The following is a 65,914-nucleotide window of genomic DNA, read 5'->3' on the forward strand; positions in this document are numbered from 1 at the left end:
CTTAACATTGTGAAAATGTTAGTGTTACCCAAAGTGATATATAGTTATAATGCAATCCCGATTCAAATCCCGACAGCACTCTTTACCGAGATGGAAAAACTGATCACTGACTTTATATGGAAGGGAAAGAGGCCCCAAATAAGTAAAACCTTATTAAAAAGGAAGAACAAAGCAGGAGGCCTCACACTGCCTGATCTCAGAACCTCCTATACAGCCACAGTAATCAAAACAGCCTGGTACTGGTACAACAACAGACACATAGACCAATGGAACAGAACTGAGAACCCAGACATAAATCCATCCACCTACGGACAGCTGATGTTTGACAAAGGGTTAGAGGTTATTGAATGGGGAAGAGACAGTCTCTTCAAAAAATGACCTGACAAAATTGGATATCTGTAGAAAAATGAAGCAGGATCCATACCTCATACCATACACAAAAACTAACTCAAAATGGATCAAATACCTAAATATAAAATAAAAACTGTAAAGATCATGGAGGAAAAATTAGGGACAAGGTTAACCCGTTGTCATCAAGTTGATTCCAACTCATAGCAACCCTATAGGACAGAGTAGAACTGCCCCATAGCATTTCCAAGGATTGGCTGGTAAATTTGAACTGCTGACAAAAGGTTAGCAGCCCAATGCTTAACCACTGTGCCACCAGGGACAATGCTAGGGGCTCTAGTATGCAGCATAAATAGATTACCAAGCATAACTAAAAACACACACATAGAAGAAAATGAACCAGATAAATGGGACCTCCTAACAGTTAAGCTCAACAAAAGACTTCTCCGGAAGAGTAAAAAGAGAACCTACAGATTGGGGGGAAAAAAAAAATTTGGCTATGACATATTCGACAAGGGTCTAATCTCTAAAATTTATAGAAAATTTCAACATCTCAACCAAAAAAAAAACAATCCAGTTAAAAAATGGGCAAAGAAAATGAACAAATACTTCACGGAAGAAGACATTCAGACTGCTGGGAAACATATGAAGAAATGCTCACCATCATTAGCAATTAGAGCTATTCAAATCAAAACTACAATGAGATATCATCTCACTTTGACATTACTGGAAATAATCAGAAAATAACAAATGTTGGCAAGTATGTGGAGAGATTGGGATTCTTATTCATTGCTGGTGGGAATGTAAAATGGTATAACCACTATGGAAAATGGCTGCAAATAGAAATACCATATCCAGCAATCCCACTGTGGTACGTACACACAACGGAATACTATGCAACGATAAAGAATAGTGATGAATCCTCGAAACAGCTCACAACACGGATGAATCTGGAGGGCATTATGCTGAGTCAAATAAGTCAATCAGAAAAAGACAAATATTGTGTGAGACTGCTTTTACAACGTAATAACAAAATGTTTACACATAGGAAAAGAAAAAAAAAGGCTCTTTGATGATTACCAGGAGTGGGAGGGGGAGGGAGGGAAAATGATCAAAGAGATAGTAGACATGAGTTAATATTGGCGAAGAGAAAGGCAATGCACAATATGGGAGAAGTCAGCACAACATGACCAAGGCAAGGAGGACACTAGGAGGAATGCAGGAATACAGGACAACTAAGGTAACTCCAGAGCTCTGGTGGCACAGTGGTTAAGAGCTCGGCTGCTAGCCAAAAGGTCCGCAATTCGAATCCACCAGCCTCCTTGGAAACCCTCTGGGGCAGTTCTACTCTGTCCTATAGGGTCACTATGACTCGGAATCGACTTGATGGCAGTGGGTTATGGTAACTACTATAGACCACACAAGTGACACAACCAGGGAAACCTCTTAAATATAACTAAACACCTCACAGGATTAAGTTCCCAGGCTTGAAGGCAAAGGACCATAGACTTGGGGGACATCTACGTTAACTGGCACAACATAGTTCTTGAAGACAATGTTCTACATCCTACTTTGGTGAATAGCGTCTAGGATCTTAAAAGCTTTTGAGAAGCCATCTAAGATACAACTATTGGTCTCTTCTAGCCTGAAGCAAAGGAAAGGGAACAATACTAAAGACCCAAGGGAGCAATTAGTCCAAAGGACTAATGGACTTCATGAACCACAGCTTACACTATCCCAAGACCGGAAGAACTAGATGGTGCCCTGCTACCACTACTGACTGCTCTGACTGGGATTACAAAAGAGGGTCCTGGACACACACACACACACACACACACAAAAAAAAAAAAAAAAACCGGAATTACTGGTCTGACAGATATTAGAAGAACCCCTGAGACTACGGCCCCCAGACACCCTTCTAACTCAGACTTGAAGCCACTCTTGAAGTTGAACTTTCAGCAAGATAATTCTTTTCAGAAGTAGACTGCCAGGTCCTTCTTCCCAGTCTGGCTTAGTCTAGAAGCTCAGCTGAAACCTGTTCACCATGGGTGACCCTGCTAGTATTTGAATACCGGTGGCATAGCTTCTCGCATCACAGCAACACACAAGCCCCCACAGCACGACAAACTGACAGAAGCATGAGGCAAATAATGCTAAGCAAATAATCCGAGACGCTGGACTATATGAAGAACAGGGCATCAGGATTGGAGGAAGACTCATTGACAACCTATGTTGTGCAGATGACAAAACCTTTCTTGCTGAAAGTGAAGAGGACTTGAAGCACTTACTAATGAAGATCAAAGACCACAGCCTTCAGTATGGATTACACCTCAACATAAAGAAAACAAAAACCCTCACAGCTGGACCAATAAGCAACATCATGATAAATGGAGAAAAGATTGAAGTTGTCAAGGATTTTATTTTACTTGGATCCACAATCAACACTCATGGAAGCAGCAGTCAGGAAATCAAAAGATGCATTGCGTTGGGCAAATCTGCTGCAAAAGACTTCTTTAAAGTGTTCAAAAGCAAAGATGTCACCTTGAGGACTAGGGTGCACCTGATCCAAGCCATGGTGTTTTCAGTTGCCTCATTTGCATGTGACAGCTGGATGATGAAGAAGGAGGACTGAAGAAGAATTGATACCTTTGAATTGTGGTGCCAGAGAAGAATATGGAATATACCTTGGACTGCCAAAAGAACAAACAACTCTGTCTTGGCAGAAGTGCGACCAGAATGCTCCTTGGAAGTAAGGATGGTGAGACTATGTCTCACATATTTTGGACATGTTGTCAGGAGGGATCAATCGCTGGAGAAGGACATCATGCTTGGTAAAGTAGACAGCAGGAAAAAAAAGGAAGACCCTAACAAGATGGATTGATACAGCGGCTGTAACAATGGGTTTAAGCATAACGATTGTGAGGATGGCATAGGACCTGGCAGTGTTTTGTTCTGTTGTAGGCAGGGTCGCTATGAGTCGCAATCAACTGGAGGGCACTTAGCAACAACAACAACCCCACGCAGTTCCAGAAATGCCGTACATGTGACTGTCCTGAAGAGTGAATGGCTTGGCAATGCCTTCTGTAAAAGAACGACTGCCATTTTTGTTTAGCCGGTGGGGATGTCTTCTGTTTTTTTCGTTTTGTTTTACTTTTGGAGGAGGCAGGGTGGGGTGGGGGATGGGAAGCTCGTCTTGATTTTCTTTTTCATATTTACTTCTTCATGTCATTTCATAAAAATGAGAGCATTTTTTGTGTGTGTGTGATTGGCTTATTTCGCTCAGCGTAAGGTCCTCCAGGTTCATCCATTTTCCAAGGTGTTTCGGGAACTCCTTTCTCTTTATCGCTGAGTAGTCTTCCATTGTATGTATGCACAGCATTTTTCTTATCTGTTCATCCACTGATGGGCGCTTAGGTTGTTTCCACCTTTTTACTATTGTGGATAGTGCTGCGAAGAACAGGGGTGTGCGCATGTTTGCTCGTGTCACTTCTATTAGCTCACCAGGGTATATACCTAGGAGTGAACACGCTGGGTCGTATAGCAGCTCTACCTCTAGGTGTTCGAGGCTCTGCCAGACTGTTTTCCAAAACAGCTATGCCATTTCGCGTTCCCAGCAGCAACGGAAAAGGGTTAGGAATTGCTTTTTAAAATTTAATTTAGTTTTATAATTATGGAAAATATGTAGATAATCCAAATCAAATCTACGAAATAAGATATATTTAATGAGGCCTAGTTTCTGTTCTTCCCCCCACCACCCTATTCCTTCTTTTTGTTTAAACCACCAATATTTATTTTTTTACATACAAGAAAATAGATATTTATATGCAGATTTGTATCTTTCCCTCTTACCTAAATAGTACGTTATACACACTTTTCTCCATTTTGTTTTTTTCTTTTAACGATGCATTCTGGAGATCACATTGCATTAGTATACAGAGATGTTCCGTATTCTTTTGGTGGCTGCAGAGTCCTCTACTGTGTGGTTGTTTATTCAGCCAGGCCCCTATTGATGGAATCTGGCTTCTTTCCAGCCTTTTGCAGTTACAAACAGAGTGGCAATAAACAGCCTGTGCTTGTGTCTTTTTGCACCGTTTCCAGTGTATCTTTGAGATAGAGATTCCTAGAAGTGGGATTGCAAGATCAAAGGGCAAACTTACTGGATATTGCCAAATTCCCTTTCTTAGGGATGGGTACCCTTTTGCATTCCCACCAACAAAGTGAGCAAATGCCTGTTTTCTCACAGCCTGGTTAAAAAAGGCATTTTGTTAAACTCTTGGATTTTGGCCAACCTGGTCAGGAAACCCTGGGGGCGTAGTGGTTAAGTGCTACGGCTGCTAACCAAAGGGTCCACAGTTTGAATCTGCCAGGCGCTCCTTGGAAACTCTATGGGGCAGTTCTACTCTGTCCTACAGGGTCACCATAAGTCGGGTTTGGTTTTTGGTTTTGGTTTAATCAGGGTGAGATGGCTCCCCGCGGCATGTTGCATTTCTTTTTCTATAAGCGAAGTTGAGCAGCTTTTAATGTAGCTGAGACGTTTCCCTTTCTTTCTCTGTAAGCAGTTCAGATTTTTAGAGCATTTTTCTCTCAGGTTGTTGTCCTTTTTAATATTTATTTTTAGAAGCTCTTTATATACTAGGAATATTAACTCTTTTGTGAGGTAGGTTGCAATTTTTCCCCATTGTCATCTGTCTTAAAATTTTGCTTTTTAAATTTTTGTAATACAAAATTTGTTTCCTCTAAATTTATTACTCTTTTCCTTCATTGCTTCTGGATGTTGAGTCAGAGTTAGGAAAGTTCTCCATTCTCAAATTACAGAAAGATTTCTTTTGGTACTTGTACAGTTCCATTTTTACATTAAAATCTCGCACTCCTTTGGAACGCATTCTGGTACACAGCGCGCGTTATCTTCACACCACCTGTTAAAACATCCATTCTTTCCCCACAATTTGTGATACTGCCTTGTCCTACAACACTACTAGTTGCTGTTGAGTCGATTCCTACTCATGGCAACAACCCCAGGTGTTGCAGAGTAGAACTGTGCTCCAGAGGGTTTTCATGACTGTGACCTTTCAGAAGCAAATCCCCAGGCCTTTCTTCCAAGGTGCCTCTGGATAGGTTCAAATCCCCAGCCTTCCAGTTAGTGGTTGAGTGCTTAGCAGGGACCTTTTGGTCATATGACAGATTTCCGTATGCAGCTGGGGCTATTTCTGGATTTTCTACTCTGTTCCCTAGAGGATTCACTTCAAGTGAAAAGCCTTGTTTGAGGTTTAGGGTCCTACCTACCAAAACAATCCCAGCCTCTCTGAGATAATATGGCCTCAGGCAGAACATTTTGTAGCGGGAGGTACAGGGCTGGTAATTGTAGAGGCTGGAGAAGGCCCCCACTTGATAACAAAGCCCTTTGTTCCAGGCTCGGAGAGAAAGCTCTAGAGGCAAATGCTCTTGAGAAGGAGCTGTGTGGGCTCCAAGTTATACTAATCACACTGCAGATGAAAGGCATTTCTGGAGAATTCCCTTCAGAGACAAAGAGAGTGGGTAAGAGGGCTCTCTGGCACGAGGAGGTCCCTATTCTGTCCCTGGGGAAAGGATGGGTGAACCAAACATTCAAGCTTACAACCGTAGATGGGGGAATCACATGCCTGGTGAGTGGTGGCCCTTGAAAGGTCCTAACAGTCATCTGTTTGCCCACATACCCATCCACCCACCCATTTGTCCTGTAGATAGTTACTTAACTTCTCCTTAGCAGACACCCTGCTCTGAGCTGTGGGTGGAGAGTCAAGACTTTGTACCTGCTTTGCTCAGGGCAATTTAAGAACAGAAGGTCCTAAGCTAAAAGCATCATAAAAGGGGCCATAAGCCTTGTTTTATGAGCGGTGGTCAACAAATCTACTTACATAAACAAAGTCTCAAAGTCTAAACTCTACCGGCTGGAAATACAAGTTCTAGGAGAAAGAGAGGGTCAGGAATTGAGATGACTGGGGCCAACCTTTAACGGCATGCGGAGCTTTATTATTTTTTTTTTATAATAAACAGAGAAACAAAAAATACTTTCTGAGGTTGGATAGAAGCTTAGGGGGCAGTGAGCATGGCAGAGGAATAATTTGGAAAAGGAGGGTGAGAATGATTATACGACTGGAAAAATATAATCAATGGCACTGAATGGTGCATGCTGAAATTGTCGAACTCGTGTATGTTTTGCTGTGTATATTCTCCACGGCAACAACAAAAATAAATTATTACCCAAAAAAAAAAAAAACTTTCTGGAAGAAGACAGGCTCAAAGTTTAGAGTGGGAGAAATTGCTTCCAGCTTGGGGCTCTAGGGTGAACAGGCAAACTGATTTTTGCCGGGTTGTTTTTCTGCAGGTTGTTTTTTGGTAAATTGGTCTGCCTTCAGCCCGAGCTCCAGGTATGGAGGGATTCCTCTGGCAGGATCACCGCTCTCACTTCCCTCCAGACCCTTAAAGGCAGGCGTGAAAGATCTAGAGCAGGGTAGGGCCTCAGGAAGCAAGGCCCATCTTCCTCCCCTTTTTGGAGGATGACTGATACAATACCTGCTCTACCCACCTCACAGGGTCATTGTGAGGCTGGGCATATGTGAAGACACCTTATAACCAGTCAGGTGCCCCACATTATTAAGATGGTTCATGTGGCCTAGATTTTGCAATGGCCACCCGCTCTGCCAAACAGCTCTGACCCCATACCTCCCTTAGCACTTAAAAAAAAATTTTTTTTCTTTTGGCGATGAAGATCCACTGATTACATTCTTCAAGTTGTGCAATCATTCTTGATAACCTTTTCCAGATTATCCCAACACCATTAATGTAAACTCGCTGCCCCTAAACAAAAAACCCCCCTTCCTCCCGCCCTCCCACCCCTGTTAATTCTGTATTGCATTGCATTGGGCAACTCTGCTGCAGAAGACCTCATTAAAGTGTTCAAAAGCAAAGATGTCACTTTGAAGATTAAGGTGCACCTGACCCAAGCCATGGTATTTCCAATCATCTCATACGCTTTTGAAAGCTGGACAGTGAGTAAGGAAGACCGAAGAAGAATTGACACCTTTTAATTATGTTGTTGACGAAGAATATTGAATATATGGTGGACGAAAGAATGAAAAAATCTGTCTTGGAAGAAGCACAGCCAGAATGCTCCTTGGAAGTGAGGATGGCAAGACTTTGTCTCAAGTACTCGGATATGTTATCAGGAGAGACCAGTTACTGGAGAAGGACAACATGCTTGATAATGCAGAGGGTCTGCAAAAAAGAGGAAGAACCTCAACGAGATGGACTGACACAGTGGCAGCAACAATGGGTTCAAGCATAACAACAATTGTGAGGATGGCGCAGGACCGGGCAGTGTTTCGTTCTTTTGTATATAGAGTCACCATGAATTGGAACTGAGTTGACAGTACGTAACAGCAACAACATATTTGCTTACGGAACCCTGGTCATGCAGTGGTTAACCGAAAGGTTGCTTGGTTGCTAATTGAAAGGTCAATGTTCTCCAGTGGTTCCATGGTAGGAAAGATTTAGTGATCTGCTCCCGTAAGGATTACAGCCTAGGAATCCTTATGGGCAGTTCTATTCTGTCCTATAGGGTCACTATGAGATAGAATTGGCTTGACAGCACACAACAAGAACAACATATATTTGCTTATTTCATATAAGGAGATTATACGGTATTTATTCCTTTTTGACTGACCTATTTCACTCAGCATAATGTCCTCAAGGTTCGTCCATGTTGAGGCTTGCATCAGGACTTCCTTTCTCTTTACGGTTGAGTAACGCTCCATTGTATGTATGTACTACATCTCCCTTGGCCCTTTAAAGCCCTGTTTCATTGACTCCGAGATTGCTTAAGAAGTTAATGTGACCATAGAAATCATCCAGCAAATTTCAGGGCTTGGTGCTGCCCCACCCCACCCCTGTAGAGCATTTCCTGGGGTACTAAGGCTGCGTGTCCTGTCTTTAAGGAGTGTGTGGAGGGCTGAGTGCTGTGGTCATCTAGTCTAGTCTAGCTAGATGCTGAGTGCAGGTCTCACCTAGCTCTAGTCTCAGACTGCTATGTTCACTGACAGGCGTCTCCTGGGCAGCCTCTTGGACCAGGAGAACCAGAGGCACAGGGCGGGGTGGTGTGACGTGAGGGGCTCTGCCACCTGAAGCAGCTTCTTCCTCTGCTGGACTAGGAACTAGGCTGTTCCTTCTTAGAATGAAGTGATCCCTGCCTGTTCCTTCGACCCTCTGCTCCTAGTTCTGTCATCAAGGGTCACACCTACATCACCCAAGTGACCCCTTCTATGATGCCCACCCAACTCCCACTCTCTTTCCCTCATCTCCAGACTGAGCACTCCCACTTCCCTTGCTTTTATCCCATGTGGTGTGCCTTCCAGCCTCCTTTCTGTCCTGGTCACCCTCACCAGCCTCCTTCTTTGCTTGCCAGAGTGGCACCCTATATGGAGAAGAGGGGGATATATGTCTCCCCAAATGGGGTTCGTGCCTCTCTTTGTGTCTCCCACATTAGTTAGTGGAGAAGTACTGCCCCCAGGGACTTTTCAAGGACCCTGAAGAGAGCCAACCGAGAAACTCCAAGATGAAACCAAGTAGACTTGGTCACCCAGGGCAGAGACGCTCGCCCTCGGACTTGGGAGGGGTTGAGGTTGAGGATACTTTTGGATGATTCTCTCTCCCTCTCCACGCAATGACCATTCTTATTTTCATAGAGAAGACCAAGCCTATGGGATTGAATCTGAGGGTTCTGGAGTCTACAGTTAATTCAGCAGGGTCTCAGCTGAAGGAATGAGAGGGGTGACATGGAGGCTCAAAGTTCCTAAACTCATTCTGATGTACCCCTAAGCATCTTTCTGGTTGGTTCAGTGCAATAAACTGTGCTTCTCCAAGCCAGTGGCTAGATGGCATGGGAAGCAGGCTCTTATTATGAGGGTCAGGGATCAGAGATTGGAGGGAGCTCAGCTTTGAGGCCATGCTGAGCAGCTGAGCCGTTATGTAACGAAGCCTTCTTGGGCTGACCTTGGCTCAGGAGCCTGCTAGGATGTTAATCTATACCTTGTCTGATTCCGTGTCTCCTGGGGGAAGAGATCAAGGCTTCTGTTTCCTTTGTTCTAAGAGGCATTTTGGGCTTACAGAAAAGGACTGTTTTGGTTTTTAAGTTCACAACATACCGTGTGTTCAAAGAGAACTCAATTGGAACAATTTTGCTGGGGGAGGAAGTTACATCATCTCAGTCTTTGCACTAGAAGTCAGGCAGTCTGTGTAGGTGACTAGGATGTTTGGCTCCATGAGACATTTTCTTGGTCATCTGGTGCTGCTCTAACAGAAATACCACAAGTGGATGGCTTTAACAAAGAGAAATTTATTTTCTCAAAGTCCAAATTCGGGCGTCAGCTCCAGGGGAGGCTTTCTTCTCTCTGTCTGCTCTGGAGGAAGGTCCTTGTCCTCAATCTTCCCCTGGTAGAGGAGTTTCTCAGGTGCAGGGATCGCAGGTCCAGAGGACATGCTCTGCTCCTGGTGCTCCTTTCTTGGTGGTATGAGGTCCCCAACTCTCTGCTTGCTTCCCTTTCCTCTTATCTCTTGAGAGATAAAAGGTGGTGCAGGCCACACCCCAGGAAAATTCCCTTTACCTTGGATCAGGGAGGTGACCTGAGTAATGGTGGCATGTTACAATCCCACACTAATCCTCTCAACATAAAATTACAATCACAAAATGGAGGACAACCACACATGGCCTAACCAAGTTGATACATGCATTTTGGGGGGGACATAATTCTATCCATGACAGGCATTAAAAAAGAAAATAGAAGGCCGGCCTCTGTCCTCATGAAAGTTTTGGGTTTCTGTTGAAAACCTAGTTAACTGTCTAGAAAAAGAGGCAATACGCCCAGGAAATAGCTCTGCTTTGTCTAGATGACACCCAATGTAAATGTGTATAAGCTTCCTGCAGATATATAGAATTTCGTGCTTCCATGATCATCCCCGCAAAGAACCAGATGAAAGAGAAATTGATCCCAAGATTCCTCGGAGATCTCCCTCGATCCCTGGGTTCGGGCAGGAGAACGGTTGTTGTAGAGTCGATTTTGACTCATGGCAGCCCCATGTGTTAAAGAGTAGAACTGCACCATAGGGTTCTCCCGGCTGTAATCTTCCTTTGGGGTGCCACTGGATGGGCTCAGACAGACAACCTTTGAGTTAGTAGTCCAGCACAGTTTGCCCCACCCCGGGACCAAACACACCTCAGGGTTTCCTTATTTGCTCTTCTCTCTGTCTGGATGCTCTTCCCCCAAGTATCTGCTGGGCTGTGGCTCCTTCCCATCACTGAGGGTTCAGTTCAAGTGTCAGCTCCTTAGAGGCCTCCCCTGACCCCTACCCAAAGTGGCCCCTCCCCCCAAGACTCAGTTTCCCTCAAAATATTACTGTTTTTTCGTTACAGTTGTTGTTGTTGTTGAGTTGGCCCCCAACTCATGGTGACCCCCTGCACAACGGAATGAAACGCCATCCTATGCCATCCCCTTGGTTGGTTGCAGGTTGAACCGTTGTGTTCCATAGGGTTTTCATTGGCCGATTTCTGGGAGCAGACAGCCAGGCCTTTCATCCCAATCCATCTTGGACTGGAATCTCCACTGAAACCTGTTTAGCATCATAGCAACACACAAGCCCCCACTGACAGATGGGTGGTAGCTGTGCGTGAGGTGCGTTGGCCAAGAATTGAAACAGGTCTCCTGCATGGAAGGTGACAGTTCTACCACTGAACCAACATTGCCTCGCTTCTTTAGAGCAGTTAATCCTATTTCTTGTTTTCTTCTTCTGTTTTTTTTTTTTTACTGTTGTAAAAATACACATAACATAAAATTTGCTATTTCAACGTTTTTCAGGTGTACAACTTTTTCCAGCTCCCACTGACTAGGATGTGAGCTTTCTGAGTGCTGGGCCTTACTGCCATGGTCATTGATGTAGCCCCAGTGCCTAGAACTGTCCCCAGCACTTGGCAGGTGCTCAGTCAGTATCTGTCGAATTGGTGGATGGCACTTGGATTGGTGGTCCCTGGCTGGCACAATTGGTTTGCCCTCAGCTACTTACCTACAACTATTCACATAAAGGTTGGCAGTTTGAACTCACCCAGGAGTGCTGCAGAAGACGAGTCCTGGCGATCTGCTTCTGTAAAGATTACAGCCAGGAAAACCCTATGGAACAGTTCTACTCTGTAGCACATGGGGTTGCCATGAGTTGGAATCGACTCAGTGGCAGAAGATTTGGTTTGCTTTTGCTGACTTGGATTAGGAGGGAGAAAGGAAGACTATAACTTGGAGAGAGAAGTGGAGCTGTGGGGAGGACATGGCCTTTTCTTTCTATCCGCTTTCCTCTTCATATAGGCCTCCTATTTTTTCAGTCAATCACACCTGCCTCTGTACCTTTAAGTACATTCACTGACAAGGAGTTGGCATTGTGAGGATTGTAATCTTTGCCCTCTTGGGTCAGAAAGCTTAAACTTTGTGTATAATCTTCCTGAAGATGGATCGATTTTATACGGCCTTTCTCACCAAGGTCTTGTAACTCCCATCGAAGGATTGAGTGGGGCTATGCACATAAGGTGCTTGTGGATCTCCAAGGGAATTAGACAGCTTGCTAATAATGCAAATAAGGTGCATGGCATCCTTATGGGGGTGGAACCATGCAAATAAGGTGTATGGAACCCTAATGAGGGGATTGGTCAGTTTTGCCACCCTGCTAGGATTAAAATGAGCCATCCCAGAGGCAGAAAGAGGAGGATCTCACTACCACTAATAAAAAAGAGATGAAAATGAAGCACGTCATTTTGACCTGGGGTCCCTGTGCTGATAACCTCCTATATTCAGGAGACAGAGAGCTGTAACACCAGTGACGGCCACAGATGGCAAGAAGCAGTGGCAGAGAAATGGCCACAGCAGAGGCAGTAGAAACAGGAGAACTGCAGAAGATGGCACGGTGAGCTTCCTGGCCTATGGAGTAAGAAAGCTGAGAGCCTTTGGCAGGAGGCTGGATGGTGGAGTGGGGTGCCTCTGAGTACTTATTGGTAGAGCTAAAGAGCTTTGTAACACTTGCCTGAGCAGGGCAGAGGCAGGCTAGCCCAAGAGGCCCAAGACCCCTGAGGGATTGAAGGCCTGAGGGGCCAAGGGCTAGGGAGAGGCCTGTCTGTGGGCACGGCTGAGAAGCTGTACTGATGGAAGAACTGTATCCTGAGTCATTTCTGATCCTGACTTGTATGTAACCTATTACTTCCCTAATAAACCCCGTAATTATGAGTATTGTCTGTGAGTTCTGTGTGGCCATTGTAATGAATTATTGAACCCAGCAGAGAAGCAGAGTGCTGTGGAAAGGACAGCTGGTGTCAGAATTGGTGAAAAAGGTTGGAGAGAGGAGGCTTGTTTGACCTCCACTTCATAGGAGTCAGCCTTGGGCTGATGCTGATGGCGACTCTCTCTCCCCCTCATGAAGTTGGAGGAAGTCAGACACCTCTGCCTCGCCATTTTTACTTGCCCCACTGCTCAGAAACGCATGAGCCTAAACCCCAGGGGATTTAGGATATACATATTGCAGAAGCAGGGATTAAGTGCAGGGGATTTCCAGAGGAAGTGAAAGTTTGACTTCAGCACCAGCTGGAAACCCAGACCAGCTGGCCATAGCTACCCCACAGCTAGCTTTGCCTTTGAAGCCCAGAACAAGCCTATTTTTTCAGAGTCAATGCTCACAAGCCCCTCAGTGGGCCACAGAACTGGGCCACCTGCCACAGCTGCTGTCAGGGATGCCCTAGGAGAGGGCTAAGGCCTTGCAACTGACTCGGCACCTAGAAACCAGAGAAGACCAGATTCTGTGTGGTCTCCCTGTGTCTCTGTCTCTCACTATCTCGCTCTCTTATTCAAATGAGCAGTTGCTAAATTGGGGACAAGAATCCAGCCTAAATGACATCCAGTAATGAACAGAAGGTCAAAAGTCAGAAAAAACATACCTGTGACAATGCAGAAGCAAGTGTCCTATCTCTGTTTTCTACGAGTTCAATGAAAGGAGGGGTCTACAGGTAGGATTTTGAACAAAAGCTAAGGCAGCAGCTGGACTGGGCAGCCTCCCTCTCATGCTCAATCTCCCTCTCTCAGAAATTCTCCCTGCCCACGGGCACCAGCTTTTTCTGTCCCAAGTGTGGGGGGAAGAGGGGAACTGGCTGCCTGACCCAGCTTGGCCAGCTGGCTGCAAACTGCAGGCCATGGAGCACAAGGGGATCCAGGCTCCCAGTGATGTTCCCTAGACACAAGCTATCAGCTTTTGGGTATCTTCCCATTGCTGTCACCCAGAGGACTAAGGACTTTGCTGTTACCCAAACCGCACAACTGGACTCAGAGCCTTTTCTTGCAGGAAGGCTTATGGGCTTCATAGGAAGGGTACCTGACCAGATATGGGGGCTACTAGTTTTCTCATGGAAAGTGACTCCTAGGTCAAGATTTTATAAAATTTATGTGAAAGCTATTCAGAAGATTTTCATGGCTAATTTTTTCAGAAGTAGACCACCAGATCCTTTTTCCTAGTTTGCCTTAGTCTGGAAACTCAGCTGAAACCCATCTGACATGGGTGACCCTGCTGGTATTTGAAATACTGGTGGCATAGCATCCAGCATCACAGCAACACAGAAGCCACCATAGAACCACAAACTGATGGACACTTGGGGTCGCTTTAAGGACTAAGGTATGCGTGACTCATGGTGTTTTCAATTTCCTCATATGCATGAGAAAGCTGGACAATGATTAAGGAAGACCAAAGAAGAATTGATGCCTTTGAATTATGGTATTGGCAAAGAATATTGACTATACCATGGACTGCCAGAAGAATGAACAAATCTGTCTTGGAAGAAGTACAGCCAGAGTGCTCCTTGGAAGAAAGGATGGCGAGACTTTGTCTCACATAGTTTGGACATGTTATCAGGGAGAGATCAGTTCCTGGAGAAGGACATCATGTCTGGTAAATTAGAGGGTCAGGGAAAAAGAGGAAGACCCTCAACGAGATGGATTGACACAGTGGCTGTAACAAAGGGCTCAAGCATAACAGCAATTGTGAGGATGGCACAGGAGCAGGCACTGTTTTGTTCTGTTATACACAGGGTCACTATGAGTCAGAACTGACTTGAGGGCACCTAACAACATGTGAAAGCTAGACGATTAAAAAAAGACTGAAAAAGAATTGATGCATTCCAATTGTGGTGTTGGTGAAGAATGTTGACTACACCGTGGACCTCCAAAAGAAAGAACAAATCCATCTTAGAAGAAACACAGCCAGAATTTTCCTTAGAAGTAAGGGTGACTTTGGCTTGCTTACTTTGGGCACGTCATCAATAAAGACCATTCAGTATAGAAGAATGTCAGTTTAGTAAAGCGGAGGGTCAATGAAAACTGGGGAAACCCTCAGTGAGACGGATTGACACAATAGCCACACAACAACGGACTCAAACATACCAACAGTCATGAAGCTGGCACAGATCTGGGCAATGTTTCCTTCTTCTATATATACAAGCTTGCCATGTATAACGGAATGAAGCCAACTCAATGGCAACTAACAACAACAATTTGTGTTTATCTAACTTGAACAGATGTTTGGGATGAAAAAGGAGAAGCAATTTTCAGTATGTGTATGGCAACCTCCCCTGAAAGTTTTTCCTCTGGGAATAAAATAGAAACATAGGTCATACCAATGCTCCAGGTTCAGATAGGATGTTTGGCTCAAAATCTACCACAAATCCAAAAAATTCCACCCAGGTCAGTCCAGTGAGAAGAGTATTGTGCTTTATTAAATCTGCCTTTTAAAAATATATCTTTATTAAATCTGTCTTTTCAAGAAGTTGGGTCTGTGTTCATTTGGCTCTTTCTCCTGTTAATGATATAGATCAATGGAATAAAATTGAGAGTCCAGAAATAAACCATCACATCTATGGTTAATTGATTTTCTTCAAGAGTGCTAAGACCATTCAGTGAAGAAAGAATAGTCTTTTCAACAAATGGTGCTAGGATAACTGGATAGCCACAAGCAAAAGAGTGAAGTTGGACCCTGTCTTAGTTATTTAGTGCTGCTATAAAAGAAATACCACAAATTGATGGTTTTAACAAAGAGAAATTTATTTATTTGCAGTAAAGTAGGCCAAAAGTCCAAATTCAGGGTGTCAGCCCCAGGGGAAGACTTTCTCTGTATGTTGGCCATCTCATCAATCTTCTCCCAGACTCAGAGCTTCTCTGTGCAGGGACCCCAGGTCCAAAGAATGCGCTCTGCTCCCAGCACTGCTCTCTTGGTGGTATGAGGTCCCCCATCTCTCTACTCTCTTCTCTCTTTTATATCTTGAGAGGTTGCGTCAAGACACAATCAAATCTTGTAGATTGAGTCATGCCTCACAAACACCGCGCTCCTCTTTGCCCTTGGAGCCCCTCGTAGCCCCCCGCTCCCTGCCTTTTTGCTGCTTCCCCTTCCTACAGTGATGGGGCGGGGGGGAGGGGCATCTGTTGCCAATGGCGGGGGAAGAGCCATGGATCACGGTGTTCCCCAATCCTCGGTGCGCACCATATCGGTGATTAGCATCATAGTTATAGTTTTGTAGAGACAGGAAAATCACAATACCAGAAATCATGGTCCAGCCAAATTGATACACACATTTTTTGGGAGACATAATTCAATCCATGACAGACCCCTACCTCACACCATATACGAAATTAACTTAAAATGGATCAAAGATCTAAACGTAAGAGCTAAAACAATAAAACTCTTAGAAGAAAACATAAGAGTAAATCTTCATGGTCTTGGATTTGATGATTGATTCTTAGACATAACACCAAAAAGCACAAGCAACAAAAGAAAAAATAGATAAACTGGACTTCATCAAAATTAAAATCTTTCATGCATCAGAGGGTACTATCAAGAACGGGGAAAGACAACCCATAGAATGGAGAAAGTATTCGGGAAAGATATATCTGATAAGGATCTAGTATCTAGAATACATAAAGAATACTTACAATTTTTACAACTCAACCAGAAATAGACAAACAAGCTAATTTAGAAATGGAAAAAAGACTTGAATAGACATTTCTCTAAAGAAGATATACAAACAGCCAATAAAAATCCCTTGCCATCAAGTTGATTCCAACTCATAGTGACCTTATAGGACAGGGTAGAACTGTCCCATAAAGTTTCCAAGGAATGCCTGGTGGATTTGAACTGCTGATCCTTTGGTTAGCAGCCATAGCAACTAACCACTACGCCACCAGGGTTTCCAAACAGCCAACAAGCACATAAAAAAGATGCTCAACTTCATTCATCATTAAAACCAAAAAAAACAAACCTGTTGCTGTTGAGTCGATTCTGATTCTTATCAACCCTATAGGACAGAGTAGAATTGCCCCATAGGGTTTTCAAGGAGCAGCTGGTGGATTTGAACTGCCAACCTTTTGGTTAGTAGCCAATCTCTTAACCACTGTGCCACCAGGGCTACTCATACCCACGAGGATTGTTATAAATTAAAAATACAGACTATAACAAGTGTTGACAAGGATGTGGACAAGTTGGAACCCTTATATATTACTGGTAGGAATGTAAAATGGTGCAACCACTGTGGAAAACAGTCTGGCAGTTCCTCAGAAAGTTAACCATAAGATTACCTTATGACTCAGCAGTTCTACTCCTAGGTATATACCCAAGAGAATTGAAAACTGGTGTTAAAACAGAAACTTCTACGGCAATGTAGCGAAAATGTGGAAACAACCCAAACGCCCATCAACTGATGAATGGATAAACAAAATGTGGCATATCCATTTAACAACAACAACAACAAAAAAAAAAAAAACCCAAGCCAAACATTTCGACTCATAGTGACTCTGTAGGACAGAGTAGAACTGCCCCATAGGTTTTCCTGGGCTGTAAATCTTTACTGAAGCAGACTGTCCCACATCTTTCTCCCAGGGAGCAGCTGGTGGGCTTGAACTGCTGACCTTTCAGTTAGCAGTCCAGAGCTTAACCACTGTGCCACCAGGGCTCATATCCGTATGATGGAATACTATTCAGTCATAAAAAGGAATGAAGTACTGACACATGCTACAACATGGGTGGACCTTGGCTTCATTGTGCTAAGTGAAATAAGCCAGATGCGAAAGGTTACAGGTTGTATGATCCCATTTACATGGAATGCCCAGAATAGGCGATTCCGTAGAGATAGCAGATTCGTGTTTACCACGGTTTGGGGAGAGTGGACACAGGGGAGTGACTGCTTAATTGGTACAGATTTCCTTTTGAAGTGATAAAAATGTTCTGGAACTAAATTTTAGTGATAGCTATTGTACAAAATTGTAGATGTACTAAAAGTCACTGGATTATATACTTTTAAATGGTTAAAATGGTGAATTTCATGGTATGTGAATTTTTCTTATATTTAAAAAGTGAATGGTGATAGTATATCCATACAATGGGATACTACCAATAAAAAGGAAGGAACTATTGACATTGAAACACCTTGGATGAATTACAAAGGCATGATGCTGAGCAAAAGAGCCTCAAGAGGTTACATACTGCAAGATTCCATTTATATAACATTCTTAAGAACAAAACTATATATACCAAACCAATCTGTTGCCGTCGAGTCAAATCCGACTCGTAGCGATCCTATAAGACAGAGTAGAACTGCCCCGTAGGGTTTCCAAGGAGCGCCTGGTGGATTCAAACTGTCGACCTTTTGGTTAGCAGCCATAGCTCTTAACCACTGTGCCACCAGGGTTTCCAAAAACTATATATGGAAAGAACAGATCAGTGGTTGTCAGGTGTTGTGATTGAGGAGAGGGACGTTCTCTCAAGGAATCCATCCCATGAGGGAGTTTTGGGAGAATGATGAAACTGTTCTGTATCTTGGTTATGATAGTTACATGGATCTAGACATGGGTTAAAAGTCATAGAACTGTACACCAAAAGAACAATAACAACAACAAAAAAGTCAGCTTTACTGGATAATAATTTTTTAAAAATTTAAAAAATAATGGTGATAATAATGACTGACTACCAGCCCCATACTGTGCTAATTGGGGGTATCCATTATCTCCTTTCTTTCAATGAGCCCATTTGACACTCAGGTTATGTAACTTGCTCAAGGCCACATAGTAAGTGGCAGAGCTGAAACACCACCTGAAGGTGATGTCCCATCAGGACGTTTTCTGCCACACACGTATAGGGTTCAGCTCTTCTTCAGCCAAAACCAGAAGATTTTTCTCAGCCTTATAGGCCTATCTTTGGCCCCCTCTCTAGAAAGTGGTATGAATTTTGTACCCATGTCTAGTTCAAAACCAGCAGTTCCTGAGGTGGTCGATTGTGGCAGGTGCTTTGGCGTCTTATTGAGCGCTGCTATAACACAAATGCGAGTGGGCGGTGTTAACAAACAGACATTTAGCTTCTCACAGTTTAGCAGGCTAGAAATCCAAAATGAAGGTGCAGGCTCTAGGGGAAGGCTTTCTGTCTCTGTTGGCTCTGAAGGAAGGTTCTTGTCTCTTTGAGCTTCTGCTCCTGGGCAATCTTCACGTGGTATGGGATCTCTCTTCCCCCATCTCTGCTTGCTCACTTGCTTGTTTAATCTCTTTTCTGTTTCAAAAGAGATTGACTTAAGACACACTCTACATTAATGCGCTCTCATTAACATAACAAAGAAAAACTATTTCCAAATATGGCTATAACCACAGGTATAGGGGTTAAATTTAAACGGACGTTTTTGGGGGACACGATTCAATCTATAACAGTTGGCTAACCCAAAGTCCTTCTTGAAACTTTTATCTCTGTCCTCCTCTCACTGGAAAGCCTGGGATGGTCAGATATACGCTTTCTGACTTCAGTGGGGAAGACTGTGCAGCCCCTTTCTGGCCAGTGATATGATGAGAGGCCAGCTGTTGTATTCTTGGAAACAGTATTTTCTTCTTGATAAGGAGAACCTGGGGGAAGAAACTCTTTGCCCTACTTCCTGCTTCTGACCATGGTATAAGGATGTGTTATATGGGGCTGCTGCAGCCTTCTTGAGATCATAAGGGGGCAGCTAAGTGAACCAGAGAAACCACATCCCAGAGTCCTGTCATGTTCTTATGTGAGGAAAATAAACTCCTATTTGCTTAAGTGCATAAGACGCTTCTTAGATACTTTGGACATGTTGTCAGGAGAGATCCGTCCCTGGAGAAGGACATAATGTTTGGGAAAGTACAGGGTCAGCGGAAAAGAGGAAGACCCTCAACAAGATAGATTGACACAGTGGCTGCAATAATGGGTTCAAGCATAACAACCATTGTAAGGATAGGGCAGGACTGGGCAGTGTTTCGGTTTGTGGTACATAGGGTTGCTATAAGTCGGAACTGACTCGACGGCACCTAACAACAACATTTGTTTAAGACACTGTTGGTCAGGTTTTCTATTACTTGCAGCTGAACGCATTCCTAACTTGACACCAATCTTTTTTTAGAGACAAAAAAGTCCTTATTTTTTCCTAAAAAGGGGGTCTGCCTTTGGAGCCCTTGGTGCAGATCCAGGTTCTTATCTCCTGGAGCTAGAGATACAGGGGGAAGACGAAGGAAGATCTGTCTGCCTGGGGCTTGAACTTGGGGAGGGGGGGAGCTAGTGGAGTTTTCGGCAGTTGAATCTCTGGGTAAGGCTGATGCTTACTCTCTCCGTTACAGCCTGAGGGTCTTTCCCAGCCCCAGACCTAGGCCTTGGCTACATGAGGATCCAGAAGATGGCTTCTCCAAACCAAGTGCCGGGGAGCTCCCTCTGACAGTGACAGCAGTGGTTGTGGGGTGTTGGTGGCAACAGCCATCCGCAGTGACTCAGGAGACTGGGCTCCTGTCCCGGCTCTGCCACTAACTGCCTGTGTGTACCTGGGCCTCCATGTGACCACAGAGGGCCAGTGCTCTGAATCCTCATTCATGAATAAGACACTCTATTCACAGGGAACCTGCTGTCCCCAGTCCCCTGGTCTCAGAGCCTCTTCCTGGAAACATGAGTCATCCTGGTAGGTGAGGAGTCTTGGGAAGCGAGCAGCAAAAGCCTTTGACTCGTATTCAGCAATCAGCTAGTACCCATCCTGTAAGCCTCCAACTTAACAGGAGGGAATCCTTCCCACCACTCCCTGGAAATGTAAACCCCAAACCCTGGAGCGCTGAAAGCAGCCCAAAGCCACGTTGATTCCCAAGAGCCAGGTCTGGTGGGGGGCGGGGGTGGGGTGGGCGACAAGAATGAATCGGAGGAAGCTACTGCTGCAGCCCTGCAGAGGAAAGAAAGGAGCCAAGCTCTAGGCTCTGCCATCAGCCCCTCCTGCTGGCTTCCTGCTGCTGGGGTAGTAAGGGGGCTCGTCCAGGTGCCAACCACTGTGCCTTGATGCTGTGGGAGTGATCAGCCTGGTGGGAGCACCTGGCTTCTGAGAAGGCTTTTTATGGGTTTCCCTCTGGCTCCCAGGGAGGCCGAGCTACTGGGAAATCCTCACCACCCGCGGAGCCTCCTGGCTTTCCCGGAACCTTCTGTTGGATCAGCCAAGAAAGGATTTGCCTAAGGGGCCCCGGGGCTACAAATCCTTCCTCTTTCTGCACCCAGGGATGAACTGGAAAGAAGTCTGTTGCTCCCCTGGGTGAATGCCTTCAACACTAACAACAACAGAAAGGATTGTGGTTGTCATTTATGGAAGTTTGTAGTGTACTAGGCAATTTTTTTTTTTTAATTTTATTGTGGTGGAAATATACACAACAAAATATTTGGCCAGGAGATTTTTACATGCTTGATCTCATTTAGCTCTCTGTACAAGTCTAGGAAGTGTTCTGTTGGTTTTACAGATGATAAAACAGGATCAAAGAGGCTGAACAATTTGCAAGGAGTCACACTGTTACCGGAGAATAGCCTCGGTTCTTGTCGGTGTAGGAAAGAATTCAAACACTGAGACAAATAGTGCCAAGCGAGCAGAGGTTTATTAGCTAGCAGAGTTAATTAGGTAGCAAAAGTACACTTGACTAGGGAGCGTCAAGCGGGCTACTCAGAGAGAGAGCCTGAGTGCCCGATAGTCGTTTTCTTAGGGTTTTATACCCTTTTTGTTTTATCTCTCCCTGTTAATGTTTAACAGCCAAGTCAGGGACTCCTGTAGAGACTATTTCCTTGGCCTATTGTTTAATTACCAAGTTAGAGATCCTATCAAGTTAGGGACTTTTATAGGGACCACTTCCTTGGCTTAAGGTTTAACTACGTAGGGACCATCTTATTGAGGAATATCACCACCACCTCTCTCTTCTTCCTCCCAAGTGCAAGCTCTCCCCCTCCCCCTTACAACACTAGCCAAGAAGTGGCCTGGCCAAGATTCCCACTCAGGGTCACTGAATTCATTCCCTACCCCAGACTGACTGTCCATAGCACCTTCAGACCCCCCAGCATGGCACACAGGCCCTACAGGGTCTGCCCACTGGTTCTCAACTCCTTCCAGTGCTTCAGCCAAGCTGCATTCGCCAGACCACCCTTCATGGGCTGTTCTTTCTGCCTGGGGAGTCCTCCTCACCTCGCTCCTGTCTCGCCAACCTTCTTGGCTAATTCCTATTTGTCCCTCAAAACTCAGTTCCCAGGGGTTTGCACCTTAATGAGGGTTAAGTTCCAAAGTCAGGTATAAGGTGAATGTCTCAGCTTGGAGGTCATCATACCGGTCTTGGATGGAGCTGACTTATCCGATGTTCCCTCTGGCATCACAACCCATCGCTTGTCCTGCTGAGCACCAGGTGAGGTGGATACAGTGCATTTAGGGGTCATGTTGTATGTTAGGCTTACACACGGCGTAGCAACAGCTCTCTACAAGGAAATGGCACACCCGTATCACCCATTGCACACTTGCTCTGAGACCATGAGTGCGATGGTGGTCTGAGTTGGAGGATGATTTAGAAAATAAAATTGGAATCATTATTACCAGTCCCTAAGCAGAGAGGATGTGACCCTGCTGGAGCTGGGCTCACAAGGACTCACAAGGACACATCAACTGGGCCCTGAGGTATAAAGACAATAGCAAGGATAATCTTAGAAAGCATCTTTCAGGGAACCTTTCACATAAGCCAATCTAACAGAACACAAAAGACCTCCATTCTTACCTTTTTCTGTTAGCATTTAGTGAATGGAAAATTTGTTGGACCGGTGAAGACCCTCCTGACTGTCCTGACTGAAACTGGTGCCAGTGATTGTCAAGAAAGATGTAGGATCACAGTTTCTAGCCAGTCGGTGAAAAGGCAAAGCTTTCAATGGTCTTGCCCGTTTGTAATGTTAATCTATACCGATGACTCTATAAGGTTCCTTGGACTTGGGCAGACGTGGCTGCGGCAGCAGGCATCTCCGTTTTCCCACTTCTATCTATTCTGCGATTTCCTTAGACTCGGGCAAACACGGCTCTAGCAACATGCTTGTCTGCATCCCACTTTTGCCTTTTTGAATATATGCTGAATAAAACTCTTTTTGCTTTTCTAAACTTTGTGATGTTTTTACCCTACAACAAAGGGTGGAGGCCCAGGAAGCTTCCTGGAGGTGACAATGGTGGACACATCATATAGGCATGTAACTTTCAGACTTCAATGAAAGATTTGTGCTTAGAAAAGAGAGTCTGGTATATTGAATTTAATTTAATGCTGTTTAATAAATCTAGGCTGTGCCTAGTCCTCAGCACACTGTTCACATCCCAGCACTGACTCCACAGTTATAATTGTGTGATGGTTGTGGTTCTAACTGTGTAATAATGGTAATTGAACATCTCACACACCAGGCTGGGGGCTGCTGGCTGGCATCATACGAGTCTTCAACGGAGCCTGGCATCTGAAAAGTGAGTGATCAACACAGCAAATGAGTGAGACTGGGGAAAGGGAGGAGTCCCTGGTTTGTGCAAACAGTTAATGAGTTCAGCAGCTAACCAAATGTTTTGAGATTCGAGTCCACCCAGAGGTGACTCGGAAGAAAGGCCTCATGATTTACATGGTGAAAAATCAGTCATTGGAAACCCTGTGGAGCAACAGTTCTACTCTGACACACACGGGGTTGCCATGAGTTGGGATCCATTTGATGGCAACTAGTTCAGGAAGAGGGGAAGGAGGAGGATCATAGTGAGAGGGGAATGGAGAGGCAATGGATATTGGAGCTTTTTTGGCATCATTTCGTTGGTCTGCTTATCTCTGTCTTCTCCCCTCTCACCATCAAAGAGAAGAGTGCCACAAAGGCGGGTGCTAATAACCCAACAATCAAAATTCTGAAAGCATTGGTACAGATGTCATTTGAGTGAATCCTAGCAACGCTATGACGTAAGACCTCATAAATCATAGAAAGTGACTGAGTCCAGACAGGAGGCCTGCTGTTTTGAGTCCAGATCATTACTTTCTCACTACATACCAATGGCTGCTGATTTCAAATGAGATGTGAGGGTAGACACCAACACTGTGCACATAAGGACTTTCACCCCAAGTGGGATGAGAGGGTTGTAATCAAGGGAGCGATGTGGTCAGCTTTATAACTGGCTGCTGGCGGAGAACAGCTCATAGAGGAACAGGAGTGGGAGCTGGGAGTCTGGGTAGGAGGCTGGTGGTGTTGGAGCTGGTGAGAAATTGTTACATTCACAATGTGTTTTGAAGGTAGAAACAAATGGATTTGATGGATTGTGCATGGACTGTGAGGAACAGTGGAATCAAAGATGATGCCTAGGCTTTGGCATGAGCAACTGGGTAAAAGGCAATGTCATATATTGGTTTGGAAAAGAATGGGAAAAGAGCAGACTTTGGAGAGTAAGACCCAGAGTTTGAGATCCTCATCCAGTAGCGTTGTTGGGTAGGCAGGTGTCGTACCAGTCAGGCTCAGGAGAGAGGCTAGGGTTAGAAATGTATGTGTGGGGCCATCAACTCACGGATGATAGTTAAAGCCATGGAATGGGATGATGGGACCCAGAATAGGAGGGCAATGGCTTGCCCAAGATCACAAAGCTGGGCAATGCCAGTCCAGGGGCCTTAAACTAGGGGCCAGGTCCATCCATTAAGTCAAACTCACTGCCATCGAGGCCATTCCAACTTATAGCTACCCTGTAGGATTTCCAAGGCGGTAAATCTCTATGGAAGTAGACTGCCATATCTTTCTCCTGCAGAGCTGCTAGTGGTTTCAAACCACTGACTTTTTGGTTAACAATTGATGGCTTTAACTACTTCACCACCAGGGCTCCTTAGCCAGTATCTCTTGAAGTTTACCCTGTGAGATTTCAAAGTGAGGGAGAACTAGTTTTTGCCCTAAAGGAGCTTATTCCACAAGACACTATATTTTCAGCTACAGTAAGAGCTTCTCTTTGGTTCAAAAGGTGAAGTGTCCCAGGGCACAGTCCATGGCTGTCTTCTGAGAAGGACACACCTCTTCTAGGTATATTGCCTGGAGAAACTCTACCTAGTGTATGCAAAGATATAAGTGTGAGTACATCAAGTAAATAGTGGTATATTAATACAATGGGATATCATATAGCTAGGTAGATAGGTAGGTAGATAGACAGATAGATACATAGACAGATAGATAACTGCCATCGAGTTGACTCTGACTCGTGGAGACATTATGTACCTCAGAACAAAATGTTGCCTGGTCCTGTGTCATCCTCATGATTGCCGGCATGTTCAAGTCCATCACTGTGGCTATCATGCCAATCCATCTCACTGGAAAGATATTTCTCAGCCATGGTTTCACCTGAGTCTATTTGAGAAGCAAGGGGTCCTACCACACGGATATCCGACGGAAGATGATTTAACATCTGGACCTCCAAATGTGGACATGGGAGGGCTAAGGGTAGAAAGTTCTGGGTACCAAACCCAACCCCCTGATGCCATTGGAAATAAAAAGCTCCCCAACCCCCTCAAATAGGGAGCGCATGGTCTTATGGTCGCTAGACCCTCAGTTGCTTCTTGTCTGTTCAGACAATAAACTTGCCACCTTCTGTTTCCCTTGTAATTAGTGTCCATCTTATTTCCATCAGCTAATAGGACAGGACAAGAACCTGAGCGGCGTTTGGTTACAAAATGGCAAAGAGAGGTCTGGAACGGGACCTCTCCAGCCCCAGGATGGCATAGCTGGCACTCCCGAGTCCTGAATCCCTATTCTTGTGCTTCAACTAGAGTATAATTCAGCAGGAAAGCAAGGGTGAGAAAGGTTTGTGGGACCATGAGCCACAACCTGTGCAGTCAACATCAACACCCTCTGATCTTGTCAAAAAAGTAATTCCTCCAGGGTTCCCAGGGCCCAGATACAGATCATCCTGGTCTGTGGTTTACCAGCCTAGGCCTCCTCTCTGGGTATTGCAAAGGAAAAGACTTCCAGCAGAGGGACGCCCAAGTGCGTCCAATCCCTCACCATCCTGTCAAGTTCTCTGTTTTCCTGCTGCCTAGAGGCCCTTGTTTGCACTGGCCAATTTTTTTCAGAAGTAGACCGCCAGGTCCTTCTTGCCAGTCTGTCTTAGTCTGGGAGCTCTGCTGAAATCTGTCTACCATGGGTGACCCTGCTGGTATTTGAAATACCAGTGGCATAGCTTCTAGCATCAGAGCAAAACGAAAGCCACCACGGTGCAACAAACCGGCAAATGTGTGGGGAATTCCAGAACACTGAATTATGCTCATGAGGAACCTGTACGTAGACTAAGAGGCAGTCGTTCGAACAAAAACAAGGGGAATACTGTGTGCTTTAAAGTCAGGAAAGGTGTGTCAGAGTGTATCCTTTCACCGTATTTATTCAATCTGTATGCTCAGCAAATAATCTGAGAAGATGGACTATATGAAGAATGTGGCACGAGAACTGGAAAAAGATTCATTAACATCTTGCAATATACAGATGACACAACCTTGCTTGTTGAAAGTGAAGAGGAAGCACTCTCTAGCGAAGATCACAGACTGCAGCTTTCAGTATGGATTGTACCTCAATGTAAAGAAAACAAAAATTCTCACAACTGGACCAGCAAGCAACATCATGATAAACAGGAAAAAGAGTAAAGTTGTCAAAGATTTCATCTTACTTGGACCCACAATCAACACCCATGGAAGCAGCAGTCAAGAAGTCAAAAGATGCATTGCATTGGGCAAATCTGCTGCAAAAGACCTCTTTAAAGTATTAAAAAGCAAAGATGTCACTTTGAGGACTAAGGTATCCCTGACCCAAGCCATGGTATTTTCAATCGCCTTATATACATGCGAAAGCTGAACGATGAATAAGGAAGACTGAAGAGAATTGATGCCTTTGAATTATGGTGTTGGTGAAGAATATTGAATATACCATGGACTGCCAGAAGAACAAACAAATCTGTCTTGGAAGAGGTACAGCCAGGATGCTCCTTATAAGCAAGTATGGCAAGACTTTGTCTCACATACTTTGAACATGTTATCAGGAGGCACCAGGCCCTGGAGAAGGACAAAATGCTTGGTAAAGCAGAGGGTCACTGAAAAAGAGGAAGACCTTCAGCGAGATGGATTGACACAGTGGCTGCAACAATGGGCTCAAACACAGCAAAGATTGTGAGGGTGGCGCAGGACTGCGCAGTGTTTCGTTCTGTTGTACGTAGGATTGCTATGAGTTGGAACCAACTTGATGATGCCTAACAACAACAAAGGCATGACGGAGACAGGGAGGAAAGACTAATTAGAAGTCAAACAGCACCAAATGAAGCAATAAGAGTTAAGAGGAAGAGCTGAATAAAATGATTCCCAGGAAATGAAAGAGGTGCCAGCAAAGGCTTGTACATAGTCACCTTCCCTGGAGAAATCAATGAGAACTTCAGCAAGCAGCAGTCAGAACTATTTTATTGCTTACATTCAAATCTGATCAAATTACATCAAAGGGCAATTTAGAGCCACTGTCACACAACCTAAAGGTTGGCAGTTCAAATCTGCCAGGTGCTCCTTGGAAACTCTATGGGGCAGTTCTACTCTGTCCTATAGGGTCGCTATGAGTCGAAATCGACTTGATGGCAACGGGTTTTTTTTTTTTAACGGGTCACACAACCAAGGAGTGCTGGTGATACAGTGATTAAGCACTCGGCTGCTAACTGAAAGGTCTGCAGTTCAAACCCATCAGCTGCTCCAAGGGACAAAGATGTGACAGTCTGCTTTGTATATATTACAGTTTTGGAAACCCTATGGGGCAGTTTTACTCTGTCCTATAGGGTCGCTATGAGTCGGAATGGACTCCACGGCAATGGGTTATCTGTCACACAACCTAGGAGTCCCCAAGTGGAGCAAATGGTTAAGTCCTTGGCTACTAAATGAAAGGCTGGCCCTTTGGATCCACCCAGAGGCACCTCAGAAGAAAGCCTTGTCGATTTAATTCCAAAAGATCACAGCCATTGAAAACCCTATGAAGCACAGTTCTACTCTGAGATGCTCGGGTCACCATGAGTTGGAATCATCTCCATGGCAACTGTTTTTTTTTTTTTTTTGGTCACAAACCAGAACTGGCTGTCCTCCTCCCTCGGCTCTCCAAACAGTCGACAGGAAGCAGGTAAAGCAGGGGAAGGCTACTGTCAGGGGCGCTGAGCTGCCTGAAGACCCAGGGAGGCCCAGGTGCCACAGACGGAGAGCTTCTTAAAGGGGGAGGGTGATTAGGACGGGGGAGGAAGGAGAAGAAGCGACATTGCACAGAACCAGCTCTAATACGGGTTTAGGATTAACTGTTAGAAAAAAAAGAAGGGCAAAGAAAGAACAAGGGGATAAGATGTCATTCCAACATGAGAATGGAAGAGGTAGTGAGGATAAGAAGTAAAAGCTGGAGACAAGAGAGAAGGATGGGGAAAAACATGAAGATAATGAACAGTAACAAAGATGGGGTAAGAACACGAAGAGGAAGTAGAAAGAAGGGAATCTGAGAACAGTGGGTCCTGGGAAAAAAGAACAAAGGCCCCAGAGCAGCCAGGCTCCAGGGAGGCAGTCATCCTGCAGTGGCCCTGGGCTCCGCTACACAATAGGGACTAAGAGAAGCTGCCAAACAGTGCCGAGCGTCCTGCTGTCTGGCTGGACCAGGGGATGCGGTGCTACAGTAAACTGAGTATCCACTTAATAAAGAATTTTGGCACACACCAAGCCTTGATGAATTAGGTGCACTTTCTTTGCAGAGTAAGATGTTCAGGTCCTTTGGCTCCAGCAGTGCTGTAAGGTATCTGAACCACAGACACGATTCCGAGTCCCCCTGGAAGCCATGGAGGGGTTCAGTGGTAGGGGTTGTTACATTGAGGCCATGCTGGATGTCCAATGGCAACGGCTGGTACGTAGAGGCCAGGCTGGATTCAACGGCAGGGGTCGTTACACTGAGGCCATACTGGATATCCAATGGTAGGGGTCGTTACACTGAGGCCATGCTGGACGTCCAATGGCAGGGGTTGTTACACTGAGGCCATGCTGGATGTTCAATGGTAGGGGCTGGTACATCGAGGCCATGCTGGATTCAATGGCAGGGGCTGTTACACTGAGGCTTGATGGATGTCCAATGGCAGGGGTCGTTACACTGAGGCCATGCTGGATGTCCAATGGCAGAGGTTGTTACAAGGACTCTCAAAATTGACCTAGTTCAGTTTCCTGGGGGAGTCCTTGAGTGGTGAAAGATGTTGATGGGCTTGGTGGTTAACCAAAAGGTTGTTTTGAGTCCACCTAGAGGTGCCTTGGAAGAAAGGTGGTCTGGTGATCTACTTAAAAAAGTCAGCCCCTGAAATCCCTATGGAGCACAGGTCTTGTCTGACACATACTGGGTCCCTATGAATTAGAATCGACTTGACTGCAACTTTTTTATTTTTCTCTTTCCAGTTACCTGTATTTCATAGTTTCCTATAGTTGTACCTGATTTGGGCCAAGGTGTAACATACTTTAGGAGAGACAGTGTGACACAGTGGTTAGAGTGCAGGCTCTGTGCTCAGGCCTGGGTTCGTATCTCTGCTCAGCTACTTACTAGCATGAGAGCCTCAGACAGGCTGAACCTCTCTAAAACCAAAGCAAAACCAAACGTGTTGCTGTGGAGTCAATTCCGAATCGTAGTGACCCTGTAGGACAGAGTAGAACTGCCCCATAGAGTTTCCAAGGAGCGGCTGGTGGATTCGAACTGCCGACATTTTGGTTAGCAGCCAAACCTCTTAACCACTGCACCATCAGGGTTCTGTTAGTGCAGTGGTTAAGAGCTATAGGGAGCTATGGGTGCTAACCAAAAGTTGGCAGTTGGAATCCACCAGCCGCTCCTTGGAAACCCTATGGAGCAGTTCTACTCTGTCCTGTAGGGTCGCTATGAGTCGGAATTGACTTGAGAGCAACGGGGAACATCTCAGGCCTTGATTTCATGATCTGTAAAATGGGCACCAAAACAAGGATGGCAAGATTCAGGCTCACTTTGGAGGCATCATCAGGAAAGGCCAATGGCTAGAAAAGGACATCCTGTTTGGTTACTTAGAGGGTCAGCAAAAATGAAGGAAACCCTCAGTGAGATGAATTGACACCATAGACACATCAGTGGGTTCAAACATATCAAATATCATGAAAATGGTACAGGACCTGGCACTGTCTCATTCTGTCATACCTAAGGTCGCCATGACTTGACGCCAACTAATAACATGCCTGGTGTCTGTCAATCAGTGTCTCAAATGACTGAAAAAAAGGTAGTTAGTGACAGTCACCCACAGCCAAATATTCAACCGTGCTGTACAATTGGGAGAAGTGGCCTATTTTCTGATTGCTTTCTTTCTTTTGAATGAATAGATCTGGCCTTCTCCACAGACGTCTGAATTGGGGTTAATCTCATTTTGTATTTACATCGGTTCTTTCCTACCAAGATCTCAAAGCTGCCTACATAAGCTCCCCCCTTGCCCACCCAACAGTGGGAGAGTCAATTAAAATTCAAGTCTCTTCCTACGATGAATGACAGTTTCTACCTTGTTCACTGAACCCTGGAGTGAGAGGAACCGCTGGGGCTGTTGATGCAGGAAGCAGTCGGGGAAGTGAGTCAGAGCCTTGCCACACGTGGATTTTCAAAACAGAAGGGCCTGGAGATTTCACCTCCTGAAGAGACGCATCTGACTGTGTTATGACACCAGAAACGCTGAAGTCAGCAGGAGCTTTCTGCAGTCAGCAGACACCCACAGGATATGACAGGGTTTGTTTTGGTCACACCCCTTCTAACAGTTACGGAGCAACCTGAGGGAAAAGCCCACACATCCTGACTGGCAAAACGCAACCATTTGGGGAACTATCTTGTATATTACAAAACCATGTTTCTGACACATAAGGCAGGGCCTTCGTGTCACTGTGCACACACATACCAGACTAGCTCCTGGCTAATAGCTCTAGACCACAAGAAACACCGAGAATATGTCTTCTCCATGATCTTCCCCAGTGAAATCATGGCTTTTATGGAGTCTTGGGTTCCTCGTTGTTGTTGTTAGTTGCTGTTGAATCCATTGCAACTCATGACGACCCCATGTGGGCAGAGTAGAACTACTCCATAGGGTTTTCAAGGCTGTCACCTTTCAGAAGCAGATCGCCAGGCCTGTCTTCCGAGGCATTTCTGGGTGAATTCAAACCACCAATCTTTTGGCTAAGAGTCGAGCGCTTAACTGTTTGTGCCACCCAGGAACTCTTTGGGCTTCCTTAAAGCCAAAGAAACCAAACTCATTGTTGTCAAGTCTATTTTAACTCATAGCAACCCTATAGGACAGAGTAGAACTGCCCCATAGAGTTTCCAAGGAATGGCTGGTGGATTCAAACTGCCTATCTTTTGGTCAGCAGCCAAGTTCTTAACCACTGCACCACCAGGGCTCCTGGGCTTCCTTAGCTGTTTTTAATCTGCCTCTGTTACAGCTTCCGCTTTGCTTGTGGGGGACGTGGTCTTTGTACTTGGGCCTTTAGAGCATTGGTGCTCAACCTTGGTTGCACATTAGAATCACGTGGTGAGCTTTTAAAACTCCTAGTGCCCACCCACGTCACACCTAGAATAATTCAACCAGCATCACTGGGAGTTGGGCTCAGACATCAGTCTGTTGTTAAGCTCCCCAAGGTGATTCCAACGTGCAACCAAGGCTGAGAAGTACTGCTTTCTGAAGATTTATTAAATAAAATGTGGTCCTCACCTCACACGGTTCCCAGCGCAAAACAGCTTTGCCAGGGACACGAGTTGGACCCATGGGCCTTAAAGTCAACAATACCAGAGCCTTAGCATTGCCCCTCTGGAGCTGCCATTTGCCTGGTGCTAACCTGAGAAGACTCCACGATCACCCACATCTAGAGCTCCTCACTGGGTCTCCAGCTTTCGGGGAAGCTCTGCCTTCCAGTGCAGTAGCAGACAGGGTTAGGAGGTCCAGTGTTCCAGTAGGACCTAGGAGGGCACCTCTGCATAAATCTCTCACTCTTCTTTCCTCCAGCTTCCCTTGACACCCAAGCACCGCCAAGGCTGTTTACTTCATGGTTCTCCTGGGGTACCGCACAAATAGGATTGGACTCAAAGGGGAAAGAGCTAACTTACCATAACTGAGAGGGGGGAAGGCGGAGTGTCTTTGTTTCCTGTTGTTGTTGTTAGGTGCCATCAAGTCAGTTCTGACTCATAGCCACCCTGTGTACCACAGAACAAAACAAACAGTGCCTGGTCCTGCGTCATGCTCACAGTCGTTGTTATGCTTGAGCTCACCGTTGCAGCCACTGTGTCAATCCATCTCGTTGAGGACCTTCCTCTTTTCCACTGACCCTGTACTTTATGAAGCATGATGTTCTTCTCCTGACAACATGTCCAAACTATGGAAGATGCAGTCTCGCCATCCTTGCTTCCAAGGAGCTTTCTGGTTGTACTTCTTCCAAGACAGATTTGTTTGTTCTTTTGGCAGTCCATGGTATAGTCGATATTCTTCACCAACACCACAATTCAAAGGTGTCACTTCTTCTTTGGTCTTCTTTATTTGTTGTCCAGCTTTCCCATGCATACGATGTGATAGAAAATACCATGGCTTGGGTCAGGCACATCTTAGTCTTCAGTGTGACATCTTTGCTTTTCAACACTTTAAAGAGGCCCTTTGCAGCAGATTTGCCCAATGCAATGCATCTTTTGATTTCTTGACTGCTGCTTCCATGGGTGTTGATTGTGGATCCAAGTAAAACGAAATGCTTAACAACTTCAATCTTTTCTCCGTTTATCATTGATGTTGTTTTATTGGTCCAGTTGTGAGGATTTTTGTTTTCTTTATGTTGAGGTGTAATCCATACTGGAGGCTGTGATCTTTGATCTTCATCATCAGCAAGTGGTTCGAGTCCTGTTGACTTTCAGCAAGCAAGGTTGTGTCATCTGCATAACGCAGGCTATTAATGAGTTAGTAAGTCTTCATCTCCTAGTGCTGCTGTAACAGGAGTACCACGAGGGAGTGCCTTTAAAGAATAGACATTTATTCCCTCACAGTTTAGAAGGCTAGAAGTCTGGATTCAGGGCACGGGCTATATAGGAAGGCTTTCTGTCTGTTCTGGGAGGAAAATCCTCACCTTCTATAGCCCCAGTGTTCCTTGGTTCCTTGGCCACCTTCCAGTGGCATCTCTCCCGGCCCCCCGCCAACCAGTTTGTGCTTGTTTCTGCATCTAGGCTGCTCCTCATGACTCAGAAGCGATTAGGTTTATTCTTCACATTGCTGGGTGGCGCAAGCCAAGTTGTTAACCTAAAGGTTGATAGTTGGAACTCTCCCAGTGGTGCTTCGGAAGGAAAGCCTGGTAATCTGCTTCCAGAAAGATTAATACCCGTTGTCGTTGAGTTGATTCTGACTCATAGCGATCCTATAAAACAGACTAGAACTGTCCCATAGGGTTTCCAAGGAGCACCTGTTGGATTTGACCTGCCGACCTTTTTGGTTAGTAGCCGAGCTCTTAACCACTGTGCCACCGGGGCCCCTCCATAAAGACTACATTCAAGAAAGCGGTAGGGAGCGGGTCAACTCACCTGTATTTTTTTCCAGTGGACACTGATATGGCCTCATTAACATAACAAAGATAACCGTATTCCCAAACGGGATTACATCTGCAGGTGTACGGGTTAGGATTACAATACGTACTTTTTTTTTTGGTTGGAGGGACACAATTCAACCCACAACAGGAGCAAAATTTGAACTCTATCTGTCAGAGCTATGGGGCGAATAGTAGCTGTCGCATCCGTTTGAGCTCTCCGCTCTAGGAAAACCAACCTTATAGCTGAGACTGAAAATTGTTGTTAGTTGCCGTTAAGTCAATTAGGGCTCATGGAGACCCCGTGTGTGTCACAGTAGAACTGTGCTCCATAGGGTTTTCAATGGCTGATTTTTCAGAAGTAGTAGATCACTAGGCCTTCCTTCCAATGGACCTGTGAGTGAACTTGAACCTCCAACCTTTCAGTTAGCAGCTGATCGTGTTAACTATTTGCACTACCCAGGGGCCATTGCAAGGGCCCCCTACTAATCCTGCCTTCAGTTTCTGATATCCAATCCATTTTTCACATTGCTCCCAGATGTCTTCTAAAATGTGATGTCTCCTCAAAAACCCACAGTGGTTCCCCACTGCCTACGGAGTGCCTGTAAGCACAAATCCACCTGGCATTGGATGTCCTCCATTACGGAGCTCTGAATTTCCATCCAGCCTCCTCTGCTACTTTCTCCCTCCACACCCTTCAGTTCCAGACACCCATCTGCTGCTGCAACTCTACGCCTTTCCTCATTTCTTCTCTAGCCCAACCCACTCCCTAATCATTTCCTCCTTTGTAACTCACCTCCTGCCTGATGCTTCTAGTCAGAATCAGTGGCTCCTTTGTCCAAGCCATCACAGCAAATAGCAGGGGAGTCTCCTCAGCCTTTCTGTTGCCCTGCCTCTGATTATTGTGAGGTGTTTACAAGTCATTTTCCCCATAGGCAATAAGTTCCTTAAGGGCACTGATCATGAACTAGCCTTTGTGTGAGCAGACTATTCTATTTACAGGCAATACGATATCCTTTCTGGGTACAGCACCCTTTTATAATAACCGTCTCTCTATCTCCCTCATGGGAGGCAAGAATTCTACCACTGTATCACCACTGTCCTCTAACTGGTGCTCAGCTAGCTTCACCTGCCTCAGCCTTCAGACTGGGCCAGCCTAGCAGGGGGCTAGAACCGTCCTTGGTGGGTCCCACTACCCACGTCCTTTGCTTACTCAGTAGATATCTGTGTAAGGAATTGGGAGGTGGGTGTGCAGAGAGCACAACTCCCTACTCTGGACAGGCTCTGCTCACTCAGCTCATTGTCTTCCTCCAGACTGGCTCGGCTTCCTACATTCTCTACCTGACCCAGGCTAGACACCCCCGTCATCCTGAGTTCTTCCTTCTCTTTTGGCTCTCTTTCCTCATCACCACTTCCCCTCACATCTAATCAATCAGTAAGGCCTATCGATTTTCTCTCTATTCCCTCATCACCACTTCCCCTCACCATCTAATCAATCACTACCAAAAAACAAAACAAACCCATTGTCATCCAGTCGATTCCGACTCACAGCAACCCTATAGGATGGGATAGAACTGCCCCATGGGGTTTCCAAGGAGCAGCTGGTGGATTCGAACTGCTGACCTTTTGGTTAGCAGCCGAGCTCTTAACCACTATACCACCAGGGCTCCAACCAATCACTAAGGCCTATCAATCTCCCCTTCTACAAATTCTCAAGAGGGAAATGTTGATAACTGGTGCATATGGGTACTAGGCCCATGGAGGCTCATCATACCATTCTCTCTACGTTTGTGTAAGTCTGAATGTTTCCAAAACACAAAGTTAAATCTAACAAAAGATGAATAACATTTCTCAGATTGGTCCCCTCCACTCTGTTACTTCTAGAATCTAGACCCTCGCCCTCTGTTGCCTGGATGGATTGGCTCTTCCCAATCTCTTTGCTTCCCGCCCTTGCCCACCCTATCACCCCTATGAGCCACGCTTAGATTGACAGACGTTCTTCCCTCATCGCTGAATATAGGCAATGGCAGAGTCTTTTTCCAGGCAATAGCTTAAACTCCTTTTAATTGAAGATGTGCAACATAGTTAAGCACTCTGCCAGGTAACTAGGAGAATTGCTTTGCCCTAGGCTGGGGGTCAGGACCTGGGTTCTAGTCCCACTGCAGCTGCCGACCAGGTGTTCTCTAAGAATGAAAGAAATAGATACCCCTAGCCCTTGGAGTCCCTGGGTGGTGTAAACATTTAATGTGTTTGCTCCTGACTGAAAGGTTGGTGGTTCAAGTCTGCTCAGAGGTGCCTTGGAAGAAAGACCTGGTGATCAGTCATTGAAAACCTTATGGACAGACCAAAGACTCAAGGAAGCAATTAGTCCAAAGGACTAATGGACCACATAAACCACAGCCTACACGACCCAGAGACCAGAAGAACTAGGTAGTGCCCAACTACCACCACCAACTGCTCTGATTGGGATCACAACAGAGGGTCCTAGACAGAGCAGGAGAAAATTGTAGAACAAAAAAACAAATTTACAAAAAAGACCAGGCTTGCTGGTCTGACAGAAACTAGAGGAACCTCTAAGACTATGGCCCTAAGGCACACTTTTGACTTGGAAAGGAAGCCATTCTCGGATCCTAGCCAAACAATAGACAGCCACATAAGATAAACAGTAACACCTGAGAGGAACATACTCCTTACAGCAATCAATTATACAAGATCAAAAGGACATTATCTGTCCAAAAGCAAAGATGAGAAGGCAGGATGGGGTAGAAAATCAGGATGAAAAAAATGGAGAAGTGCTGACACATTGTGGGGAATGAAACCAAGGTCATGAAACACTTTATGGGAAACCAATTTGCTTTGTAAACTGTCACCGGAAGCAGAATTTAAAAAACAAACAAACAAACGAAAAAGTCTACGGAGCACAGTTCTACTCTGACATACATGATGTGGCCATGAGTTGGGGTCAACTCATTGGCAACTGGAAAAAAAAGCTCTTGACTAGTACTTTCAATTTCAAAGGCATTGAAGAACGTTATCATCTCATTTGAACTTCAAAACAGCCCCAGGAGGAGGCAGGGCCTGCACTAGGATCACTTTGAGGGTATTCTTGGTGAGGTCTGAAATGAGCACCTTGCTCTCCCTCAGAGAAGGGCTGACACACGTCTGTCTGGCTCAAGAAAATTAATGACTTCATGCTAACTGACTCATTTGTCTGAAACAAGTTCAGATGCCAAAGCAAATGGAGAAGAGAAGACTTTTAGGTAGGAAGAAGGACAGCAGAAGCATATTTCAACTTATTGGGACATATTTCTAAAGGCATATACGTATACATATTTTTAAAGTTATTGTGCTTTAGGTGAAAGTGTACATTGCAAATTAGTTTCTCATTCAAAAACTTATACACAAATTGTTTTGTGACATTGGTTGCAATCCCTGCTTTGTGTCAGCACTCTGCCTCTTTCCCTTTCCACCTCGATTCTCCGTGTCCATTTTTCCAGTTTTCCTGTCCCTTCCTGTAAAGGCATATATTTTTAACGACACACAAAAAAGACTGATTCTTTGGATGACAATAGTGAAGTTCACAGAGGTGAACTGGTCTGCCCAAAATAATTCTTAGTAATAATCGTAACAGTACATAATAATAATAGCACGCACTGCGCCACCAGGGCTCCATATTACATATTAAACCAAACCAAAAAACCAAGCCCGTTGCTGTCGAGTCGATTCCGACTCACAGTGAACCCATAGGACAGAGTAGAACTGCCCCATAGGGTTTCCAAGAAGCGCCTGGTGGATTTGAACTGGTTGGCAGCACTGGCTCTTAACCAGTATGCCACCAGGGTTTCCATATTACATATCAGGAGCAGCATAAAGAGCTTTTCTCATTGAATCCTTACAACAACTCTATGAGATGAATAGTATCCTTTACATGGATGAGGAAACAGACCCAGAGAGCTGCAGTAGGTCCCGGAACCAGAACGCGATCCATGCTTGCTGGACTCCATGATCCATGTCTTCCCATGTGCCAGACGGTCTCCCAGTTAGTGTCAGAGCTGAGATATCGTCCAGCTCCCTGCCCAGTGGTTTTTCCATTATACCTGTTGTCGTTGAGTCGACTCCAACTTGTGGTGACGCCATGTACAACAGAACAAAATTATGCCTGGTCCAGTGCCATCTTCGCATCATTGGTATGCTCGAGTGTGTTGTTGAAGCCACTGTATATTTTGAGTGTTTTGCAACCTAGGGGACTCATCTTCCAGCACTATATTGGGCAATGTTCTGTTGTGATTCATAGGGTTTTCACTGGCTGATTTTTGGAAGCAGACCACCAGGCCTTTCTTCCTAGTCTGTCTGAGTCTGGAAGCTCTGCTGAAACCTGTTCACCATGGGTGACCCTGCTGGTATTGGAAATATTGGTGGCATAGCTTCCAGCATCACAGCAATATGCAAGCCACCGCAGTAAGACAAGCTGACAGATGGGTGGTGGTTTCAAATGTTAGCCAAGGACTTTCTGAGCTCTTAAGAAAGAAAGGAAGAAAGAAAGGAAGGAGGAAAGAAATAAATGACAGAAGGAAGGAAGATAGAAAGAAAGGAAGGAAGAAACAAGTTCAGAGAAGCAGAAGATTCTCAGACTTGAAGCCAATAATTCCAGGAGCTCCCAGTTCTTTGACCCTCCACCCCTACCCCCAGGTCTGACATCTTCCTCCCCTCCCACACCCTGCTCACAGCCTCATAGATCAGGATGGCTGCTGTGGTCCTGCAATCATCTCCCATCCTTGCTAATCCACTTATAATACGCTGTTGCTTCTAGTGAAGGCCAAACAAATTGATGATATTTGAATATAAAGGCAAGGGAAGGTCATGGTGAAATGACCTTCTCAAGGATTCTCCCTAAGAGAAACTATGGACCCATCTACATTGGTTGTTGCAGGTTGCCGTGCTTAGTGCTTTATAGGCATTATCTTCTTATTTAATCCTCACAGTAGCCCTAGGAGTAGGGCCTATCATTCTAAATTTAATGATGAGGAAACTAAGGCACAGAGAGATTGACAAAGGTGCCGAAGGCTACACAACCAGTAAACAATGGAGGGAGAGTCTGAACCTAGGTAACTGATTGTTTAACTAAGCTGCCTCCCTCTTTAATAAGAAAACAAGCCCAGGTATATCCGGTGAAGGGGAAAAGAAATTTGGTGGTAGAGAGAGATCGTTGAATTGGGGCCCAAGAGACATGGACGCGAGATGCCCCAGGGGGCTCCTCTGGTTATAAATTTCATGCAGGCCGGGATTGTATCATCTCAGATGCTCCATGTCTGGCACCTAGAAGGAACTCAAAGATTTGCTGAAGCTGGAATAAATGAAGTGACTTGGTTTTTGTGACCATCATTGTTTTTGAGGAGTGTTTGAAGGGATCCTTAAACTTATACAATAAAACCTACGAAAGGTGGAAACTGTGTAAGGCAGAAATATGTCAGAGAAGGAAAACTCAAATATTTTCCATTAAAATGAGTGATAGAAAAGTGGTAAGACTGTACCCTTTCAAAGGCGGACAACTTTCAAGACCTGGAAAAACAAGGCAGTCCCTTTGAGTTCCAGTTCTCACAGGTTTCACTGCGTGTATGGCCGTTTACTTACCATTCTCAATAATATAGTTATTAGATGTTAGCCCTTGGGCACAGGGAGATCACACCTGACACAAAAGCCTTGGAGGACTAGCTCTCCATCTATTCTCTTTGGCACCAGCCATTTGTCTGTGCCACCTCAATATGGAGTTAACAGCTACTGCCTGTTTACCCCCTAACAGAGCGACGCCTGCCAGTATTCTGCTGGGACTTTCTCTTTCATTTGAGGTTGAAGTTCTCTTCCTCATTTCATAGTTTGTTGCTTGAGGTTGAGAGACCTGGCCTCTGTTCACTGTTCCTAGAAAGGAGAAGGGAGCTTCTCGGCACATAGTCCTGCTCATTGCATCTACAAGGGTGAGGTAGCCCAGAGGGCATCTTGACACCCACTGGAAGTCTGACTTGCCTAAATTGGTCCTTCCTGACTGGCCACAGAAAAGGCGCATGGGCTGCCACCCGCCGCTGGTTCCCAGTCCTGGCCACCTGTCTCTGCAGTGCTGCCTTGGGGTTAAGAATGCAGTATTTGGAGTCAGATGTATGGGTTTGAATTGGGTTCCATTCCTTGCCTGCAGTGAGAACTTGAGCAAGTTGCTTGAGCTCCACATACCTCAGTTCCCTCATCCATGAACTGGGAATAACAATAAAGTCGTTGTAAGGGTCAAATGAGAGAATGCATGCGAAGTGCTTGTTTTAGTACGGTGTCAGCACTAACACCAAAAACCAAACCGGTTGCAGTCAAGTTGACTCTGACTCATGGCGATCCCACATGTGTCAGAGTAGAGGGGTTTCAAGGGTGCAACCTTTTGGAAGCAGATTGCCAAGGCTTTCTTCCGTGGTGCCTCTGGGTGGGTTTGAACTACCAACCTTTTGGTTGGTTTGCACTATGCAGGGACTCCATATCAACACTGTTGTTGTTGCGTGCTGCCGGGTATATTGTGACTCATACTGGCCCTATAGGGCAGAGTAGCAGTGCTCCACAGGGTTTCCTAGGCTGATGTCTTTAAGGAGCAGATCACCAGCAGGAGGTGGTAAATGCTCAGTAGCCTTACCCCCATTATACATCTGCACTGGTTCTGCTTCAGTTCCTAAGCCTGAGCAAGACGACGTAGTGACGGTCACTTTGATATCCTACCTCTTCGTTTTAGCTGCTGCTATGCCTGAACCAAGGAGCTCCGGTGGTGCAGTGGTTAAGTGCTCAGCTGCTAACCACAAATTGGCAGTTCAAACCCACCAGCGGCTCTGCAGGAGAAAGATGAGGCAGTCTGCTTTGGCAAAGATTACAGCCTTAGAAGCCCCTTGGGGCAGTTCTGCTCTGTCCTGTAGGGTTGCTATGAGTCGGGATGGACTTGACTTTTGACAGGTGCCTGAACCAGGCTCGATGCCTCTGCTGTCTGACCACTGTCTTTCTCTCATCTAACCTCCTGCTGAGCTTGGTCCCAGAGCCTATTCAATGTAGCTGCATCGTTATAAACTATTTATCTCCACTTGAACCTGGGTCTCTAATCCAGGCTCTGGACCCAGCTGCCAATCTGCAGGAAATGCAAAAGACTGAGGGGACACATTGAACGGCACCATGAAGGTTGTTGTTAGTTGCCCTTCAGTTGATTCAGACTCATGGCGACCCCATGTGTGCAGATTAGAACTGCTCTACAGGATTTTCTTGGCTGTAATCTTAATGGAAGCAGATCGGCAGGGCTTTTCTTCCATGTTACTGCTGGGTGGGCTCAAACTGCCAACCTTTTGGGTAGAAGTCAGGTACAAACTGTTTGCACCATCTAGAGACCTTACCGTAAGGGTTGTTGTTGTTTGGTGCCGTCAAGTGAATTTTGACTCATAGCAACCCTATGTGACAGAGCAGAACTATCCCGTAAGAGTTCCTAGGCTGTAATCTTTGGGGCAGCAGATCTTTTTTCCCAAAGAGCTGGTGGGTGGGTTTGAACTGCCAACCTTTAGGTTAGCAGTCCAGAACTCTGCCATTGTACCACTACGGCTCCTTACTCTGAGGGTACATCTGGCAAAACCCAGACTGTGAGAAACTCTTCAGGGCAAAGGGCTTGGGCTCAGCAACAGATAAATTATAAGAAAAAGGGAAACATCAAGGGGAAATTCACAAACCAGAAGAGGCTGAAAAGGCATATTCAATTAAGAAGTAGACAGGAATAAACTATAGTGTATATAGCAATGCACACTTAGGTGATAAAACTATAGAGAACTCAAATACGTGATTACCGTGAAAGTCAGCCGCCATTAGTCTGTCAGTTTGTCGTACTATGGTGGCTTGCATGTCATGAGTGCCAACGTATGAGCTTGAGTATATCCCACCTGAATTTAGAGACTATCTCAAGAGTAGATTTGATGCATTGAACACTGACGACTGAAGACTAGACAAGTTGTGGGATGACATCAAGGACATGTACACGAAGAAAGCAAAAAGTCATTAAAAAGACCAGAAAGATAGAAAAAACCAAAATGGATGTCAGAAGAGACCCTGAAACTTGCTCTTGAACATATAGAAGCTAAAGCGAATGGAAGAAATATGAAACAAAAGAGCTGAATGGAAGATTTCAAAGGGCAGCTCAAGAAGACAAAGTATTCTAACAAAATGTGCAAAGATCTGGGGTTAGAAAACCAAAAGAGAAGAACATGTTTGCCATTTCTCAAGCTGAAAGAACTGAAGAAAAAATTCAAGCCTTGAGTTGCCATATTGAAGGATTCTAGTATGTATGGTTTTTTGTTGTACTTTAGATGAAGTTTTTTTACCGAGCAAACTAGTTTCTTTTTTTTTTTTTTTAATAATAACTTTTATTAAGCTTCAAGTGAACATTTACAAATCCAATCAGTCTGTCACATATAAGTTTACATACATCTCACTCCCTACTCCCACTTACTCTCCCCGTCTTGACTCAGCCCTTTCAGTCTCTCCTTTCTTGACAATTTTGCCGGCTTCCCTCTCTCTCTATCCTCCCATCCCCCCTCCAGACAAGAGTTGCCAACACAATCTCAAGTGTACACCTGATATAATTAGCTCACTCTTCATCAGCGTCTCTCTCCCACCCGTTGACCAGTCCCTTTCATGTCTGATGAGTTGTCTTCAGGGATGGTTCCTGTCCTGTGTCAACAGAAGGTCTGGAGAGCATGACCGCCGGGATTCCTCCAGTCTCAGTCAGACCATTAAGTTTGGTCTTCTTATGAGAATTTGGGGTCTGCATCCCACTGCTCTCCTGCTCCCTCAGGGGTCCTCTGCTGAGCTCCCTGTCAGGGCAGTCATCGATTGTGGCCGGGCACCAACTAGTTCTTCTGGTCTCAGGATGATGTAGGTCTCTGGTTCATGTGGCCCTTTCTGTCTCTTGGGCTCTTAGTTGTCATGTGGGCTTGGTGTTCTTCATTTTCCTTTGCTCCAGGTGGGTTGAGACCAATTGCTGCATCTTAGATGGCTGCTTGTTAGCATTTAAGACCCAGACGCCACATTTCAAAGTGGGATGCAGAATGATTTCATAATAGAATTATTTTGCCAATTGACTTAGAAGTCCCCGCAAACCATGTTCCCCAGACCCCCGCGCTTGCTCCGCTGAGCTTTGAAGCATTCATTTTATCCCGGAAACTTCTTTGCTTTTGGTCCAGTCCAATTGAGCTGACCTTCCATGTATTGAGTGTTGTCTTTCCCTTCACCTAAAGCAGTTCTTATCTACTGATTAATCAATAAAAAAACCCTCTCCCACCCTCCCTCCCTCCCCCCCTCGTAACCACAAAAGTATGTGTTCTTCTCAGGTTTACTATTTCTCAAGATCTTATAATAGTGGTCTTATACAGTATTTGTCCTTTTGCCTCTGACTCATTTCGCTCAGCATAATGCCTTCCAGGTTCCTCCATGTTATGAAATGTTTCAGAGATTCGTCACTGTTCTTTATCGATGCGTAGTATTCCATTGTGTGAATATACCACAATTTATTTACCCATTCATCCGTTGATGGACACCTTGGTTGCTTCCAACTTTTTGCTATTGTAAACAGAGCTGCAATAAACATGGGTGTGCATATATCTGTTTGTGTGAAGGCTCTTGTTTCTCTAGGGTGTATTCCGAGGAGTGGGATTTCTGGGTTGTATGGTAGTTCTATTTCTAACTGTTTAAGATAACGCCAGATAGATTTCCAAAGTGGTTGTACCATTTTACATTCCCACCAGCAGTGTATGAGAGTTCCAATCTCTCCGCAGCCTCTCCAACATTTATTATTTTGTGTTTTTTGGATTAATGCCAGCCTTGCTGGTGTGAGATGGAATCTCATCGTAGTTTTAATTTGCATTTCTCTAATGGCTAATGATCGAGAGCATTTTCTCATGTATCTGTTGGCTGCCTGAATATCTTCTTTAGAGAAATGTGTGTTCATATCCTTTGCCCACTTCTTGATTGGGTTGTTTGTCTTTTTGTGGTTGAGTTTTGACAGAATCATGTAGATTTTAGAGATCAGGCGCTGGTCGGAGATGTCATAGCTGAAAATTCTTTCCCAATCTGTAGGTGGTCTTTTTACTCTTTTGGTGAAGTCTTTAGATGAGCATAGGTGTTTGATTTTTAGGAGCTCCCAGTTATCGGGTTTCTCTTCATCATTTTTGGTAATGTTTTGTATTCTGTTTATACCTTGTATTAGGGCTCCTAGGGTTCTCCCAATTTTTTCTTCCATGATCTTTATCGTTTTAGTCTTTATGTTTAGGTCTTTGATCCACTTGGAGTTAGTTTTTGTGCATGGTGTGAGGTATGGGTCCTGTTTCATTTTTTTGCAAATGGATATCCAGTTATGCCAGCACCATTTGTTAAAAAGGCTGTCTTTTCCCCAGTTAATTGACACTGGTCCTTTGTCAAATATCAGCTGCTCATACGTGGATGGATCTATGTCTGGGTTCTCAATTCTGTTCCATTGGTCTATGTGTCTGTTGTTGTACCAATACCAGGCTGTTTTGACTACTGTGGCTGTATAATAGGTTCTGAAGTCAGGTAAGGTGAGGCCTCCCACTTTCTTCTTCTTTTTCAGTAGTGCTTTGCTTATCCGGGGCTTCTTTCCCTTCCATATGAAATTGGTGATTTGTTTCTCTATCCCCTTAAAATATGACATTGGAATTTGGATCGGAAGTGCGTTAAATGTATAGATGGCTTTTGGTAGAATAGACATTTTTACTATGTTAAGTCTTCCTATCCATGAGCAAGGTATGTTTTTCCACTTAAGTATGTCCTTTTGAATTTCTTGTAGTAGAGCTTTGTAGTTTTCTTTGTATAGGTCTTTTACATCCTTGGTAAGATTTATTCCTAAGTATCTTATCTTCTTGGGGGCTACCGTGAATGGTATTGATTTGGTTATTTCCTCTTCGGTGTTCTTTTTGTTGATGTAGAGGAATCCAAGTGATTTTTGTATGTTTATTTTATAACCTGAGACTCTGCCAAACTCTTCTATTAGTTTCAGTAGTTTTCTGGAGGATTCCTTAGGGTTTTCTGTGTATATAATCATGTCATCTGCAAATAGTGATAACTTTACTTCTTCCTTGCCAATCCGGATACCTTTTATTTCTTTGTCTAGCCTGATTGCCCTGGCTAAGACTTCCAACACGATGTTGAATAAGAGCGGTGATAAAGGGCATCCTTGTCTGGTTCCCGTTCTCAAGGGAAATGCTTTCAGGTTCTCTCCATTTAGAGTGATATTGGCTGTTGGCTTTGCATAGATGCCCTTTATTATGTTGAGGAATTTTCCTTCAATTCCTATTTTGGTAAGAGTTTTTATCATAAATGGGTGTTGGACTTTGTCAAATGCCTTTTCTGCATCAATTGATAAGATCATGTGGTTTTTGTCTTTTGTTTTATTTATGTGATGGATTACATTAATGGTTTTTCTGATATTAAACCAGCCTTGCATACCTGGTATAAATCCCACTTGATCAGGGTGAATTATTTTTTTGATGTGTTGTTGGATTCTATTGGCTAGAATTTTGTTGAGGATTTTTGCATCAATGTTCATGAGGGATATAGGTCTATAATTTTCTTTTTTTGTAATGTCTTTACCTGGTTTTGGTATCAGGGAGATGGTGGCTTCATAGAATGAGTTGGGTAGTATTCCGTCATTTTCTATGCTTTGGAATACCTTTAGTAGTAGTGGTGTTAACTCTTCTCTGAAAATTTGGTAGAACTCTGCAGTGAAGCCGTCCGGGCCAGGACTTTTTTTTGTTGGGAGTTTTTTGATTACCGTTTCAATCTCTTTTTTTGTTATGGGTCTATTTAGTTGTTCTGCTTCTGAATGTGTTAGTTTAGGTAGGTAGTGTTTTTCAAGGAATTCATCCATTTCTTCTAGGTTTTCAAATTTGTTAGAGTACAATTTTTCATAATAATCTGAAATGATTCTTTTAATTTCATTTGGTTCTGTTGTGATGTGGTCCTTCTCATTTCTTATTCGGGTTATTTGTTTCCTTTCCTGTATTTCTTTAGTCAGTCTAGCTAATGGTTTATCAATTTTGTTAATTTTTTCAAAGAACCAGCTTTTGGCTTTGTTAATTCTTTCAATTGTTTTTCTGTTCTCTAATTCATTTAGTTCAGCTCTAATTTTTATTATTTGTTTTCTTCTGGTGCCTGATGGATTCTTTTGTTGCTCACTTTCTATTTGTTCAAGTTGTAGGGACAGTTCTCTGATTTTGGCTCTTTCTTCTTTTTGTATGTGTGCATTTATTGATATAAATTGACCTCTGAGCACTGCTTTTGCTGTGTCCCAGAGGTTTTGATAGGAAGTATTTTCATTCTCGTTGCTTTCTATGAATTTCCTTATTCCCTCCTTGATGTCTTCTATAACCCAGTCTTTTTTCAGGAGGGTATTGTTCATTTTCCAAGTATTTGATTTCTTTTCCCTCGTTCTTCTGTTATTGATCTCTAGTTTTATTGCCTTGTGGTCTGAGAAGATGCTTTGTAATATTTCGATGTTTTGGACTCTGCAAAGGTTTGTTTTATGACCTAATATGTGGTCTATTCTAGAGAATGTTCCATGTGCACTAGAAAAAAAAGTATATTTTGCAGCAGTTGGGTGGAGAGTTCTGTATAAGTCAATGAGGTCAAGTTGGTTGATTGTTGTAATTAGATCTTCCGTGTCTCTGTTGAGCTTCTTACTGGATGTCCTGTCCTTCTCCGAAAGGGGTGTGTTGAAGTCTCCTACTATAATTGTGGAGGTATCTATCTCGCTTTTCAGTTCTGTTAAAATTTGATTTATATATCTTGCAGCCCTGTCATTGGGTGCGTAAATATTTAATATGGTTATGTCTTCCTGATCAATTGTCCCTTTTATCATTATATAGTGTCCTTCTTTATCCTTTGTGGTGGATTTAAGTCTAAAGTCTATTTTGTCAGAAATTAATATTGCTACTCCTCTTCTTTTTTACTTATTGTTTGCTTGATATACTTTTTTCCATCCTTTGAGTTTTAGTTTGTTTGTGTCTCTAAGTCTAAGGTGTGTCTCTTGTAGGCAGCATATAGATGGATCGTGTTTCTTTATCCAGTCTGTGACTCTCTGTCTCTTTATTGGTGCATTTAGTCCATTTACATTCAGGGTAATTATAGATAAATAAGTTTTTAGTGCTGTCATTTTGATGCCTTTTTATGTGTGTTGTTGACAATTTCATTTTTCCACATACTTTTTTGTGCTGAGGCGTTTTTCTTAGTAAATTGTGAGATCCTCACTTTCATAGTGTTTGACTTTATGTTAGTTGAGTCGTTACGTTTTTCTTGGTTTTTGTCTTGAGTTATAGAGTTGTTATACCTTTTTGTGGTTACCTCATTATATACCCCTATTTTTCTAAGTAAAAACCTAACTTGTATTGTTCTATATCGCCTTGTATCACTCTCCATATGGAAGTTCAATGCCTCCTGTATTTAGTCCCTCTTTTTGATTATTGTGATCTTTTACCTATTGACTTCCATGATTCCCTGTTATGTGTATTTTTTTTTTAATTAATCTTAATTTGTTTTTGTGATTTCCCTATTTGAGTTGATATCAGGACGTTCTGTTTTGTGACCTTGTGTTGTGCTGATATCTGATATTATTGGTTCTCTGACCAAACAATATCCTTTAGTATTTCTTGTAGCTTTGGTTTGGTTTTTGCAAATTCTCTAAACTTGTGTTTGTCTGTAAATATCTTAATTTCGCCTTCATATTTCAGAGAGAGTTTTGCTGGATATATGATCCTTGGTTGGCAGTTTTTCTCCTTCAGTGTTCTGTATATGTCGTCCCATTCCCTTCTTGCCTGCATGGTTTCTGCTGAGTAGTCAGAACATATTCTTATTGATTCTCCCTTGAAGGAAACCTTTCTTTTCTCCCTGGCTGCTTTTAAAATTTTCTGTTTATCTTTGGTTTTGGTGAGTTTGATGATAATATGTCTTGGTGTTTTTCTTTTTGGATCATTCTTAAATGGGGTTCGATGAGCATCTTGGATAGATATCCTTTCGTCTTTCATGATGTCAGGGAAGTTTTCTGTCAGAAGTTCTTCAACTATTTTCTCTGTGTTTTCTGTCCCCCCTCCCTGTTCTGGGACTCCAATCACCCGCAGGTTATCCTTCTTGATAGAGTCCCACATAATTCTTAGGGTTTCTTCATTTTTTTTAATTCTTTTATCTGATTTTTTTTCAGCTATGTTGGTGTTGATTCCCTGGTCCTCCAGATGTCCCAGTCTGCATTCTAATTGCTCGAGTCTGCTCCTCTGACTTCCTAGTGTGTTGTCTAATTCTGTTATTTTATTGTTAATCTTTTGGATTTCTACATGTTGTCTCTCTATGGATTCTTGCAACTTATTAATTTTTCCAGTATGTTCTTGAATAATCTTTTTGAGTTCTTCAACAGTTTTATCAGTGTGTTCCTTGGCTTTTTCTGCAGATATCCTAATTTCATTTGTGATATCATTAAGCATTCTGTAAATTAGTTTTTTATATTCTGTATCTGATAATTCCAAAATTGTATCTTCATTTGGGAAAGATTTTGATTCTTTTGTTTGGGGAGTTGGAGAAGCTGTCACGGTCTGCTTCTTTAAGTGGTTTGATATGGATTGTTGTCTCCGAGCCATCACTGGGAAAGTAGTTTTTCCAGAAAATCCGCTAAAAAAAAACTGCAGTCAGATCCCTATCAGAGTTCTCCCTCTGGCTCAGGCTATTCAGATGTTAATGAAGCCGCCTGCGTGCAGTCCAAATCCCTGTGGGACGGTTCCCCGGCTCGGATGCTGCTCTTTCTGCTCCAAGATCAGTCACTGCCTCCCGGGGACTTCTCCTAACGGCTGCGTCCCACGCCGCCCGTGGAACCGGCTAGTCCCCCTCCCGGGGTTAGTTCAGGGGGGTGGAGCAGGTCTCTGTGCTTGTGCCGTACCTGACTGGTATGCTGGCTCCAGGCTCTGGAAACAATCGCTGCTTCCCCGTATTACTTCGTTCTCCGTCTCTAAATCTGTGTTTGTTGTTCAGGGTTCGTAGATTGTTATGTATGTGATCGATTCACTTGTTTTTCCGTGTCTTTGTTGTAAGAGGGATCCGAGGTAGCGTCTGCCTAGTCCGCCATCTTGGCTCCGCCTCCTCGCAAACTAGTTTCTTATTAAGCAATTAATACACATATTGTTTTGTGACATTGGTTGCCAACCCCACCACATGTCAACGCTCTCCTCTTCTCTACCTTCAGTTCCTCATTACCAGCTTTCCTGTCCCCTCCTGCCTTCTCTTCCTTGCTCCTGGGCTGGTGCGCCATTTAGTCTCATTTTATTTTATGGGCCTGTCTAATCTTTAGCAGGGTAAGCCTTAGGAGTGACTTCATTCCTGAGCTACACGGGTGTCCAGGAGCCATACTTTCAGGGTTTCTCCAGTCTCTGTCAGACCAGTAAGTAAGTCTGGTCTTTTTTATTTTTTTGTGTGAGTTAGGATTTTGTTCTACATTTTCCTCCAGCTCTGTCCGGGACCCTCTAGAGTGATCCCTCTCAGAACAGTCGGTGGTGATAGCCAGGCACCATCTAGTTGTGCTAGACTCAGTCTGGTGGAGGCTGTAGTAGCGTAGTAGTACTTGTGGTCCATTAGTCATTTGGACTAATCTTTCCCTTGTGTCTGGTTTTCTTCATTCTTCCTTGGTGCAGACGGGGTGAGACCAGTGGTGTATAGTAGACGGCCGCTCGCAAGCTTTTAAGACTCCAGACACTACTCACCGAAGTAGAATGTAGAACTTTTTTTTTTTTTTATAAACTATGCTATGCCAGTTGAGCTGGATGTTCCCCAAGACCACGGTCCCCACAGTCTATGGTCAAAATACCGAACGACTGCAGTAAGCATCAAAATAAGATGGAAGGAATACATAGCATCACTGTACCAAAAAGAATTGGTTGACGTTCAACCATTTCAAGAAGCAACATATGATAAAGAGCTGATGGTGCTGAAGAAAGAAGTCCAACCTGAACTGAAGGCTTCAGCAAAAAACAAGGCTTCAGGAATTGGTGGAATACCAATTTGAGATGTTTCAACAAATGGAAGCAACACTGGAAGTGCTCACTTATCTATGCCAAGAAATTTGGAAGACAGCTGCCTGGCCAACAGACTGGAAGAGGTCCATATTTGTGCCCATTCCAAAAAAAGGTGATCCAACAGAATACGGAAATTATTGAACAATATGATTAATATCACACACAAGGAACATTTTGCTGGAGATAATTAAAAAATGATTGCAGCAGTATATTCACAGGGAACTGCCAGAAGTTCAAGCCAGATTCAGAAGAGGGCATAGAACCAGGGATATCATTGCTGTTGTCGGGTGGATCTTGGCTAAAAGAATACCAGAAAGATGTTTGCATGTGTTCTATTGACTACGCAACGGCATTTGACTGTGTTGATCATAACAAATTATGGATAACATTGTGGAGAATCAGAATTCCAGAACCCTTAATTGTGCTCGTATAGAACCTGTACGTAGACCAAGAGGCAATCGTTCAAACAGAACAAGGGGATACTTCGTGGTTTAAAGTCAGAAAAGGTGTGCGTTATGATTATATCATTTCACCATACTTATTCAATTTGTATGCTGAGCAAATAATCCAAGAAGTTGGACTTTGTGAAGAAGGAGGTATCAGGATTGGAGGAAGGCTTATTCACAACCTGCAATATGCAGATGACACAACCTTGCTTGCTGAAAGTGAAGAGGACTTGAAGCGCTTATTGATGAAGAACAAAGATTACAGCCTTCAGTATGGATTGCACCTCAACATAAAGAAAACAAAAATTCTCCCAACTGGACCAATAAGCAACATCATGATAAATGGAGAAAAGATTGAAGTTGTCAGGGATTTCATTTTACTGGGATCCACAATTAACCCCTGTAGAAGCAGCAGTCAAGAAATCAAATGACATATTGCATTGGACCAATCTTCTGCAAAAGACCTTTTTAAAATGTTCAGAAGCAAAGATGCCACTTTGAGGACTAAAGCATGCCTGACCCAAGCCATGGTATTTTTAATCGCCTCATATGCATGTGAAAGCTGGACAATGAATAAGGAAGACCAAAGAAGAACTGATGTCTTTGAATTATGGTGTCGGCAAAGAATATTGAGTATACCATTGACTGCCAGAAGAATGAACAAGTCTGTCTTGGAAGAAGTATAGCCAGAATGCTCCTTAGAAGGGAGGATGGCAAGACTTCATCTTACGTGCTTTGGACATGATATCAGGTGGGACTAGTCCCTGGAGAGAGACATCGTGCTTGGTAAAGTAGAGGGTCAGTGAAAAGGAAGAAAACCCTCAACGAGATGGATGGACACAGTGGTTACAACAATGGGTTCAAATATCCCAACCATTATGAGGGTGACGCAGGACCGGGCAGTGTTTTGTTCTGTTGTACATAGGGTCCCTGTCTTATTCATCTAGTGCTGCTATAACAGAGATACCACAAGTGGATGGCTTTAACAAAGAGAAATTTATTTTCTCACAGTCTATTACAAGTCCAGATTCAGGGCATCGGCTCCAAGGGGAAGGCTCTCTCTGTTGGCTCTGGAGGAAGGTCCTTGTCCTCGATCTTCCCCTGGCTGAGGAGCTTCTCAGGCACAGAGAACCCGGGTCCAAAGGATGCCCTCTGCTCCTGGCACTTCTTGCTTGGTGGTATGAGTTCCCCCTGTCTCTCTGCTTGCTTCTATCTTTCATATCTCAAGAGATTGCCTCAAGACACCATCTAATCCTATAGATTAGATGAGTCCTGCCTCACTAACACAGCTGCCGCCCATCCTTTCTCATTAACATCATAGAGGCAGGATTTACAACATATACGAAAATCACACAATACCGGGAATCATGGCCTAGCCCAACTGATACACGCATTTTTGGGGGGACATAATTCAAGCCGTGACAGTCGTTATGAGTCAAAACCGACTCAAGGTCACCTAACAACAACAACATAAAAGTCAGGAGAGTGGCTGCTGTTGCAGAGGTGGGGGTTCTGATGGGGATAAGTTACACAGAAGGGGCTTCAGGCGTCTCTGGAAAGTTCTATTGTTAGACTTGGGCAGTGGTTATGAAGGTGTTCTTTCTCTAATTCACTAAACCATATGTTAGTTGTGTGTGGTTTTCTGTACCTTGGTTTTATTGTGCAATAAAATTATGTTAAAAAATGTATCCCAGGGCCTAGTATCTCCACAAGAGGCCACCCCTTCCAGTCTCTTCTCACCTATCCTTCTTTTGCTGCTACCTTGACCCATTTAGAACCTCTGTAATCACGTAAACCAAGGCCCAGATACTTATTCTAAGCCAAAATGTGTGTGTGTGTGCACAAATACATGTGTCATCTATGTGACCCCAATTGTAGACCCTCCTTACTTCTCAGATTACATCCCTGGGGCAGGTGGAAGTCTCTCTTCTTTCAAGTCCATTCTCTTCAATGGCTACTTTCTTCTTGGATCCACAGTCAATACCATGGAAGCAACAGCCAGGAAATCAAACGATGAATTGCATTGGGCAAACCTGCTGCAAAAGACTTCTTTAAAGTGTTAAAAAGCAAAGATGTCATTTTGATGCCAAAGCTGTGCCTCATATACATGGGAAAGCTGGACAACGAAAAAGGAAGACAGAATAAAAATTGATGCATTCAAATTGTGGTGTTGGTGAAGACTATTGAGTATGCCATAGACTGCCAAAAGAAAGACCAAGCCTGTCTTGGAGGAATTACAGCCAGAATGCTCATTAAAAGTGAGGATGGCAAGACTTCATTTCACTTATTCTGGACATGTCATCCGGAAAGACCAATAGCTGGAGAATTGACATCATGCTTGGTAAAGTAGAGAGTCAGCGAAAGAGAGGGAGACCTTCAATGAGATGGGTTGACACAGTGGCTGCAACAATGGGCTCAAACATAGCAATGATTTTGAGGATGGCACAGGACCAGGCAGTGTTTCATTGTGTTATACATGGACGGGCTCGCCATGAGTCGGAGCTGACTTCACGGCACCTAACGACAATGACAAGCTTGAAGTAGAGAAAATCTATCTCTAAAGGAGTCCAACTTGCGTCTTCACTCTGTTGGGGTAGTTAGCACCTTAAATTTGCTTACTCAATGGACCTTCCTTACATAGGGACTTGGAGCAAACTCTCTAAATTGCTTGTATAGGCTTTATAGATCATCAGGTAAATCTCACATTTTTACCACAACAGCGCCACCTTCCTATCTCCGTCTGCTATTTTGCCGTCTTCATTTTTGTTTTTCATTTTGCTTCACATATTTTTGCTGTATTCTGCATATAGAAAGAAAAAAATCCAGAAAAGGAAAATAGAGAGCTCTCCCCACTGTCTCTCTCCTGAGTGGTGTTCTCTTGGCCATGGCATCCTTAAGTAGGGTATGGAAAAGTCAAGCCGGTCCCTGCCCTCAGCCCCTCAAGGAGGCACAGGTGGGAGCAAGGAGTGGTGGCACCCTGTTGCCTTCAGAGGGGAGGGTTCTGTGTACCTCATGGAGGATTTTCAGTCTCTTCTCTCCAACAAGGCAGACAAGAACCTAATATGCAAAGGACTACAAAGATCCCCAGAGAAGCCTGGGTGGGAGAAATACAGTGGAGGAAAAAAAAAAAAAAACACAATAGAAAAGGAAAGAGCAACAGAGGTGTGTCCTAAGGAAAAGACAAGTGTCCACCATTCCCTGACATGGCTGCCATTTCTCTGTTGTTGTTGTTGTTAGGTGCCGTCGAGTAGGTTCTGACTCATAGCGACCCTATGCACAACAGAACAAAACACTGCCTGGTCCTGCGCCATCCTTACAATCCTTGTTATGCTTGAGCTCATTGTTGCAGCCACTGCGTCAATCCACCTCGTTGAGGGTCTTCCTCTTTTCCGCTGACCCTGCACTCTGCCAAGCATGATGTCCTTCTCCAGGGACTGATCCCTCCTGACAACATGTCCAAAGTATGTAAGGCACAGTCTCGCCATCCTTGCCTCCAAGGAGCATTCTGGCCGCACTTCTTCCAAGACAGATGTGTTCGTTCTTTTGGCAGTCCGTGGTATATTCAATATTCTTCGCCAACACCACAATTCAAAGGCGTCAATTCTTCTTTGGTCTTCCTTATTCATTCTCCAGCTTTCACATGCATATGATGTGATTGAAAATACCATGGCTTGGGTCAGGTGCACCTTAGTCTTCAGGGTGACATGTTTGCTCTTCAACACTTTGAAGAAGTCCTTTGCAGCAGATTTGCCCAATGCAATGCGTCTTTTGATTTCTCGACTGCTGCTTCCATGGCTGTTGTTTGTGGATCCAAGTAAAATGAAATCCTTGACAACTTCAGTCTTTTCTCCATTTACCATGATGTTGCTCATTGGTCCAGTTGTGAGGATTAGTACCAAAAAATGAAACCAGTTGCCATCGAGTGGATTCCAACTCATGGAGACCACGTGTGTGTCAGAGAAGAATTGCGCTCCATAGGATTTCCAAGGTTGCGGCTTTTTGGAAGCAGATCGCCAGGCCTGTCTTCCAAGGTGCCTCTGGGTGGGTTCAAATTGCCAACTTTTGGTTAGTAGTTGAGCACTTAACCGTTTGTACCACCCAGGGTCTTCTTTCCTGAGCACACACGTAAGTATGCACTCTTCATATGGGGTCTACAAGGCCCGAGCCAAGAGTTGAGAAGAAAAAAATATTTACTTTCTTCCCTTACTGTAAGGGAAACAGTTTTTACTCATTAACCAACTCTGGGAAACCCTGCCTGGTGGTGTAGTGGTTAAGAGCTACAGCTGCTAACCAAAATGTCGGGAGTTCAAATCCACCAGGTGCTCCTTGAAAACCCTATGGGGCAGCTCTACTATGTCCTATAGGGTCACTATGATTCGGTATCGACTTGACAGCAACGGGTGTAGTTTTCTTTCTTTCTTTTTCTTTTTTTTAACTAACTCTGAAATCCTGGCTTTTTCCTTAGGTCTTCTATTTCTCCTGATTTCTTATGGACTTTTTTTCCCGCCTCCTTTGATTTTCCCTTGCACCGTCCCTTCTTTTTGTCAGGGAAGGACCCCGATAAACACTACCAAACTCAGATTTGCATCAAGGGATGGGGCAAATGAAGCACCAACAAAAAAGCTCATTAACCTCCTGCCATCTCGGTGGCCTCCCTCCGAGTACTTGGTCATTTTGACAACTGTGCAATTACCAATCAGAGAACAAGGCTTAGAAACCCTTCCCACGGTGGCCAGGCTTGGGGGGCACTGTGGTAAATGGAACTAACGGTTGGGTTTGAGAAACTGAAGGTTAGGGGTGCTAAGGCCAAATTACACCAAAATCTGCATCAACTCAGGGCTTTAAAAGGCAGCAAAGTCCCCTGGATCTACCGTAATGCCCGAGTCATTGCCTTGTAGCCCCAGTCCGAGCAGCTGATGTACTGATATTTCCCATCATTCAGTCTATTTACTGAGTGTCTACGCAGATCCTTGTATTGTGCAAACTGTCATGGGTGATGCCAAGAAGTGGACCAACAACCCCTTCCTTTAGCTCTTTGGTGACAATGTGACAAACATGTGGAAGATAATCACCTGCTGGTTTATATGGTTAGTTTAGCATCAAAGTGAACACACAGCTAATGGGTGCCAGAGGAGTTCAAAGAAGGGTAGATTTGGGAGGTAAAAGGAAAGAGAGACAAAGTGACTTTTATTTTCCAGCCTAGAGACCGCAGGCCTGTACCCCTGAGCTTGGAATGGAGAATCACGGAAGACTAATAGAAGACTCAGGAACCTAGGCAGGCCTTTGAGTGACATATTAGTTTCCTGTGGCTGCCGTATACATTACCACAAATTTGGTGATTTAAAACAACAGAAATTTATTCTCTCACACTTTTGTAGGCCAGAAGTACAAATTGAAATGTCGGCAGAGTCACGCTCCCTCCAAAGGCCCTGAGGGAGAACCCCATCTTTGTTTTTTCTGGTTTCTGGTGGCTCCAGGTGTCCCTTGGCTTAGGTTGCATAAGCCCAATCTCTGCTTCCATCTCTCCTCTGCGTGTCTGTGTTTTGTCCTCTTCTGTCTCTTCTGTGGGCACTTACCTGATTTAGGGCCCATGTGGGTAATCCAGAATGATCTTATCTCAAGCTCCTTAACTTGATTACGTCTGCAAAGGCTCTATTTTTCCAAATAAGGTCACATTCACAGTCTCCAGGACACGGACATATCTTTTTTGGGGGCAACCATAGTTGGAATTGACTCAATGGCAATGGGTTATTTCACCCATTACAAGTGATATTCCAGAAGTTTGGTAAAAGCTTTATTCCTTCACCCATTCGCTCAGCAATACGTGTACACCTACTATCTTAGTTATCGAAGGCTGCTCTAACAGAAGTACCACAAATCGTTGGCGTTAACAAAGAGAAACTTATTCTCTCACAGTCTAGAAGGGTAGAAGTCCAAATTCAGGGTGCCAGCTCCAGAGAAAGGCTTTTTTCTCTCTGTTGGCTCTAGGGGAAGGTCCTTGTCATCAATTTTCACTTGTTCAGGGAGCTTCTCTGCGAAGGAACCCCGGGTCCAAAGGACACGCTCTTCTCCTGGCTCTTGTTTTTTGGTGCTTTGAGGTCTCCCTGTTTCTCTGCTGGTTTCTCTCTTTTATATCTCAAAAGAGATTGGCTTTACACAAAATCTAATCTTGTAGATTGAGTCCTACCACGTTAACATAACTGCTGCCTATCCCACCTCATTAATGTCATAAAAGTAGAATTTACAGCACTTTGGAAAATCATATCAGATGACAAAACGGTGAATGATCACACAATACTGGGCATCATGGCCTAGCCAAGTTTATACACAATTCAATCCATAATACCTACTATGTGCCAGGTAGTATGCTAGGTGCTGGGATATGGCAGTGTAGGCTCCTGCTCTTCATGGAATTTACATTCCAGGGTGAAGAGACAGACAATACATTTGTTGAAAAGAAAAAATTGATCAATGAGTCAATTAGAGTTACACCATCACACACCTGTTGCTATGGAGTCTATTCCAACTCATGACGACCCCACGTGCGTCAGAGTATAAATGTGCTCCATAGGGTTTTCAATGGCTGATACTTCAGAAGTAGAATGCTAGGCCTTTCTTCCAAGGTGCCTCTGGGTGAACTCCAACCTCCAATCTTTCAGTTAGCAGCTGAGCTTGGTAAGTGTTGCACCATCCAGGGACTCCAGCAATTAGAGATGAGTAAGAAACTGTTTGCAAACGGAGTAGCCAAGCCAAATGTGGCAGGGGCTCACTCGTGGAGCAGAGTACAATGCAGAGCTTTTAAGGTAAGTTAGGGGAGTCCTAGTGGCGAAACGGTTAAGCACTTGGCTGCTAACTGAAAGGATGGAGGTTGGAGTCTACCCAATGGCTCTGTGGGAGAAAGACCTGTCAATCTGCTTCCATAAAGATTACAGCCAAGAAAACCCTATGGGGTAGTTCTACTCTGTCACATAGGGTGGCTATGAGTCAGAATTGACTCGATGGCACCCAACACAACAAAAAGGGAGTCCTTAATTGAAGGGAGGGTCTTACAAAGCGGGGTCTTTCTGTCATTGGTTCCATCGTTATACTTGTTTAGTGGGAATTGGTGGAGTCTGGAATGGTAAGTCAGAAACACTTTTAACCATCAAGTTGTTCTTTTTGGAAAGTTTCTGTGGTTAGAACCATTTGAAAAATTCTCAATTGTTCTGGCCATATTTGTACCTGGCACAAATGGCCATTTTGATTTATTTGTTCTTGGAAAGGTTTTGGGACCTGGCACAAACAACCATTAATTTTTTAATTTTACACTTAATGCATCATTAGACAAATAAAGAAGAAAATATTAGGTAATGATAAAGGCTATGATGAAAATGCAACAGGGGCATGTGGTGGAGTGGCTGGGTGGCTACATTAGTTTTAGAAAAGAAAGGTCTTTTTGTGGAGGTGACATTTAGGCTGAGGTCTGGGTGGCAGGGAGGTACCAGCCCTGCAGAGATCCGGGGAAGAGCGTTCCTGGCAGAGGCAATAGAAGGAGCAAAGGCCCTGAGGTGGGAGCGAACTTAGCATGTTCGGAGAACAAAAAGATGGCTGGTGTGGCTAGAAGGAGGTGAGCCAGAAAGTGGCAGGAGATGGGTCTCAAGAGGCAAATTAGGATGGAGAGGCGCATGTGGGGTCTCAGAGACCAGGGAAGAAGCTTGGCTTTGGTTCTAAGAGCTGGGGGAACCCATTCTTTCCTTTCCCCCCCCCTTATTGTGATGAAAATACACACCCCGAAACATTCACCAACACAACCTCCACATTTACAATTCAAAGGCATTGATTACATTTTCCCCATTAATTTTTAAACAGGGTGAAATAGGTTCTAACTTGTTTTAGAAGCTCACTCTGGCCCATGAAGGGAATGGACTACAGAAGGGCAAGGGTCAAGCAGGGAGACAAGGGTCCTGGAGTCGTGCAAACAGTTAACATGGTTGGCTGCTAACCCAAAGCTTGGAGGCTCGAGTCCACCCAGAGGCATCTCAGAAGACAAATCAGCTGTTGAAAACCCTGTGGAGCACAGTTCTCCTCTGACACACATGGGGTCGCCATGAGTCTGAATCTGGTTTTTCACTGCTATAATCAGAGGGAGGTTGGCGGTAGTTTACACCAGGGCGTGGTTGTAGAGAAGGGATGGTTCAGGAGTATTCTAGAGGTAGAGGTGACAAGGATCCCTGAGAAATTGGACGTGGGGGTAAATAAAAGAGAGAATCAAGATCGGATCTTTGTGTTTTGGGGCACTGAAAAATCTAACCTATATGAGTGCTTGTCAGATTTCAATGAAAGCAGAGCATGCTGGAAGTTTCTTGAAGTCAGTGCTGCTGTATATAAAGACCCTTCTCTGAGGGGGGCCTCCATCAAGTGGTATCCGGGTGATGAAGAACGTGACGCCGTGTTTTATTTTTCTTTTGCTTGTACCTCAGCAAAGCGAAGGAAAAATCCTGGGCACAGTGTTGAATAATTTCTTCTTGACCTTCTTTACGAGTGAGGCCCTATGCGGTGTGATATCGCTTTCATGTGGCCCTTTTCACCACAGTCTTGTAACTCCCACCAAAGGACTAGGCCGGGCTGTGCAAATAAGGTGCTTGTGGCTTACCAAAGGAATTGGATAGGTTGCTAATAATGCAAATAAGATGCATGGAACCCTAACGAGGGGATTTGTCAGTTTTGCCATCCTGCTAGGCTGATGAGAACCCGACAAAATGAAGAGAAAGGTATTTGACATTGTGAGCTGGTGTAGATTGCTGCAATTTGATGGCTTGCTCTGAACTGGACTTCGCTTCTGGTTGCAGATACTCAGAGTTCTAACTGGAACAGGAGATTCTTCAGATCAAGGAACATGCTTGTCTCCTCAGAGCTCTGGTTTGATGTTGTTATTGTTGTTAGGTGTTGTCGAGTCTGTTCTGACTCATAGTGACCTTATGTACAACAGAACAAAACACTGCCTGTCCTGCACCATCCTCACCATCTTTGTTATGCTTGAGCCCATTCTTGCAGCCACTATGTCAATCTATCTCATTGAGGGTTTTCCTCTTTTTCAATGACCCTCTACCAAGCATAATGTCCTTCTCCAGGGACTGGTCACTCCTGATAACATGTCCAAAGTATATGAGACACAGTCTCGCCTTCCTTGCTCCTAAGGAGCATTCTGGTTGTATTTTTTCTGAGATAGATTTGTTCGTTCTTTTGGCAGTCCATGGTATATTCAATATTCTTCTCCAACACCACAATTCAAAGGTGTCAAATCTTCTTTGGTCTTCCTTTTTTCATTGTCCAGCTTTCACAAACATATGAGGCGATTGAAAACACCATGGCTTGGGTCAGGCACACCTTAGTCTTCAAGGTGACTGCTTTGCTTTGGATTGACAGGGATGGGCAATTTAAACATTGGCTATCTAAAATAAGGGGAGATGAATGCATGAAGTAGCTGGCTTACAAGCTTTTGTGGGTGTGGTGTTGTTGTTAGGTGCCATTGAGTTGGTTTCAACTCATAGTAACCCTATGCACGACAGAATGAAACGCTGCCTGGTCTGTGTCATCCTCTCAATTGTTGCTATGCTTTCTCATTCCAATCACCAGTAATTATCAATGCATCCTGATTGCATGTTTGATCAATTTCAGACCATGGAAGTTGGTAAAAATCTTCAGTTTCTTCATCTTTGACCTTAGCGGTTGGTGGGTAAATTTGGATAAATAAAATAATAAGACATATGGATATTATCCTATCACTGACAGGGTTGTACTTCAGGGTAGATCTTAAAATGTTCTTTTTGACGATGAATGCAATGGCATTCCTCTTCAAGCTGTCATTCCTGGCATAGAAGACTGTATGATTGTCCCATTCGAAATGGCCAATACCAGACCATTACAGTTCACTAATGCCTAGGATATTGACGTTTATGAATTCCATTTCATTTTTGATGATTTCCAATTTTCCTAGATTCATACTTCGTACATTTCATGTTCCAATTAATAATGGATGTTTGCAGCTGTTTCTTCTCATTTTGAGTCATGCCACATCAGCAAATGAAGGTCCTGAAAGCTTGACTCCATTCATATCATTAAGGTCAACTCTACTTTGAGGAGGCAGCCCTTCCTCAGTTGTCTTCTGAGTGCCTTCCAAACTAAGGGGCTCATCTTCCGGCATTATATCAGTGTTCTGCTGCTATTCATAAGGCTTTCACTGGCTAATTCTTTTCAGAAGTAGACCACCTGGTCCTTCTTCCTAGTCTTAGTCTGGAAGCTCAGCTGGAACCTGTCCTCCATGGGTGACCCTGCTGGTATCGGAATACCAGTGGCATAGCCTCCACCATCACAGCAACATGCAAGCCCCCACAGTGGGGGCTGACAGACACGTGGGAGTTATGAAGATTATAGCCAAGAAAACCCCAAGTATGTCAGTTCTACCCTGTAACACGTGGGGTCACCATGAATCAAAATCGAGTGAACTGCAACGGGTGTTTTGTTTGTTTTTTTTTTTTTTAAGCTACTTAAAGTAGTAAGATGGTAAAGCTAATTAGTCAACTTTCTCCTCTTAACTAGTTTGCTAACTTATCTGCATGATTGCTCCTCTTACCTATAGGATACTTTATTAAGCTTCTTTCCAGAGGGCTATAAAAATGAAGCCGTTTAGAAAATAGAGGCCTGTACTGTTCTAATTCTGAGTTAAACTACAGCAGTTGTTACTGATTTACACACTTGTTATTCGTGGGAGAGAGGGGATACCATTTTTATTATAGATTCCAAATGCACTTTTAAAAACAAAGTTACTAAATGCCCATCTACAGTTGAATGGATAAACAAAATGTGGCCTATACATACCAGAGAGTCTTAACAAACCAAAACCAAGCCTGCTGCCGCAGAGTCGATTCGGGCTCACAGCGACCGAATAGGTCAGGGTAGAACTGCCCCGCAGGATTTCTAAGGCTGTAATCTTTATGGTAGCAGACTGCCACATCTTTCTCCCAGGGAGCGGCTGGTGGGATCAAACTGCTGATCTTACAGTTAGCAGCTGAACACTTAAGCACTGCACCACCAGGGCTCCTCAGTGGAGTATTACTCAGCCATAAAGGGAAATGAAGTCCTGATACCTCAGGCCATATGTGGAAGAACCTTGAAAACGTTATGCTGACTGAAGTAAATGAGTTGCAAAAGGACAAATACTATATGATATCACTGATATGAACTTAGCGAATATATAGAAACCAAAGATTGTTAGTCGTTGAGGGTAAAGAGGGGGCTTTTGCTTAGGGGCATTGAGTTTATGTTAATGCTGGTGGAATAATTCTGAAAAGGATGGTGATAATGGTTGCACAACATGAACATAATACACGTCACTGAAATATACACGTAGCAATTGTTGAATCAGCGAATGTTTTGTTGTGCACATTTCCACCACAATAAAAGTTAAAATAGGGGAACCAGAGCTGTGGATTCTGTCATTGGTGGTGGGCTAATGTGGAAAAGGATAGTGGTGATGGCTGCATGACATGATGAACACAATCAATGTCACCGAATTGTACGTGTAAAACCTGTTCAGTTGGCAAGTATTTTGTTAGCTATATTTTTACACAATTAAAAAAAAAACAAACCCACAAAGCTGTGGATTCTCCATAGGTGACCCTTGTTAATTTTCAATGTTAGAGACTTCTCTAAAGCCTTCTGTCTTCTCCTGATCGTATTAAGGGCCAAGATTTCTTTGCATGTCATGCCATCCCCGCTCAGCAGTTTTCCTACCTCTTCTAGGGTTACAGCTAGAGACACCGGGCACTCAGAGTCTAGCCTTCAGCTGACCTTCCTGTAACTGATTTCCCTCTGTGGACTAGAGGGAGCAAAGCTTCAGGTTAATGTCAAAAGGATTTTAACTCTGACTGCACTCAGAACCCTCCTATACTTGTGCATTGAGGAGGTAGGAAGCGTAGAGTATTAGGGTGTAAAAATGGCGGCATCCCGGTCTAACTTCACAAGAGGGAAGGAGAATTAAGATCAACAGTTCAAAGCTGATTCCTATGAGGCAGAGGTCAGACATAACTCCTTTCTCCAACCTTTTTGCCAATTGTAACACCAGCCATCTCTCCCACAGCACTCTTTACTTCTCTGCTGCGTTTAATAATTCATCGCAATGGCCACACAACTCACAGACCATACTCACAGTTAGAGCTTAGTAGGGAAGTAACGGGTTACAATTCAGGATCAGAAACGACTCAGGATATAGTTCTTTGATCAGGAAAGCTTCTCAGCCTTGCCCACATGCAGGCCTCTCCTTGGCCCTCAGCCCCTCAGGCCTTTTGGGCCAGCCCGGCCTCTGCCCTGCTCAAGCTAGTGTTAAAAATCTCTTTAACTCCACCTATAAGTGCCCAGAGGCAGTCCGCTCCACCAGGAAGCCTCTTGGCCAAAGGTGCTCAGCTGTCTTGTTCAGTGGGTAGGCACACCCATTGTAACTACCTTGTTCCATCTTGCACTTGTCTCCTTGTTCTGCTGCCGCTGTTTCTCTGCTGCCACTTCTCATTGTGTTATACCATATCGTGCTACATTTCTTTCTCTCTATCTCCTGGGTCCAGGAGATTCTCAGCAAAGGGACCCTGGGTCCAAAACGAGTGCTCCACTTCCAGCTTGTCTTCTTGGTGGTAGTGAGGTTCCTCTGATATGGCTCGTTTTAAGCCTAGTAGCATGGCAAAACTGACCAATCCACTCATTAGGGTTCCATATACCTTATTTGCATGGTCGCACTCCCCCGAGGGTGCCATGCACCTAATTTGCATTATTAGCAAGCTATCCAATTCCTCTGGTGCACCACAAGCACCTGATTTTCATAGTCCCACCAGTTGTTTGGTGGGAGTTACAAGACCATGGTAAGAAAGGCCATATAAAAGTGATCCATAGTACTGCAGGCCATCCCCTGGCTTTTCTAAACACTGGCCCTTTCATACTTGAAGGATTAACTTTCTCCTCCTAATCACTTTACCAATCCGAAACAGTCATTAACAATTAGTCCTTCAGTAGGGCAAAGGAGTCCTCAGGGTGAGCTTACTCAGATACCAGCCATTCAGGTCTGCTGCAGTTATCCATCTGATCTGGTCAGGCTCTCCAAAAGTCATCTCAGCTTCACGCTTTCTGGTGTCTGATAAAATTTAAGAGAAGATTATTCCCTTGCTCTGAGCCTCACAAGGTATCAGCATAGCAAAACCTTTAAGGAACTTTAGGTTTGGCCACTATACTCTAGTCCAGCAGTGCCTGCCCCTTAATCCACTCTTTTACATTTACAGCTTCTACAATCACAATTAACCCTGCTAAAATCAACCTTCAAGCTGAGTCATATAATCCTAATCAGCACCTTCCCCCACGCTCTTCCCCAGACTCATCAGGAAAAGAGGAATCTATTCAGTGGGGCCCCCATGTGTCTGTCAGTTTGTCATACTGTGGGGGCTTGTGTGTTGCTGCGATGCTGGAAGCTATGCCACCAGGATTCAGATACCAGCAGGGTCACCCATGGCAGACAGGTTTCAGCTGAGCTTCCAGACTAAGACAGACTACGAAGAAGGACCCGGTGGTCTACTTCTGAAAAGAATTAGTGAAAATCTTATGAATAGCAGCGGGACATTGTCTGATATAGTGCTGGAAGATGAGCCTCTCAGGTTGGAACGCACTCAGAAGATGACTGGGAAAGAGCTGCCTTCTCAAAGTAGAGTCGACCTTAATGATGTGAATGGAGCCAAGCTTTCAGGACCTTCATTTGCTGATGTGACACGACTCAAAATGAGAAGAAACAGCTGCAAACATCCATTAATAATCAGAACCTGGAATGTATGAAGTATGAATCTAGGAAAAGTGGAAAACATCAAAAATGAAGGGGAATGCGTAAAAACATTGGTATCCTAGGCATTCGTGAACTGAAATGAACTGGTATTGGTCATTTTGAATCAGACAATCATATGGTCTACTATGCCAGGAATGACAACTTGAAGAGGAATGGCATTGCATTCACCCTCAAAAAGAACATTTCAAGATCTATCCTGAAGTACAGTGCTGTCATCGATAGAATAATATCCATACACCTACAAGAAGATCAGTTAATACAACCATTATTCAAATTTATGCATCAACCACTAAGGCCAAAGATGAAGAAATTGAAGATTTTTACCAATTTCTGCAGTCTAAAATTGATCGAACGTGCAATCAAAATGCACTGATAATTACTGGAGGTTGGAATGCGAAAGTTGGAAACGAAGAAGGATCAGTAGTTGGAAAATATGGCCTTAGTGACAAAAATGATGCTGCAGATCAAATGATAGAATTTAGCAAGACCAACGATTTCTTCATTGCAGATACCTTTTTTCATCAACATAAATGGTGATTATACATGTGGACCTCACCAGATGGAACACACAGGAATCAAGTCAACTACATCCATGGAAAGAAATGATGGAGAACCTCAACATCATCGGTCAGAACAAGGCCAGGGGCCAACTGTGGAGCAGACCATCAGTTGCTCACATGTAAGTTCAAGGTGAACCTAAAGAAAATTAGAACAAGTCCATGAGAGCCAAAGTACAACCTTGAGTATATCCCACCTGAATTTAGAGACCATCTCAAGAATAGATTTGACACGTTGAGCACTAATGACCAAAGACCACATGAGTTGTGGAATGACATCAAGGCTATCATACATGAAGAAAAACAAGAGGTCATTAAAAAGACAGGAAAGAAGGAAAAGGCTAAAATGGATGTCAGAAGAGACTCTGAAACTAGCTCTTGAACATCGAGCAGCTAAAGCAAAAGAAACAAATAATGAAGTAAAAGAGCTGAATGGAAGATTTTAAAGGGCAGCTCAAGAAGACAAAGTATTATGATGACGTGCGCAAAGACCTGGAGATAGAAAACCAAAAGGGAAGAAGACGCTCAGCATTTCTTAAGCTGAAAGAACTGAAGTAAAAATTCAAGCCTCGAGTTGCAATAGTGAAGGATTCTACGGGGAAAATATTAAATGATGCAGGAAGCATCAAAAGAAGATGGGAGGAATACACAGAGTCATTACACCAAAGAGAATTGGTAGACGTTCAACCATTTCAAGAGGTAGCATATGATCAGGAACCAATGGTAGCGAAGGAAGAAGTCCAAGCTCCCCTGAAGGTATTGGTGAAAAACAAGGCTCCAGGAATTGAAGGAATGTCCACTGAGATGTTTCAACAAACGGATGCAGCACTGGAAGTGCTCACTTGTCTATGCCAAGAAATTTGGAAGTCAGCTACTTGGCCAACTGACTGAAAAAAAAGAGATCCATATTTATGCCTATTCCCAAGAAGGATGACCCAACTGAATGCGGAAATTATCAAACAATATCATTAATATCACATGCAAGCAAAATTTTGCTGAAGATCATTCAAAAGTGGCTGCAGCAATATATTGACAGGGAACTGCCAGAAATTCAGGCTAGATTCAAAAGAGGATGTGACCAGGGATATCATTGCTGATGCCAGATGGATCCTGGCTGAAATCAGAGGACACCAGAAGGATGTTGACCCTGTGTTTTATTGACTATGCAAAGGGATTCGACTGTGTGGATCATAACAAATTATGGATAACATCGCAGAGAATGGGAATTCCAGAAGACTTAATTGTTCTCTTGAGAAACCTGTACATAGATCAAAAGGGAGTCATTCAAACAGAACAAGGGGATACTGTGTGGTTTAAAGTCAGGAAAGGTGTGCGTCAGGGTTGTATCCTTTCACCATATGTATTCAATATGTTTGCTGAACAAATATTCCAAGAAGCTGGACTATATGAAGAAGAACAGGGCATCAGGATTGGAGGAGGACTCATTAACAACCTGCATTTTGCAGATGACACAACCTTGCTTGCCGAAAGTGAAGAGGCCTTGAAGCACTTACTGATGAAGATCAAAGATCACAGCCTTCAGTATGAACTACACCTCCACATAAAGAAAACAATTCCTCACAAGTGGACCGGTAAGCAACATCATGATGAAGGA

The 65,914-nt window shown here is 44.1% G+C and overlaps 1 long non-coding RNA gene across 2 annotated transcripts; it reads right to left on the bottom strand.

Moving 5' to 3' along the window:
• Positions 1-18,087: 18,087 nt before the first annotated feature.
• On the bottom strand, positions 18,088-37,519 carry LOC126080928 (uncharacterized). Of its 2 annotated transcripts, none has more exons than XR_007518263.1 (3): positions 37,276-37,519; positions 22,053-22,197; positions 18,088-18,981 (listed from the first exon to the last, which is right to left on the bottom strand). It is a non-coding gene; the product is annotated as an uncharacterized LOC126080928 (long non-coding RNA). The 2 variants fall into 2 exon arrangements; XR_007518264.1 differs by having other exon boundaries at positions 37,427-37,517.
• Positions 37,520-65,914: the final 28,395 nt, after the last annotated feature.

Source organism: Elephas maximus, chromosome 7 (genome assembly GCF_024166365.1).
Source record: "Elephas maximus indicus isolate mEleMax1 chromosome 7, mEleMax1 primary haplotype, whole genome shotgun sequence".
Taxonomy (NCBI): domain Eukaryota; kingdom Metazoa; phylum Chordata; class Mammalia; order Proboscidea; family Elephantidae; genus Elephas; species Elephas maximus.